Below are 54,270 nucleotides of genomic sequence, written 5' to 3'. Positions count from 1 at the left end.
CTCTCTCAAATAAAGTTTATAAATATCTTTTGCAACTTATTTCTTGTACCTATTTTAGATAAAAGGGGCAACAGAAGGCTTACAATTTTAAGGACTCTGGATTTTCTTCCGACTTTTGGATTCTTCTTCAACTTCTTCTTCAACCTGAGAGTTCTAGAGAGAACTTCTTCTACAACAAATAGATCTACATGTTTCATTATATAGTGAGAAATGAGAGGCTATAAGAGACTACAAACAAGCTTATTATAGTAGAATCTCTCCTCCCTAAACTCCCGTAGATGTAGGTACGTAAATCTGTGTATTCATCTATTTTGATTTTCTCTGCACTTAAATATTGTTCATCGCTATGGATGTACGCACTGACACCGTACAACCACACCGAACCACTGCTGGGAGCTCCACACAATACCGATCGAGGCCTAGTTCGAAAGACCTGAGCTACTAGAACTTGACCTAAAAGCGTGCAAAACACGACGTTAACACCTACCATTGATCAATTTATCTCTAGAGATTCTAGAACTTATAAAGACCACTGTAATGAATTGGACTAGAAAATCCAAAACAACAATCCAAGATGACCCCCTCCCACCGCAAATCACTACACAATCACATTTGATATAGTAATCAAACCAAATGGAAGCACGACAACAACAATTTGTAGATCAAGAAATGGCTCTTTGAAATTTGTAATAATCGTATTCACGTGCAGTACCAACCCAAATCAAGCGGAAGCCATTGCAACATTCATAGGAGTGCAAGAAACTCATTCACAACATATAAGAAATATCATTATTGATGGTGACTCACAAGTAACCATCAAAGCCATTGATCAATCTCAAAATACTTATAATTAAAATATGGAAGTAACTGTCAGATATAGCAGAGTTTTACTCTAAGATAGTTGGAAATTAGTAAAAATACATGGATCTCAAAATTGATGCATGTATTCCTTTGCATAATGGGCACCTTCCAACAATTTGTATGGAACCATCCTCTTATTACAATTCCCTAGTGATTACTTGGTTTTTTTTCCTTTTTTTTTTTATGTAGGATATATTTTATGTTTGTTTCATACTATTTTCCCAAATGAAGTTTGTTTGCTTAGAAAAAAAAAATTCTAAAATATTATAAAACCTAATTCACAAGAGAAAAAACATTGGCAAGTTACATCGACTCGTTGAAACCTCTACACTGAGCAAAAAAATATAAAAAGTAACATCTCTCTTTTTCCCAACCAAACCTCCAATATTTATATTTTTTTAACCGACAGTTGGTGTCTGAGACAAAGTCCTAACTAATCCTGGATTCTCTGGAGTGCATAAGAAAAACTCCAATATCATGTATATATCACCACAATCTGCCTACAACAGTAGTAAGAAAACCTAAATTTGGAAACGACAAATCCTCAGTAATAGAATCCTTAAGTTAGTATGCGAACCTCCGAGGTCCAAGTTGTCTGTTCAGAAAACCATAACTTGCCATGATAAGCGATAAAATGAACTGAAGAGAGGCCCGCTGGTACAACATTCACATATTCGTAAAATTGCAGTCATATTCTCAATACACATAACATACCCATATTCACCTGGGAAGCATCATGATTCATGGCAATAAGGAAGCCCAAATTTCCCCGTACATCATATCTACGAGCCCCCCAATCAGCCTTCCCAGGTGGCAATTATTTAATAGTCAAGCTATATATAATTTGTGTCCAACTAATTGCAGCAGGAAATTGCATTTCATTCGATCACCAAAGAAAACCCTTGGCGTTCTCTGATAACAAAGCCTTTTGAATCCAATGCTCAGTTTGCACGGTCTCTGAGGACTTCAAGATCCATTTCAGTTGGGTCAGTCGCCTGGATCTCGTAATGGATGCCATCCAGCTCCCTTCTGAACCTGTCCTTTGATGTTGCATAGAGCATCTTAGCACGGATTCTGGATACAGCAGGAGACCTGGATTTATTGAGAAGGAAAAATTATTAACATCACAGATTAAAAAAAACACATGCAAAAATACAGCTAAGAGACATTCCCACAAGACTAGTATTCCAATCATTCCACAAGGAACATTGAAAATTAATGAACAGAGAACATTCACCACAGCCACATTAATGAGCCGAGCACAAATAGGAACTTTAACAATTTGGAAACATGCCCTTGTCAAGATCTGTCTTCAGCATCACATGCATGGAGACCAGATTCCAGTTCTGAAACATTCTCAAACATCATTCTTTCATCAAATTCGAGAGAACTAGAGGATCATGAAACCAAAGAAAGGGGAATGGATTCTCAATGACCCTACAAACACCAACCATTAAAAACTTACTTGAACCTTCTCATTACAAGAGTTGAACTCTAGAAATCCTCGACTATTGTAAGCACCCTTTCCAAATGCTCATCCAATAGTACACACCAGAGAGAGACATCATTGTTATCCCATACATTAGTAATCCTCTGTCTTCTAATGAGCAACACAAATGATGCTATTCTCAGAAAGACAAGGCCATCTTGTTGTGGAAAGGCCGCCTGGTCACTTTATTTACCCAGTTTTCATGTAATTGTGCATGGAAGCCAAATACTTGAATTATGAAGCTATTTTTCATAGAACATTGGCAACCACATGATGAAGGGAAGCTATCTATATCACCATGCTGCTACTCTAAAAAACAAAACGAGCGAGACATGAAACTTTGATCGAGATGGAGATGCTACTGTATCGATTACTAGTCCACATGTACCAAACGCATGACAGTTTAAAAATCAGATTGACAGTTGAGAGGTAGCAGATCAAGCTTGGACAGGAAAACTTCATTTAGACATTGTTCTGTAATAGACTAATCATTGGGAAAAAAAATAGTGGTTGCAGGAAAAGATCATCTTAACACACCATAGAAGTTAAGGGAAGGTCCATGAACACAATGTGGTTATGTATAGCTCCTTCTCAATGTACACACTTCATTCTCATTCCAACAAAGAAAAAAAAATAAAGCAATGATGTATTCAGATTGCAACTTCAGCACTTGCCAGAGTTTTTGCCAATAAAAAGAAACACAGGAAAATACTGGCATGACTGGTCACAGGATCTAAGGCACATTTGATGAGTGCATTACTACAATTGTAGTCTGTTCCCGACCAAATAGTACAGAACTAAGCAATTGCAACAGAGACTAACCATGCAATAAAAAATATTTTGCTCTTCTGGCAGTTCTCAGAAGTCACAAAGTCGAAGTCATAAACTGCATATCGGCAATCATTCTCTGGCAAAGCAGCAGTGAAGTCCTCATAGCTCTCAGCCGGGCCACCAGTTTTTTCAACCACAACCTCTTTTTTGTTCTCATCAATCTTGAAAATTACATAGCGGTGCACCTTCTTCCTCTGCAGTTCGAGGAATGTGGACTTACTGAGCTCAGCAACACCCATGCCAGAAGAAGCATTTGTCTGAAAATGAAGTTCGTTAAAGTACTTGATCTGATAAATTGTTAATAAATATAATTACGATGATAACAATGTTGATGAAGATAACGGTAATAGTAAAAAAGCAACTATAATAATATAGCAAAGATAATTCTGTATTGTTTTGTGATTTTTCCGATGCTAATCCTAAATATATCCTCCAAGTGGCAGTTCCTATGATCAACTTTTTCTGGCACCTGTGAACGTCTTTACTTTGGGAGGCTTTTGATTGGTAGGACTTGGTTACCCTCTAAAACTGTTACCATTTGACAGTGGAATGGCCCAAGGACCATGGTTATGGGGCTTCTTCTTGAGAAATGGAACACAATTTTTGGTAAGTTCTTTGGCAGTATAGCATACATGAGTATTCCATTCTTTTTTCTTTTAATCAATTATCTTTATCTCTTCTTTCCTGGTTCGCGTTAGTGTTTTCAAACACCGGTTCATTGGTTTAAGAAGCAAAGCACGGTTTTGGGTTCAAAATAATGGCTGCTCCCAACAATACAGAATCATCCATGAAGCATGACTTCTAATGCATTCAATATTCAACATGCACAATGCTTCAAGCCTTCCCCAGTTTAAACAATACCTTACAAAATGAGAACAACACAAACATTCATCCAGACTGCAATTGATCATAAATATTAAATAGGGAAATCGATTCGTAATACTTTTTTTATTTCAGATATTATTACTAAACTATCTCCCACATTTGCATGCAACCATACAAGCCATAACTGCAAAGAAATTCAGACCCCACAAGCAAGACTCTGAAAATAGCATCAACCCAGGTATTTACGATATAAGATGTATGTAAAATTACTTACATATATATATATATATATATATATATATATATATATAAAAGATGTATGTAAAACATACTCAATTTCAGATTATTTAAAAATGGGAGGAAATAGGCACTGATACCCAAAAAAACTTCCCAAAGCAGTGGGACAAAGCCAAAACCAACTGGTATTCAGAGCAAACCACAATCTTTTCAAATAAAAAACTATTTTAAAAAAATGCAAGATAGATACTACTTCATTTCTTGATAAGGAATCAGAATTCCGAAACAATAAAAAGGGAAAATCAGTAAGGCAAAGATATAATCGACTTTCCCCAGTAGAAGCTCCATCAAATAAAATCCCAGAACTTAAAGAGAGTTACTCTGAACTACAAGAAATTAAGATCTATATCAGATTTAGATGCACGCCCAATTATATATTAAAAAAAAGAAGAAGAGGAACCAAACATTAGATCTAAAGGAAACGGTTTCAGGATCGAAACGAAGTGAAATAAACAAGAAGAGAAGGTTGCAGACTTGCAGTGATAGCCTAAGCTTACCCCTCTGAAAGACATTGCCGCTTTGATTGCTATGGAAGGGAGATATACACAGAGAGAGAAAGAGAGAGAGGACAAAGAGGCTGTGTGGAGAGGAGAGAATGGGAAAAGGCAGCCACCGAAGAAATTCAAACAAGGAAAAGAAGAGTAAAGAAGAGGAGGATTCGTGCTTTAAGGCTGAAGAAAAGAAAGGCACAGCGCCGCTTCAGTCACTCTTTATTCTTTTCCCAACCAGAAAGGACAGCCATTACCCGGTGGACGGAATGGGAGCAACCGTTATGCTTTGCAGTTAGATTTTGTCGCCACAGATGTGTGACACTGGTGATTCTTGATGGATGATCACTGAACAGATGATGGAAGTGAAGAAGTTTTTTTTTTAATTGTTCATTTTTTTTTCCTAGATGAGATAATTGATGAAGATCTTAATTTATTCCGAGAAATGCTTCGTCCATAGATATATTCTACGAAAAATTAAACTCATAAATTCTATACGAGGTTGTAAAATTTATTTTATTGTCAAATTGATTTGACTTATTTTAATTTATAAATTTATGTGTGAGATCTATTTGTAGATCTAGGTTATACAAAAATCGATAGAATTACTTAACTTAAATGATGTCGTTTTATACTAACCGTTTAGAAAAAAAATTAAAATAAATTGACGCTGTTTGGTTTAATACACCAAACGACATTGTTTAAATTTAAGATTTAATACCTCATTCCCTCCCGCTTCTTCTCCTAATTCTCTATTTCACTCAAACTCTCTCTCACACAGCAATGTTTGTCAGCGCATCTCTATCTCTCTCCCTCATTGCAACCTTTATTCTATTGGCACTCTATCTCGTCACGCCACCGACGGAACACCGACAAACAAATTGGAATCATGCCGAAGCCGAGCATGTTGATTTTCTCCCTTTAATTGGCCGGTTTACAAAATGTATGAAACTAGTTGATTCGATTTTGTCTGTTTTCACCCTTATGTAGATCTAACACTTTAGATATCTTTTTAAGAAGATGGATGGTATTTCCAATTTTATTGATAATCATCTCTTATGGCGGAGAAATATATTTTACAAGTAGCGAAAGATTTTTGAGGTTACATTAATCCCAAAACCAAATCCCTTGTAAAATTATATTCTAAGAAAAACTAATATGTACAATAATTGTTCCAAACTATCTAGTACAATAAAAGAAATAAAGTTATTGTTCAAAAAATTTATATTTCCATCTAAAGTTTGGGAAACCAGAATTATCAAGAACAAAAATTCCATACAGTTTCTTAGGTAATTGTAAAATGGAAGAAAAAGATAAAGTAATACCATCGCTCAAAGGTTAGCTAAATCATCTGTTACACCATTACATTATCTGTATATATGTTGCATATCAAAACTTAGAAACTTGTTAAAATCAATTATATCTTCCTAAAGAACGCTTTTTTTATTATTTCTATACCAGTTAACTACTAGCTAAGCATCCGACTAAACAGACATCATAAAAATCCAGCTAGTAAGAGACCTTAAATGCAAAAATTTATACAAAAATATTTGTACCAATCCCCAAATAAATGGAAAAGCCATGTATAAACTGTCCATAGTGACTAAACAATTGCTCGAATTACTATAAATAATATATGATTTACTTTATATATTTATCTTTCTCTACTTCTCTAATTTTAAATTCAGTCAAGAACTCTAAAAAGTACAAATCCGATATAATGCTACAAATTTGGTTCATTGCAAAGAGCCCATTTTATTAAAATAATAAAAAATGATTTGCACAAATTTTAAACAGACAAATTTCACACAAATATTTTATAAAAATTTGGACTTCACATTGAAAAAGTACAAATAAAATATTTTTTTTTATTGAGACCCACTTTTTTTTTTTACAAAGGATCCGTGTACGATTTGCCTAATTGAAACTTGTATATAACATTATTTAAAATTATTTTTTCATAACTTTTACAAATATATTTTAGAGAAATACTCTAGTCATAAAGAGATTATATAAAAATAATTCTATAAATTGATGTATCTTAATATGATTCGTCATATTCTAAAATTATTTTTATTGTAAAATAGATATAACAAATCATATGAAATCAAGTAAATTTATTGAATTACATTTACGTAAGTACGTAGCACTGTGTTTTTTTAAACGAATGGTAGTTGTGCCAAACTTAAATTCAACTAAAAGGTTACAGTGTGACTGGGAGGTAGGTCATCCAAACTCGCACATGGCTATGAGTCTCAAAGCCAGGGTCTATGTAGTAATGTACACATACTCACGACCATGGCTGTGAGTTTCGAATGCATGGACCCAAGACCACACCTGGGTCTCGAAGGCGGACGAGCCATGGACCTCAAAGGCAGAAACTGTTACATCCAAGGTTGTGGGTCTAAAAGCCACACATCCAACACGATCGTAGACCCAAGTTCCAACATAGTTGTGGGTCTTGTCCTCGCAAAGCCACACAGGAATTTGGTCTCGAAGGCATGGATCTTAGATGGGGTTGATTGGATTGGTTTTGGCGTGAGATTTTAGCAGGGTTGTAAAAATTAAAGATAAAAATCAGTTAGAATCGGATCGGATCGGTGCGGTACAGTTTGTAAGTAGTCTGGTGTGTGGGACACTGGTTCGGTGTTTTAAACCGGTGTGACATCAATTTTTATAATTTGAAAATCGGTTTAAATTGAATTGGACTAATATATAGTTATAAGTTTTTATATTATATTATACATATTATATGTTAAATTACTAATTAATATAATATTAAATTCTAATCTTATCATTCAAGTCTATTATTTTTATAACATAAAATTAATATAACATGTGATATAATATAAAATTAATCCTATAATTTTTAATATAACAATTGATATAACATATAGATTTTAATCTTATAATATAAGATTAATATAACAAAAAATTTTAATTTTAAATATAAACATAAACATTAATATTAAGTTATTAATATTTAATATACTCTTACTTTTGGTATATATATATATATATATTAAGGATAAATACATTTTTAGCATAATAAATTATAATATATATTATTTTTGTAAATACATTTTTATACATTTTAGTGTTTTCATTCTTTGCATTTTACTGTTTCATACATTCATTCAATTCACTAAGTTTTTGACTATTTTTATTTGCACTTATAGGAATAAACTACAGCAGAAGAGAGAAAAAAAGAGAAAGCAAAGGAGGAAAGAACAGAAAAAATTCTAAATCAATTCCTTATATTATATAAATATATCAGAATTGTCTATGATGCTCTTCCTCCTCTGTCTTTTTTTTTTTTCAGTCAATTTTAGCCTTTTTTTTTTTTCCAAGTCAATTTTAGGCTTAAACTAATTAACTGATATCTTTCTTTTCCAGACATTTCTTAATTTGAAACTGCACATATTCATTCAACTCATGAATTTTATGTAAATTGTAAAGACGATTTAATCTTATGCATAGTGAGAAAAAGAAAAAAAAAAGGTTCTGTGAGATAATGGGTGTACTAATTAGTTATAGAGAGTTCATTTCTGTCTTCAATGGACATCACTGATTCACTGCCATCTTTAAAAAAAAAATCAGATTGACCTGACCTAGATTTTCGGATTGGGTCGGGTCGAACTCAAACACTGAACAGTTTGATCAGGTTGCAAGCCTAATTATAAGATAAATTATAAAATTATTTAAAGGAATATAATTAGGCATCCTTTTGAATCTAGAGTTGATATGAATTCATCTCATCTCATTTTATTTAATCATTATAACTTTATCAAATTTTTACATAAAATATAATAAAAAATTTAATTTTTTTAAATTTTAAAATAATAATAATATAAAAAATAATATTTTATTAAACTTCTCATTTCTAACTCACTATCAAAACCTAACCTAAGTAACAAATAAATCGACACAAACCAACCTTTCAATTTATACCAAGGCGTTATTTGGATTTGAGAGTTTTGAAAGATTATGAAAACAGTGTCTGAAAAAATGAGGGACGAATTATTTGGATTTGAGCTATGAATGTGACAATTTTAAGATGTAATTTTTCATTTCGCGTTAAAAAATAGGAGCGAACGCTTAAATCCAGAAAGGTCTTGTCCATTATTCAATCCAAAGGCTCTATCCAAAGCACAGGCTCGCTCCCTGCCCTAGGCCGAAGCGCTCAATCGTAGAAAGATTTTTCAAGCCATTCTCGGGATTTGTAATCCACCGCGAAAATGGATTCCGATGGTAACTTGTAACCATTCCCGAATTTCCTCTCCTCTCCCCCAAAATATCCGCGGAAAAATAGAGAGAATCAATCTTTTTCCAATTTCAACTTTACAATCTTTACTATTTCCTGCCTCCGAATCTCTGGGAAATCGATTATTACATTTATTTTATTTTTTAATTTTCCCTCTCGGGCTTAATTTGGAATTCTTTGAATTTGTGGTCTGCATGAAATATTCTTAGGGCAAAGAGGTTCTACAAATCCTACGGCCTTGCTCCAGTCTCTCTTGAGCAAGAGGGAGAAGCTTCAAGAAGAGCTCCGGAACATCGAAAAGCAGGTAATTCGACTCTATTTGGTTGCGAAGAAAACTAAGCAAAACAAAATGGAAAGTAAAGAACATAATGTGGGTTTGTGCTTTTTATCTTTTAATTGTTTTGGGTAAGTAAGGTTTATGCTTTTTATTATGCCCTCTTTTTGAAAATGCAAAGCACAGTGAAGTGGTTGAATTCCCAATGGTTTCATTTTCTTTGTTTTCCTTAATTTAATGATTTACTTCTTTATTCAGTACACTAATTTCTTGCAAAACACCCATATTCATGTATTCTTTCTAAGTATAACTTTTGAGCCAAGCTAAAGATTACCCTTGTTATCAAATTGTAGGTTTATGAGCTAGAGACGAGCTACTTGCATGATTCCAGCCATTTTGGGCACGTATTGAAAGGTTTTGAAGGCTTTCTTTCTTCGTCCAAGAACACAACAAAGTAATTGAATTCTAGACAGTAAATGCACCGATTCCTTGCCATGCAAATACATATCCCTTTTCTCCCCTGGTGATTTGAATGCGAATTGTATGTTTTTCTTTTCTAATTGTAGTGGTTGTTGATCTGCACCACATGGAAAGAGATTCTGGTCAACGAATTGGGCATGTTTGAATGGAAAATTTACTCTTTTATGGGTGCAGATGATGTGTGAAGATCATAAGCAGCTCCTCGTTATGTTGCTTGCAGGGTTGTAGCGCGAGTTGTCTTACAATATATGTAAACAATATAATAAAGCTTGAAATGACAAACTGCAACTGGTTGTGAGCTCACTCTTCTTTTTTTTTTTTTAATGAGGAGGGAACTTTTGTTTGATAAGTAGAATATCAGGAAGGAACCTGATCGTTGGTGTAAAGATCAGGAGACATTTAAAATTTCTTTAGGAAGCTATAGGCATGTTGAAGGATAATTTGTAGAAGTTACACTTTAAAAATTAATTTGAAACCAAAGTTCATAAAATATTTCTTCTTTCATATCTTGTAGGGAGTGAACTGCTGAACAGGCAGACAAAGAATTGTATGAACAATTGCATATCAAATCTGCTGCTTTTGGATATTTTGATATCAGATGAGAATCATGAACTTTTCATTTTAGTTCTAAAACAGACACTTGAAGCTTCGTAAATTACTTGCTTTTTATTGCTATTTCTGAAATACCTTATGATTTTGCACTTAATATATCAATTATTTTGTCCTTTCCAAAATAAGTATGTATTAGAAACTTCAATAGCGTGATTGTTGACTTGATTTATTAATTGCAATCATATTACCAAGACAACGTTGCTTCTTATGTACAAGGTATTCTTACATATGTATGCATTGTTTCGGTGCTTGCAGTGAATGTGAAATATGAAATATTCAAGTGTGACTTTTGACTAGATTTTTGTGACAAAAGTTTTGCCTAAAACTGTTCCTGCAGCTTAAAGAGGTCCAGGAAATTCCAGCCTGAAGATAGACTCTTCTCATTGTCTTCAGTTACCTCACCAGCAGTATGTATTGAATTTCACATTATATTTGATGAACTTCTTCAAGATCAAACAGAATTATCTTCTTGTTGATGCTGAAAACTCCATGTTAGACTGAATGCCATTGATCTTGTTCACCTTTAACCTCGCAACTTTGCTTATGTGAAATTGAACTCTAGATGTAGATTGGGCTTGCACCCAAGGCAGATATAGGGTTTCCTCCTAGCTAGTTGTTTTTTCTTTTATACACCTTGTGTACTTGGATACACCTATTGATATTAATCAAATTTATTTATATAAAACAAAAAAAGATGTATTTTAAATAGGGGTGGAAATATGTGACACTACCCGATAACCCAACACGAACACATCATGATAATAACGGGTTTGAGTTTAGTCTTAACGGGTTCGGGTCAAATCGGGTTAGCCTGTTAAGACACGATTGCTTAACGGGTTGATAACAGGTCAACCTGTTTTGACCCGTTATAACCTGTTATGACCTATTAAGAAAGTTAAAGTTACAATTATACCTTTGTACCTAAAAGTAAAATTGTTGGGATTATAATTTCGATATTTTTATTGTTTGGATTGTAATTTTGGACTTGTAGTTAGTTTTATATTTTTTTATAGATATTGTGATTTTAACATTAATATAAAATTACTCTAAACTTAATCAGGTCAAACGGGTTAATTTTGGGTCTGTTCAACTCATTTTCATAAACGGGTTGAAACGGGTCGGATTGGGTCGTGTTAACCTATTTCGTGGTATTAACTAACGGGTCTTGTCGTGTCGTGTCGTGTCAACCCGTTATGTTAATGGATCGTGTTAGGGTTTGAGATTTTCACACGATAAGCTTAACGGGTCGTGTTTAGGTTGATCCATATAGTATAATATACATACATGTCTTGATACGACACGAACACGATCCGTTAACACGATTTGACACTCCTAACTTCTTAAAGGGCATTTTACAAAATATGTCCTAAAGCATTGAATCTGAAATCATTTTCTGGTTCAGATAATTGGGGATGAGAAAAATAAAAAGGGGTGTGGGATGTCCAATGCGATCACATGTTGAAGGCAAGTATATGTTTTTCAAGTGAGAAATGATTCAAATAAAGTTTAGAGATTGGAAAAAGTTTATTCGAAGCTATATTTTCTGAGAAATATAAAATTTGATGATGTATTAAGACTCATTTTACCCTTCTCACTCTGGGAATCTATGCTCATACATTTAATTGAAGGGAGCATAAAAATTAATGCAGAAATACCATGGGGAGATTATGAAGTACAAAGTGGTCACCTCACAATCTATATGTATCATATGAATCTTTTTCTGCCCCTTTTCCTTCCTTGAATGAGTTTGCTTCCCTTTTATCATGTTTGTGCGATGTTTATTCTGTTTTCTACCAGAAGCTGAAATCACGAAATGGTTATGATGAGGCTGCTTCTCACATAGGGTAGAGATATATTCAGACTTAACAGGACTGATCTCTTAAATTGTTTTTCTATGTTCAGGCTGAAGAACTTGGAGTTGGGCGCGATGGTGAACCCATATCCATTGTTTTACATATATTTCTTCGCTAAAAAAAGAAAAGGGTTGGAAATTCCATAATTCTTATATGTTTTCCCTCTTCTTTCTATTCATTGCAGATGGAAGATCCGATTTTGGTCCAGGTCGGTCTAAGGGCGGAAGCTTCCCCACCAATGGCCAGTAAGTGTACCTTTCCATCTCAATGCATTGAAGTACTGAATATCAGTAGAAAAAAAAGAAAAAAAAAAGATGTTTAAAAATCATAATTAATTATACTGAATTTTCCATTCATGAGAAATTCTTTTGGAATCTTTCAATGCATAACGCAAACCATATTTTAGGGGGAAGCCAAAGAAGGGAAGAACAGCATCAAGAGATGGAAAGAGAATCAGGCCATCAAGTGAACAAGAATTTGACGAGGAAGATGATCCTGATTTGAGCTTGAGATGAACTGTACTTGATGAAGGAATGGCTATACAAACATTCAGTGTAATTGTAGGTTATAGGAGTTAAAAGAGAGACTTGTGTTGTACTGTATCCTAGGAAGTTTCTCTTTAGGTCAGGCTGACTAGGTTGATTCAGGATGGCTGCATTGCATAATTAGCTTGTCTTTAGCAATGAAATGCCTCCTTAATTTATGTATTCTTTTCACCTTAGGGTTCTTACCCAATTCTGTTTCTCTTCCAATTGAGGTGTAAGTATTATTGTATAATCGGGAAAAAGAGAGAGTGAACGGATTAGATTAGGTAATAGATATATTTCGTCGTCACAGTTTCAATAAGGTGATGCAGATAAACCCCCCCCAAAGCAACATAAAAGCGCACACGCACGCACGCCCATCTTTTCTTTTCTTTTTAATTTTCTTGACTCGGCCTTGTTTGCTGTGTGTGTGTGTGTGTGGACAGGCAGCGTGGTTCTTAATAAAATTAGAAGAAAGTTTCAAAGTTATGCACAGGCAACCTAACTCGGGAAAGTACGAACCACAAGAAAACCTTACTACGGAGGGTTGAAAATTGGCGGAATGATTTGTTTATTTGAAAAGGCCTTGTTGGTTCTGTAGTGAAGGACTTGGGAACATATTCCAGAAAGAATGACTTTTGATTGCTATGTACATTCGAATGGCTCTTCTTTTAACCCTCCCTGTTGAGGAATAATTTTACATTGGCTGTGGATAAGGTTTTGGGCATGTTTATAAGCAATAAGCAATCATCTCTTGTAAAACAGATTTTATGAGATGAGTTAAATCTATTAATTTCTTCATAGTATCAGAGCCTGTCACAGGACGAATGGGGGTCCACACTATTTATCCCGTGACAAGGACCAGAAAAAATACTGGCCTGCACGTGAGGGAGGGTGTTGAGGAATAATCCCACATTAGTTGTGGACAAGGTCTTGGGGCATGTTTATAAGCAATGAACAATCTTCTCTTATACAATCGGTTTTATGAGATGAGTTAGGCTCATGAATTTCTTCCCTCTCTCCCTCCCTCACGTATCCCTTGACTTCATATTTCGTTCTTCATATCTTCAAGAATCACCACCTGACTAATCCTGCTAAAACGATGCACATCATCTTTTGATATAAGAGTTCAACAGGAGAGATACCAAGAGAACTTCTCTCTCTCTCTCTCTCTTTTGTATTGGATTATCCATAAGTACAGCACTCATCCTGGGCTTCATATGCCAATACCACTCGATAAATTTTCCAAGAGAGAGATGCATTTTGCGTCTTGGTTTTGCAATCGCATCTTAAATTACTAAAATTGACATATTACTGTTTACAATATTAAATTATTAAAAGCGGATATTCTGAATCCTTTTTTAAGATTCGATCTTTAAAACTGTGTTACGGTCAAATTAATGCAGGTTATCGATTTGAACTAATCTGAGGATCTAATGTATGGTTTTGAAATTATATAATTTTTCCCCATTTTTCATTATAACTTGTCACACTTCCATGGGCTTGCTTCTGTCAAATTTAAAGCCTGAAATGACAAGACAACGACAAAGTATACACAAATGGGCCACCGCTCGTCCATTTATTGGACTTTTATAATTATGGGATACCCCTTAACATGATGGTACATGGTTTCACATTAGCAGTTTGAGTTTCACGTACGATGATGTTATTGGTTTTCTTCTCTGAATTGGCAAAGACTTTCGAAATTCCCTCTGCACCAAGACATCAAGAAAGCATATAGATCCCGCTTTAAAATATTAGGGATATTGAAACTTTAGCCCACCAATTCAACACCCATAATTTACAGTTAATGTATAACAGACTGCATCATACCTAATCCCCGTTTTCCCGGTCGAGTATTACCTAACGCTTTGATATTTCTTCAATCCCATGCATGCATGCATTATGATCAATCCAAGTTTGCCTTCAGCAGTAGTCGGATCTCTGTGTTTCCTCCCTGAGATATATATTAGAATTTGCAAACCTTATCTTAAACTACAGATGTTTGAATTTTTGCTGCATCAAGAACGAACGTACGCGTTTGATGCTGCCTACAGTTGACATGGGTACACCATTGAGTGGATATGATGCAGCTTGCATGTTCGCACGCATATTAATTGCCAATCTAGAAACGATGAAGTGATCATACTGATCAGATCAATATGTTTCATTGCTGAGTTGACGTGCTTGGCGCAGGTGACAAAATCAACCTATCCATGGAAAATCTAAAAATATGCACTAATTTTAAATTAAATTAAACACCGTGCCTTTGTCACATTGCACATGCTGGGAGAATTAACCCAGTCATTGATATGACCCTAGCTAATTATAATGATCGTGGGTAGATTTTTTTGGGTTCAAGATTGGTTGGCTAGCTCTGGGAATCATTCAAATTTTATCCATTTGAAGGGGTCTGTGTTAGTATGCATTTCGAGAAAATATTTAGGGAGTGGAGGACAAAAGTTAGAACAGTACTAATTAATTCCAATAGAATAAAATAAATCCAATAGGGTCGAATAAGAGCATAATTAATGAGTGATTACAAGGTTAGCCAGATAATTTAATAACTTCAGGTAATTAAGGAAGGATATATATATATATATATATATATATCTATATACAAAATATGAGATTTCCCATTTAGGAGTACGTACGCTATCCCCTTAATTTACTTGTTCTGTTTTAGTTTTTAACTAAATATATAGAGAAATTCTATTCATCATCATTCTTTCAACATCCTATGATGTGACATTAAATAATAGATTTACAAGTGTAATATAATAAATAATCTCTAATCATCTAATTATACATTAAGGAATGATGAGAGGATGATGATAAAAAAAATTATGAGTGGCATTACTCATATAAATATATATATATATATATATATATATTCTGCGCAACATATTTCTTTCTATATATGATCAGACGTTCGAGCATACAATTTGGGGGCTCTTTCTATATATGATCAGACGTTCGAGCATACAATTTGGGGGCTCTATACATGACTTTCGAATACCAGTTACAAAAATATTTTGTTTTTTTATTTTTTATTTTTTAACCTCAGGATATTCTATAATAATATATATAAATATATATATATATATATTTATATATCGATGTGTCAAAATCCAAGAAATACAGAAGTAACTAATTTCATATATATAATGCTTCTTTTTGACAAGACATGCAGTTTAATTAGACTTCATTTGATCTCCTACATATACATATATGTTGTAAAACTTATCGACATTTTTATATTGGCTGTGATTTAAAATCAAATCACCAGATCAAGCCATGCATTCGCCTTCTTAGAATCATAAATATATATATATATATATATAGGTCCAAGACCATCGATTACTTCAGACCTCATGATCGATCGCCATACCTCCAGGATGGTGTGTGGCTCTCACGTGTCGTCACAGTCGTTGTTTTTGTATTTTATTTTTCTCCAAAGTTGAAAATGTGGATCTATATCTTTCTAAGATGTAATCTGTTATTTTTTAATTTTTTTAATTTCTGTAATATCTTTTGTTTTAGAAAAAAAAAAGACACATAGTCTTTAGTACTTTCATCCATAGAGTGTGTCCTCTTCTCCGTCTTGGACGGAGTATGAAGTTTGGTTAACTCTGTCTTGGACAGAGGTGTGCTATCTCTCAAACTTTAAGTTTGTAGAAGTTTGCAATTAGAATTAGACGATTTTAATCACGATTAATGTGTACTAGACAGCTATCAATATTGTAGTTTGCTTATAATATATGTTTCAAGTTAAGTTTATAATGTCCGAATGAATGCACTATATATATATATATATATATATATATATATTTTAATCACAGTACTTGTGTTAAATGAGCTGCTTGGACAACGGGAAATTTCTCGACACGTGCATACAATAAAACATGCCGTGAATAACAGTGCTAAAAAGATAGAAGAGCCGTAAAGGAATCGATTATGATCACTAATGTACAGATTATGACATCATGCATAAAGTTAGTGGCCCGGCTGGGGATAACATTATCAGTTTAAAGAAATTAATTAAGTGGGATGACCAGACTACTGAAATTCTTGATGATTAGTCAAAATATTGGAGTATTATATATATATATATATATATATATATATATATCAAAATTGTTTTCAGTCGGCCGGGTAAAACCCTACTAAATCTTAATCATGTAGCCTTGATTGTATTTAGAATATATTGAAGGCTACAGTACGATAAAAGATGAGTTAACCTTGAAGTACTACTACCACTTGTAAACTAGAGAATGGGATATATTAAATATTAATCGTGTATGCATGGTTTGCGATCGAAGCTTGTACTTTAGCATTCTATAGATTCATTAATTTATTGGGAAGTAGTTCTTTTCTATTTATTTCGTACGTCTTTGACTAATTCTGAGTTATGCAGACATATATAATTAACTTATAAAATATTCATGCATATCTTATATATTGCATGCTTTTAATTTCATGTACAACATCTAAATATTATGCATCTATCTACATTAACGTGCATGCATGCTAGCTAGAGCTGTAGGCAGCAGAAAAATGCAACACCAAGCATATATATATATATATATATATATATATATATATTATAGATGATGGATATTCTGTCAATTTGTCTTTTATTGTTTTCGTTCTTTAATTGGCTGCTTGTTCGTATAGCATGAGTCTTTCTCTGGAAATATTAAATCTACAGAGAAAGTAAATTTAATATTGTCTACAAAATAAATAAAAAGCTACAAAATATAATTTTAATCTAAAAAATCATTAGCTCGAATTTGAATGAGTACAAATTAAAAACGACGTGCACAATGCAGATTTGCTAGCTGAATTGACAATAGCCCACAATATTGACTTGACCATTAATTGTCTGTTCTGTTGGCTCCCCAATCTGGGCAAGTACCATTCATTTGCTAGCTTGACTTGACCCGAACAGCTCACGTGCATATTCATCCGTGAGAAGTACTCATTTTAGAGAAATATATTATAATTATATAAAAATAAATTATATTTATAGTCAATAAGTACATAAACGATCCGTATTCTTTTTTAAAGAGCGTATAAAAATAAGACTCATATAAAAAATTAATTTTTAAATAATAATTTTTAATTTTTTTAAAAAAATATACGATATTTACGTAACTTATAATTATATCTAACTAATATTATTTATTTATAAAATGATATGATTTGATATCATATATGCTATATTTTAAAATTATTTTTAATATAAAATAGATTTAACGAACCACTCACGCGTGCGCGTTGCGCACATATATATATATATATATATATATACATTCTCTGTAATTCCGAATAATAATTAAGATGGCATGTGCGATACATAGGAAACAGCTTATTAGTAATTTTCTGTTAAACCCATACTACCATGTCAATAAAATGTAATAATAAAGGTTCGTATATTGTAGATAATTGTTGGGGTAGAAAATTTGCAAAAAAGCAAAAAAACGGTGCATTAATTACGATAGCAAGGCTTTTTTTTTTTTTTTTTGGGTGTATTAGACATCAGGCCACACGATTTTAGAACGAAAAGGATTTGGTAATGAAGGCTGCAGGCGTATGGCCAAGCCTTTGGTCATAGACCACAAACGTGCATATCTATATATATATATATATATATTGGTCAAAATTTGACTGCATAATTGAAATTCCATATTCCGGCTCGTTTCCTACTCTTCACCAAGAGTTCTTATTTATTTTTGGTTCTTTTTTCGTAGTTGAAAACAATGTTTTAAATTTTAATACGCATAGAATAGCTATATATGCAGCCGGAGTCATATCTTTTTGTAATCATTATTTTTTTGGACTATGCATATACATGTACCCATTATTCAATTTGCTATATATATATGATCAATATGCATGTGGAAGTCATGGCCGCATTCCATTTTAATTTTCCTTTTGGAAGGAGAACAGGATTTCAATTTTATTATACTTATTTTTAATAAATAAATACATTTTCACAAAAGAAATAAAAGTTTTGGGCGTACTTTTAGCCACGTTCGTATTATCTATATATATATATATATAGAGAAATTCTATTTGCAGTCCCCACTTGGGGATTACATGTGCAAGCTCCTTATTAAATGAGAAAAAATATCATTTCAGGAATGATAGTTTTGTAATTTTAAAAAAATTTAAAGATAAAATTGCCTAGGCTTGCATTGCAGTCTCCAAATAGAGACTGTATCTAGCATTGCTCATATATATAATAATATGAAAATTTTCAGTTAATTAAATTAATTGAGAAATTCCTATTAATAAAGGTCTCCAATGTCTTGTTCTCTTACAATGATATTATTCATTGACTAGTCCAGTCAAACCAATCGGCTTGTCCAATGAGGAAATGGCAAGTCATTTTATTGGCAATGTTCCACGTACCGACGAGATACACTTGTCCATGTGCACTTTGCAACCAAATGCCATGCATTAAGAGGACAATGATGAGTTCATCACCATTGTCGCTGTATTTGACTCTGGATCGCATCCTCGCAGTATCGTACGATGATCATTAGTCTTATGAGTTTCGTCAAAAAATATTAACAATTATTATCCTAGCTAATTTCCAGTGGCACGTACGTGGCTATTTGATCGATCAATTTCCTCCTATTGACCAAGTCAAAATGACAAACTGTCTTTTGTTCTTTGTGGTACTGTTTATGATTCAAATACACAGAAATTAAATGGGGCAAATCTAATCGCACTAAACTCTCTCTTAATTGATTACCTGTATGTATAATTTAATCCCAATTCCATTTGGTAAATGCTAACCTCCCTAATCCTATCCATGAACTCTTACATGCATTCATGTCCAATCCTCATGTATATATGTATCCCCTAGTCTGCATGATCGAGAAACTTGAATGTAATTCTACTTTGAGGTCCTTTGACATCTCTTTATGAGATTAATGTCAATGCAATTGCAAGTGTTCTCCACTAAACTCCAAAATTTGGAGGGCAAATACATATAGTTGGGTATATTCGACTTACTAACCTGCATGCATCATAGATTTAGCTTGATTTGATCCTATTCTCCATCGTGTCACTCTGATTAGACTGCGCGTGGATGGCAAGAAATTTCACACATTCACCCAAATAAGAAAGCTAATCCATATTCAAGATAATGAGATCATAGTGCAAATTAGTCTAAAGCTGGAATTTTTAAAAATATATACCATAACGAATCGGCAAACTATATAATTCTTTGTACAAACATGCAGCTTTGAAGATAGATAAATATAATATGTAAACTCTACAACATTTAATACTTTCTATATGCAACTAAGGGCTCGTTTGAATAGTGAGATGAGGTAAGATGATATGATTTTAAATGAGTTGAATAAAATATTATTAAAATATTTATTATTATTATTATTATTATTTTAAAATTTAAAAAAGTTGAATTGTTTACTATATTTTGTGTAGAAATTTAAGAAAATTGTAATAATGAGATGAAATGAGATAATTTCTGTATCCAAACGATTCCTAAATGTTATAAAATTATTGAAAAAAATCTCCAAATCATGTTAATGATGTTAAGTAGTGCATGGCAGCTATAAACAAGATAAAAATGCTAATAAGAAATTATATGCATGGAAGTGCATGCTGAGTCGCTGACTGCCCACCATGCATTTTCATATCTGATGTTGTAATTTTCATTTAAATAATCTAATTTTGAGGAAAAGATATTTAAAAAGTAAGGGTTTTATATATCGCACGGGTTCGATCGATCTCTTCAGTAGAAAACTAGTAATTATGAAGAGAGTACTAAATGTCAAAAAGGGCGTCTTTTTGGCTGCGTTTTGTAATATAAATGTTTATTCTATAAAAAGAGGAACGATCTTCCATCTGACTCACTTCCTCGTGTGCTTTCAGCAGTCGCTAAAAGTTAAAACCTAAGAGTTAATTGCAATACTATTAATTGTATATATTTAGGTTTATTTTTCTTCGTGAGGGGAGAGATCCAGCTCCTTCCCGGAAGTTGCCAAGAATGAAATAATCCTTATGATGCTCCTTTTGTCTTGATCTGTTCAAGCTACTTGCGGAATGTGGAATATTTCAACTATAAATATCCAAACCAGGGCTAGGAAGATTTTGAGCTCACGGATCTCATTTGAAAAAGTAAAGGGAAAGAGCATTTGAGAGAGTGCGAAAAGACTTGGAGAAGAAATATTTGAGATCATCATGGTGAGAGCTCCTTGCTGTGACAAAGTCGGTCTAAAGAAGGGGCCTTGGACTTCTGAAGAAGATCAGATTTTGATCTCCTACATCCAAAACTATGGCCATGGCAATTGGCGTGCGCTTCCAAAGCAAGCCGGTAACTACAAATTCCTACCTGTTTTTCTCTATGAACAGGTCCAGGCCATAGAGATATCATCACTACATAGAATTAATCCAACGAAAAAGTTTCAAAGAAGGGATAAAAAAAAGAGATATACATGTTTAATTAGGGTATATGAAAACTGGGAACTAATCATTAGTTATCTTAATAATGATCTGTTTGCCCATTTCCTCTGTTTTGTGTAGGTCTGCTACGATGTGGGAAGAGTTGCAGACTCCGCTGGACAAACTACTTGCGGCCAGATATCAAGAGAGGAAACTTCAGCAGAGAAGAAGAGGACACAATCATTAAGTTGCATGAAATGCTAGGGAATAGGTATGCATCAATACTGGAGTAGTTTTTCAACTTTAAGAGAATATTGTCTTTCTTTCTGGTTATTTCATAAATAAATTCATTGGTGCCGACACGAACCATAAGAGACAGTAAATTTATAAGCAAGTCATTGTATTTATGCTAGGGAATAGGTATGCATAAATCTTGATAGAGATTCTATAATCCAAAAGCTTTCAAGTAGTCTTTTCAATCAGTTGGAGGTCACTGGAGCCATTGCTACGAATGTACTAGTCTTTTTTTCACATGTAGTGGGGACTAGAAGCCATTGCTGGCCTGAAGAAAAAAAAGGAAGATTTATCTCTTAAGAAAATCAAGTAGTGGGGCTGAAAGATTCTCTAGGTTGACCCGACATGCAGGCTGCAACAATATTGTTGCGCGCAGCACATGCAGCCATGATACATGTCTATATTATGTGCATGATTGTGAGAATTAGAATCTATTAGCTAGTTATTTAATTGTATAAATAGAAATAAGCTTTTCTTCTTCTGGCCGCCACTACTTCTACTAGCACATACAAATCAACATCATTAACGAAACTTTTTTTCCTCCATTTTTCAGGTGGTCAGCCATTGCAGCTAAATTACCAGGACGAACTGACAACGAAATAAAAAATGTCTGGCACACCCACTTGAAGAAAAGACTGAAACGAAACCAGACAAACCCAGAAACCATCCTGCAGTCTACGAACTGTGATTCCAATGCCCAAAGCCAATCGCAATCCTCCAACTTTAATCTTGCTTCCCATCAAGGGTTTGAGAGTCCAGCATACACATCAACTTCACCTCAACCATCTTCTAGTGATTTTTCATCGGCCACGGATGCCTCAGTTACGTTAAACATGGAACCAAATCACAATTACATGATGAGCCATATTAAGGCTGAAGACATGGACTTGTCGGGAACTTTTCCTGAGATTGATGACATTAGTTTGTGGTTTGAACCACCACTGCCCGAGAACACCATGGCGCCGTTTGATTTACCGGGGATCACCGATGAATCACAAGCTCAGTATCCGCCCTTCAATTCAATCGAACAAGTGGAACCAGGCTATCCTTATGGCTCAATTATTGACGATGGCATGGAGTTCTGGTACAACCTTTTCATCGGAGCCGGGGGTTCACCGGAATTATCAGAATTTTGAAAGTCTCTCTTTCTGTTTGGCGGTTTGGAGGATTTGATCAATGGCTTTCATGGTATCACGTTTTGACCGTTGCAACAACGAAAGGACAGCACTAATGTTTAGTGTGGGGCAGATGTGTCTCCAAAGTCCAAAAGCTGTAATTAATCATCCATTGAAAAACTAAAATCAGGTCTTGGCAATGAGGAAAAATACATCTAAACTAGCCGGTAACAATTGTGGTGAATTGAAAGGAATTATAGGGAAAAAAAGAGATTAATTACTTAGAAACAGCTTTGTAAAGTGACAGGAGGACTGCGTACAGATCAAGAACAGAGTATATATATATATAATATATCTTCGCATTCTAATCTTTCATTGAACAAATAAATTATGCTTCTTCAGCTTATCCTTGTCAATTTTTTAGTTACCATAATATATATATATATATATATATATAATGAAGATGACAACAATGAATTAATTGTACGTTGCATTTCATGGCATTAATTTTTGTTCGTTCGAGGAATATGAAGTTCTTTCTTTGCTTTGGATAAATTATTTATTTGATCTGATCGTGGAAAATGAAAAGGAATAAGATTTTTTCTTTGCTTGGGGTAAATTGTTGAGTTGGTCATAGAAGATTAAGTTCTGGTTTGGTTATACATTTCAAATGAAATGAGATGAAATATTGTGTTGAAAGTTGAATAAAATATTATTATAATATAATTTTTATTTTGATATTTGAAAATGTTGAATTGTTTATTATATTTTGTGAGAGAGTTTAAAAAAATTATAATGATTATATGAGATGAAATGAGATAGTTTAATTTTATGTGAACAAACCAGCCCTAAAGAATTTTAACTTGCAGCTGGTATTTGAATTAGTCGATTTGACAAATAACTGGCCTGAAATTAATAAGATTTCAAGGTGTACAACGTAATAAATAGCATTATAATTGATCATATAACAATCTCAGAAATGGGACAGAAAAGAAGTAATTAATTGCTATTACGGAAGATTAAAATCTAGATTTTAATGCAAAAAAATAAAAAAATAAATGTAGATCTTAAAACTCATCTTCGCCATTAGACTCATTCTTAATAAGTGAACCAAAAGTTGGAATATTTAATTGAATTCAAGAGCTCAGTTATGATGTCAGGTGAAGAGATAGATTTAATTGCTTGTATTATATTATTAACACTCTCTTTAATGAGTGAGCTCAATATACATGTGTAATATTTAATTGAGTGAGATAGAGTACAGAGTCAAATTTAAATTCTTGATCTTTGTTTTGATAGTATGTGAAATTATTATTTATTTAAAAAATTTAAGTTTACGAGAAGAAAGAGATTTTATTATTTAACAGTTTTGCTATGCACATTCTGGTGAGAAAGGCAAGAACCATGGTCTATTGACTATTCGACTTCAAAGGAGCAAAAATCACAAATAACGCATGCAGATGAAGGAGGACGACCATTAATGCATGGAGCAAAGAAATTGATAAAAAAAAAAAAGAAAAGAAAAGAAAAGAAAAGAAAAGAAAAGAAAAGAAGAGAAAATGATGGATACAGATAAAGAGATTGAGAATAGACTTGCCAACCTTTGCTGACTATGTAAAGCTTATACACCCAATCATAAAACTGCGTTGATTGAGAGAACAGGCCAGACCGCCATTAAAACAGATATCACGTATTTAATTAGTTTCAATGTATTTGGCTCCTTTTTATTTTTCTGTCAACGTGACTACTTTAAACACTAACCAACAACAGTATCACTTCACCTTGCTAATCAAACTTGGAAAAAACATGAAAGGTGGAATAGAGACGGGAATGGCTCTCTCTTTAGATATGGCCTCTGGGATCTTTATATATTTTCCACTACCCCATCAGTGTACTACTGCCTTTTCCATTGGAGTTTGATCGTTTACTCATCACAATTTCTAGTCTTTGCTGGAGTTGATCGTTTACTCATCACAATTTCTAGTCTTTGCTAATTAATTATCTTATGCTACTTCCTCGTTCTTTCATAAGGTTTTCTTCCACAATATCTAATGCCAGCCACACTTTTTTTTTTTTTTAAACGCCACTGATTACGCATGCAGTTCTATCTCTTGTGGTTTCTTTATAATTTTACATCAAATGAAATGCAAATACTTTACATCACCAGGTTAAAGTAGTACTATATCCTAGGATTGAATTGCCCCCACTCCCCCACTCCCCCAGAAAAAAAAAAAAAAAAAAAAAGAAGATATTTTCTAAAGATGAATTAAAAAATCACTATTTTTATGGGATTTTCCAGAATTTCTCTCATAATTTCATCGATTTTGACTGCCATTTGCTGCTTTATTTCTTCTTTTTTTTTTTCCTTTCCCTTTTGACCCGATGTGTTTAAAAGTCACTGCACTTGGATTTATTATTCTAAAGTTGATTCTACTTCTACGCACATCTTGTTAAATACTTAACCGGTGTTTCATTATTTTAAAAGTCTTGGCCATTGCACTCTATCCCGCTTCATATCCTTTTTCCTGTTCCTTAACTTAATTCAAATGGGATTATTCCATGGAATTCTCATACCGTGTCAAATAAGTTTTCAACCAAAAGCTAAATAAATCAATATCACGACCTGGAACCGGAGGGATGGAAGCGATTGAGATTGGCCAGGTGCCTGGAGGGTTTGTTGGGTAACTTCCGCCATTTAATGAGATGATACCTAAAAGCTTGGCCTTTTTTTATTGACGAGCCCAGCAACTCTTGTGTTTATGTTAACCATTTTTGCAGGGGCTGAGTGTTTCTCTTCAACAAAATCCTCGAAAGATGGTCCCATACCAGAATTGATGCCCGACAATGTGGACTGCGAAAGGATGTAGATCACTAGATTGTCTATTATGGGTGTGTGAGCGCAAATTCTACGAGGATTTCTGGGCCCCGAAGGGGATTGATTTCGGTAACCACACACTAGCAATGTTTTGAATACCGTATCGGATATTGTATCGATCAAGATACTGAAATAAAATATTTCAATATCAATACCGTTTCGAAATAGCATTTCAGGATAATATTTCGAAATAGTCGATATATAAATAAATTATATATAAAAATTATATTTCAAAATAATAGTCTATATATAAATAAATTATATATAAATATATATAAATTATAAATAGTCTAGTCTAAATTGAAGATTAAAAAATAAACTTGTAGTTTGAAAAAATGAAAAAAAAAAAAACACTAGCCGAAATATCGGCCGGTACAGGCCGAAATTTAGGCCGGTACGTCTGATATTTTGGCCAGTACGAAATGGATATAGTCCCTGTACAAAACTATGCTCACTCGGTCGCTACAGAGACGATCGAGGGACCACTCTTCAACTAGCAAAGTTGATTTAGGAGCAGTTTGAATAGTTAGATAAAATAAGATAAGATGAATTGAGATGAGATAATTTTAAATAAAAGATAAAAGTTGAATTAAATATTATTAAAATATTATTTTTTTAATATTATTATTATTTGAGATTAGAAAAAATTGAATTATTTATTATATTTTTTATAAATATTTAAAAAAAATTATAATAATAAAATGAGATAAATTGAGAATATTTCTCAATCCAAATGAACTCGAAGATTATCGCATATCCTCATCATCTATCGGCTAGTAAATTTAATTAAAATTTTCAACCAGTTTATCAAAAAATAAAAAATAAAATGCCAAAAAACTACTTATCCTAACATGCGTGGTATGTCATTAAAAATTAATAATTATGTAAACATGACATTTATAACAGGATAGAAGTACTACCGGTCATCTATGCTCTGAAAACGCCAAATAATTTTTCCAACGGCAACAAGTGAAGGATGATTTCTGGTGCTGAACAGCTGCAGACTACCGTCTAAAAACCACTGCCTTTAGTTTCTGATTATCTGGACAAGTGTTAACTTATAACTAATTATCTGAATTAAGTTAATACAACACAATTAAAGATGACGTTAATCTTGTGCCAAGCTTGTGCCAACTCCTCAATAAAATAAGAACAGTGCTGTTCTCCGCTCAGAATAACCCGCTCTAAGTAACCGACAGGTTAAATTGGCCTTTTCATTTTTTTATTTATTTTTTTTATTCAATTTTTTTTATCATTTTAAAATATTTTTAAAAAAATATAAAAAAATATCAATACACTAATAGTAACTTTCTTAATTATTAAATAAAAAAAATTAAAAATAAAATAAATTACATGATTTGTCAAAATAAAAAGACAAATTAAGTAGGAAAAGTAACATTTTTCATAAAATAAAAACATCAGTAACACCAGCCAGGGAAGTTATGAACGGATTCATCGCAATCAGGAACGGCTAGCACATGGCAACCATCAAAATAACCAGTCATCAAATCCCAATTACGCAAAAGGGGGGAGAACCAACAAAAAAACCCACAAATTATAGATCCACAAAGCCACTTCAAATGTTCAAATGTGCATTTGATAGCACGTGATATAAGGATAACCGTTACAAATTCAACCGTCCGAGTAGAAATGAAAGCTGCGACAAATATAAAATCCAAAGAAGCAGCCTCTCCATCATTAACAGTTTCTCTAAATCTTTAACAATGGCATTATTCAAAACTGCAAGCTACTTCTAGAGACAAACAAGAAAAAGCCAGACGTAATACCACGTTATATAAGGAACGAGAGCATTCAAGCGAGGCATGAGTAAGCCAAGGCCTTCTCCTCGGTGAGCTCCTCTGCTGTCAAGTCCAGCTTCTTCCTTGAGAAGTCATCGATTGAAAGTCCTGGGCAGATAAAAACGATAACAACAAAAGGTGAGTTTCAACAAAAGAATCCTACACTGAAGACAACCAAAGAGAATAAAATATCCTATTTACAAACAACTTTTTTATATTGAAGCCATTAACAGTACCTGAACATACAACTCAAAATAACAACCAGATCTTAATTTCCATCATTCAAAGGCAATGATAAAGCAGATGGGAGAGCTTTTTTAATTCAACTACACAAAAGGCATAACCCAAGTGCAAGAAGATGGGAGAGCTCAGACGGCACTGTAAAAAGGCAGCAGCAGCCTTGAACCCGAACCTCAACCTCCAACCTCCCCCCAACCCCCCCCCCCCCCCCCCCCCCCCCCAAAAGAAAAATATACTCTCCCTCGACATGATAAAACTTTAAACTGGCTATCTCATCCCTCTTAAAGCTGAGGTCATAGCTTGAACCCTATATGCACGTTGAGCATCATCTAATGCCAATCATTAGTTAATATTGTTGCTACATCTTCAATATAATTGACCTTAAAATCCCAAAATTAGTTGTGTTGCGTGAAATTACCTTTAACTATCGTCCACTCTCCATTGCGGCAAGTGATGGGGAATGAATAAATGAGTCCAGCAGGTACATTGTATGAACCATCAGAGTACACCCCCATGGACACCCAAGTGCCCTGAATTTACAACCAAAATTGTCAATGATAGGAAACCAACTTTTACACAGGATACAATCAATGAACAGAGAGAATATTACGAACCTCTGGGGTTCCTAGGACCCAATCACGTATGTGGTCACAAGCAGAGCTGGCAGCTGACAATGCACTTGACTGCTTCCTAGCTTTGATAATTGCAGCACCGCGTTGTTGAACAGTAGTTATGAACTCTCCCTTCAACCTTTAATAAAGGAACTTATATCAATACAAATGAATTTAAACCAAAAACTCATCAAAATTGAGCATTATCCAGTTTCATACCATGCATCATCAGCAACAAGCGCAGGGACAGGCTTCTCTCCAGATGGTGTTTTCACTGTTGCGTGGCTGACATCAGGATACTGGGTTGACGAATGATTTCCCCAGATAATAACATTTTTAACATCTGAAACCTGAACATTCAGTCTCTCAGAAACCTGACCCAAAGCTCTGTTATGATCCAGTCTTGTCAAACAAGTAATGTTTTTCTCTGGGATAGATGGTGCAAATTCCTTCAAGATCAGTGCATTGGTATTTGCTGGGTTAGCAACAACCAAGACCTGCATGGGAAGCAGAAGCAATAAGTGCACGCTCAAAAAAGTAAATTGGTCCAAATTCATATACAAGAACTTGCTTGTTCATTTTCATGTATGGGCATCACAAAGACACAAAATCGCCTGTCAAGTTCTACTTGACTTCAAACTAATTGGTTTAGTACACAAGAAAGGTTCCAAATTCACAACAGGTGCCACTCCAATCCATGCCAGCTATCATGACTTGTCAAAGTAGCTATTTGAAATTAACTGACCCTGAGTAATGATTTCTTCTTGGTAAGTTTACATGGAGATCTTGAGCCTACAACTTGACGCTCCACCCTTTGCTTACAAGGGAAGGAGGTGCCATTCAAACTAGACATCATTGACCGAAGTGATAAATTTGTAACTACAATCTAAACATCAATAAAACCATCTAGTGCTCAGGGGGCATACATACACGCTTGAAGTTTTCAGAGAACCTTTAGATTTCTACACTGTCACATTATTTGAGTTGATATCAGGATGCATTTAAGAAAAAGGGAGAAAAAATAACGCAAAATTTGTTTCCAGCTTTTAACTGCCATCTGTGCTGCAAGAGGATTTCAGATTTGAGATGGCACATAATAGATGATTAGGTGAATTCAATCATCTTAGACACCAAAATTACCCAAAAATTTATTTTCCATATTTTAAGAAACTCATTCACCTTGCAGTTTGCAGCTGCATGTTTTTCAAGGGCAGAAGCCTGAGACTTGTAAATTGACACATTTTTCGACATCACATCTTTCCTTTCCATGCCTTCTTTCCTTGGGAACCCACCAACCATGATTGCAATGTTAACCCCAGTGCATGCCTCGACAACATCAGTTGTAGCAACAACACCTGTTGATATATCACACCATACGTCAGTCATAATCTTACATATCATTAATATCAGTAAAATGCTGGGGCATCCAGATTCTTGAGTCATTTGACCCATTAAAGAGCATTGCCATACCTTTAAGAAGAGGGAATGCAGCATCCACCAACTCCATGTTCACCCCATTCAATGCCTCTGCAGCAGGTGGGATATCGAGCATGTGCAGGATTACAGGCTGGTCGGCACCCAACATCACTCCCCGAGCAATCATAGGGACAAGTGCATATCCAATTTGTCCTGCAAATCCAGCAATAGATCCTCAGCACATCACTCAAAATATAAATTATAAAGAGAATGTTGAATAGCGGGCAACCACAGAATTACTGTATCAGGTGCTAATGCTACCTTTCTATGATAAAGAATTAAAATAGGAAACAAATAACAAGTTCCCAAGGTTATATTGAGCATGGTACCAACAGTGTCATGTGGATGGTTGAAGAATCATCATGACGATGTTGCTCAAGCTGTAGAACATGTTTTGGCAACACGACCCACACATTGAAAAAGCATTTCGTGTACCAATACTGATATTCTCCTTACCTAAACCTTAAATATCTCGCTCAATTGGTATTTCGTTGTTACCGTGCGAGATTTAATATCGGAGAGTCGAGTCGTTTCACTGTTTTATTCAATTATCGATAAATCATGGATTTGATTAGTGGCCAAAGCAAAGAAATAAATTCAATATTTGGAGGGGGGGAAAAGCATTAACAACACCAACCATCGTGACATAAACCAAATATTGCACCCCAAGCGAAGATCCGCATATTGGATTTTTTTTCATACGATAAACTAAAACTTACCTCTTAGAGTACAGATCACAAAGAATGCAACCGAACCAACAAAATTTACACCAGATTCAAACAACTACATACTCTGTCCAGCTCAATCAGCAAATTAAAAAAAAAAAAGTGTTAAAAAAAGTCAATCACAAGCACGGATCTGCGTTATTGCTTCTTAATCATGAAAAAAAAGTAAAAATGAAATATAGAATCAAAAGATCAGTGATTCTCTTCGCACACATGGGACATTTTGTAGATCGTCATGTACCAGATCTAAACCAATCTCCGAGCAGACTAAATTGAATGCAGAACACCAAAAAATAGTAGGATTGAGTCTCAGACAAAAGCGATGAATCATTAAAAAAATGAAAGTGATAGATCTGATGCAACAAGAAAGTGGTAATGGATTTGATACCTGCGGCTCCAGTAACGAGGACACGGACTGGTTCTTTCGCCATTAGATCGAGATCGAGGGGACTGAGAAACGAATGGGTTTTTCGACGAAGGCGGAATCGGAGAGTGAATCAGTCTAGTACTGGCAGGAGCGAGGGACACAAAGGGGGAACCTTCGGATATATATTGGCGTGGAAATGAGGGGAATGCTGATAGCCGCAAATGCATAAACGTCGGCGTTTTAGTCATGAAAGAAAAATAGCAAAGAGGACGAAGTCGTCAATTCGCTCTTTCCTCTTTTTAAGTAAGTTGTTAACTTTTTTTTTTTTTGATAAAAGTAAGTTGTTAACTTTGTGTTGGTGGGGTGGGAGTCTGACGCGTAGGAGGAATATTCCGCTAAGATGCGCATGACAACGTGTTTGTCCACGGGTGTCAAATAAATCAAATTTAATTTTCAATGTGAGGTGACGTGGCTGTAACAAGAAGTCAAAGGTTAAAAGTCTTTAACAATTCAGTTGGGAACTAATTCAGCTCTTAATTGGGTGGGAGGGTCAATGACCTCTATAAAAATCAATAAAACATAATGGCATTTACTATTTAGGTCCTGCTATTGCCTTTCTTTATTTATTGTTATTATTTATTCTTTTTCTCTTCAAGACAGCCTATACCATTATGGTTGTGACGGAGATATTGATTCCTGCAACAATAGCTGTAAAGAAAAGTACAAGGTGAGATTTGGATAGTAAAATAAGATAAAATAATTTTAGATAAAAATTAAAAATAAAATAAAATATTATTTTTTAATATTATTATTATTTTAAAATTTGAAAAAGTTGAATTGTTTATTATATTTTGTATAAAAATTTAAGAAAGTTATAATGATGAAATAAGATGAGATGAAATATTTTTACTATCCAAACCGTGCTTAATTTTCTTTTTTTCATTTTAGGTATATTTTGAGTGATTTTAGATGTACCATATGAATTAGTATATATGAGAATTTCAAGATAAATAGTAAAAGAAACAACTAAACAAAGAAATCATGAATGTCTTGAAAAGAATAAGATTAGGATTCATGGTGTTAACGTTGTGTTCCGTACGCTTTTGGGCAGGGTTCCAGCAACTTGGGCTTGGACTTTTATACCTACACACTCAAGAAAACAGGGAAATGAGGAGGAGGAGTCGAGGGGGGGAGGCCGGAGAGTCTCCGATGCTTAACTCATTATATCTACTTAGTAGTTTGTGCGAGAGTGCAAGAGCTTAGAGAGTTTTTTGTACCTGTGGGTCGGTTTTTATACGAGATTTTTGGATGGGGACATCCTGTACCTTGCCTTAGGTGGCTCATGTTACTTCGACTGTTGTTTGGTTAATATCCTTTAATGCGACGTGACTCCCTGATTAGACTTTAGCCTGCGAGTGATCATTGTCGAGTCTCTCCATACTTTCTGTCAGGAGATCGAGGGTTAGGTGTCACTGGGGTGTGTCAGGGCAACGAGTCTCATTTGTCCCTATCGTTCGTCTTTCTGGCGTGAGGGTTGCTTCACGGATTGGTTTTGCTTATGGGTTGAGTACTCCGCAGAGGCCCAGTGACTTTTTTTAGAGGAGGGTCGTTGGGCTGGATTGGACTCTCCCCACCATTTTCCCGAGATCCCTCATGAGCTTGTTACTTGGGCCTACATGAGGAAAAACCCCTTTACACAAAGGCATTTTTATGCAAGATGTAAGACTTATGCTGAGAAATTGGTGGATCAAATAGGTCTATAATATTTATTATTGTATATAGAAGAAGAAAACAATTTATTGGGCAACAAATGTTACAATATCAAATTTATAGCTCACTCTATATGCCCGTCTATCTCATGCTCTAAGTCTTCAAATTTACATAATTTCATACCAAATTGATTTTTTACATAGAAATTCATCTCTTGTCTGTAATCGAGCTAAATTAAACATATCTTTGAAGTTATTATATGATAAACAATCATTAAAACATATCATCAATTTGGGTATTGAGGTTTTCTAATTTCAACAATTTAGAAGATTGCATTTATAGACCAAATAGATTTAAGAAAATGTCAACTAACAACAAAGAAAGGGCTTGGGAACCCTCGGATAGTTCGAGATCTTCATCTAATGGTGGAGGAATTGAAGCCCAACTTGGTTTTTCTTATCGAAACCAATCTTAGATCAAGTGAAATGGAGGTTGTTAGAAGGAAATTATGTTTTGAAGTGTGCTTTGTTGTTGATGCTGTGGGAAGGAAAGTGGGGTTGGCTTTGTTATGGAAGCAGGAAGATTGGTTGAGATTTTTAATTTTTCTCAAAGACACATCAGTGCCTGGTTTCAGGGGAGGGGATGAGTAACAGGTGCTTTCTCATTGGGTTTTATGGTCATCATGAAACTGCTAAGAGGCAAGAATCTTGAAAGTTGCTTAATGATTTGTAACCTTGTGTGCACGTCCCTTGTGTGTGTTTGGGTACTTTAATGAAATTATTTTTCAAGATAAGAAGAGAGGGGGTAAGCAAAGGGATGAGAAGTAGATGAAGCTGTTTAGAAAAGTGTTGATGGAGAATTTTCTCAATGATGTGGGGTGTAGGGGGAGTGGTTTACTTGGAGCAATAAGCATTCTGGTGATACCTTTACTAAGGAAATGTTGGATAGGTTCGTAGCCAATCCTACGTGGTTCTCATGTTTCAAAGGGGTTGAGGTTGATGTCTTAACTGGTAGATGTTCTGATCACAGGCCCTTGCAGATGTGTTGGGAAGCTTATCTGCATCTAAGCAGGAGGAAAAAATTCTTGTTTAAGTTTGAGGCGAGTTGGGTGAAGGAGGAGGGGTGTGAGAGTCTGATTGCTAATGAATGGGGGGAAGGGTGAAGTTCTGACAAATCCTTTGTGGAAAGTACATAAATTATTAAAAGGATGCAGTGGTTCTCTCTTGGATTGGGCTAGATACTGGAAGAGGAATAGGTTCAAGGAGATCAATGAGATGTAAGTGAGATTAAGAAGTTGCAGACTGATGAGGGTCCTCACAACTCTGAGAGGATCAAACATTTACAGAAGGAGGTGGGGACTTTGTTGGAGATAGAGGATTTGAAGTGGAGGCAAAGGGCAAAGTGCAATTGGTATAAACTGGGGGACATGAACACTAAATTCTTTCATGCTTGTGCCTCACAAAGGAAGAAGAAAACTGCATTAAGTCTGTGGTGGATTATGAACAGATGGAATGGGTGGATCCTGTTGACATTGTGGAGGCCTTTCAGAAGCACTATAAGCAGGTTTTTAACTCTACAAACCCATCTAGTGCAGAGTTGGAGGCTTGTTTACAAGTTGTGCAGCCCAGAGTTACTAGTGAGATGAATGGTAAGCTTTTAAAAGAGTTTACTAGGGAGGAAGTTGAGACTACCTTGAATTAGATTGGGTCATTGAAGGCCCCAAGTCCTGATGGATTTAGGGCATGTTTCTATCATAATCATTGAAATATAGTGGGTGAGGAGGTGAGTGCAGCATTGTTAAAAGTGCTGAGGGGAGCAGTATGGGGGAGACCCTGAATAACACATTTCTAGCCCTTATCCCTAAGATAAAAGACCCCAGAGCAGTAACTGATTTTAGGCCTATTAATCTTTGCAATGTCTTGTATAAGATCATTGCTAAGACTTTGGCTAATAGGCTTAAATTAGTGTTGGATGAGATGATATCTGGGAGTCTGAGTGCCTTTATTCCTGAGAGGATCATAACTGACAATATTATGGTGGCATAAGAGGTTTTACACTCGATGAAGGCTAGGGGCAGAGAAAAGTTGGTCATATGGCTGTCAAACTTGATATGTCCAAGGATTATGATAGGGTGGAGTGGGTTTTAGGCCATGATAATGAAAATGGGTTTTGAGAGGAGGTGGGTTGATTTCATTATGGGGTGTGTTAAGTTTATTTCTTATGCCATTTTGGTGAATGGTGAACCTGGAGAGAGATTACTTCCTTCTAGAAGACTTAGGCAAGGGATCCATTATTCCCTTACTTGTTTTTGTTGTGTGTAGAAGGCTTTAGCTCATTATTGGAGCAAGCTGAAAGTGTAGGTGAGATTAAAGGGGTAAAAATGGCTAGTGGGGGGATGAAGATTTCTCATCCTCTTTGATGGTGAATGTGTTATCTTTGGGAAGGCTAGCTTGGATGAGTGGAGAAGGCTCAATTATTTGTTGGGAATTTATGAAGTTACCTCAGGCCAATGTATTAATAGAAATAAAAATGCGATGTTCTTTAGCTCAAATGTGAAAACGGAGGTGAAACAGCAGTTGTTGAAGGAAGTGGGAGTTTGCAGTAGCAGTAGTTATGAGAAGTACTTGGGGTTGCCAACTATGGTGGGAATATCCAAATACAAAGCTTTTAGAGGCATTAAAGATAAAGTAGCTAAAGTTGAATGACTGGAAAAACCATTTATTATCTTTTCCTGGGAAAGAGGTCCTTCTGAAAGCATAAGTTACCTGTGAGACTATTTAAGGAGTTGGCTAGGATGACGGCTTGCTTCTAGTGGGGCCACATGCAGAATGATAAAAAAAAGAAAAAAAAAAAAAAACTCATTGGAGGAGTTGGGACAATATAGGGTTGGCTAAGGATAGAGTTGGCTTGGGATTCAGAAAATTGGAGTGTTTTAACTAGGCTATGTTAGCTAAGCAGTGCTGGAGAGTTTTCTCAAATCCATCATCACTGGTTGCTAGGGTTCTTATTGAGAAATACTGTAAAAATTCTGATTTTCTAGAGGCAAGGTTAAAATAGACCCTCTTTAATTTGGAGAAGTCTAAGGGGGGACATTAAATTTATTGAAGGAGGGGCTGGTGTGGAGGGTGGGAAATGGTCAAAATGTGAGGATTTGGAGGGATAGATGGGTCCCAAAACCTATTTCTTTTTATATTCAATCCCTTGTTAAAATACTTAACAAAGACTCTCGAGTGAATGAATTATTTGTTGAAGAGGGCCGAGGTTGGAATGGGGGCCTGGTCAAAGCCATTCTTTGTGAAGAGGAAGCTGAGCTAGTGTGTGGTATCCCTGTCAGCTTAACTAGTCTTCCTGATAGGAGGATATGGTTTCACTAAAAGGGATCTTCTCAGTAAGAAATGCATATTACCTAGAGATGGAAAGGAATTAAAAGGAGAGAGGGGAGTTTTCTGATATTGACAGTTTGAAAGATGTGAGGAGGAGTAGGGTTGTAAATGAACCGATCTGTTCGATAGCCTGCTCGGTTAAGCTCGAATCGAACTCGACTCGTGAAGAAAAAGAAGCTTGTTCGTGAAAGCAGATACTCGCTCGATTTGTAAATGACACATATCTGACAAATCTCGACTCGACTCAGTTAGGACTTTTATAATTAAATATATAATATGTAATCTAATTACTTATGTCTATATAGTGAATATACTTCATAGGTATATTTTATAATTTGTATAATAATTAGTTGATAAAATTTAATAATTTCATATACTAGTATGTGGGAACCATATATAAAATAGAAATATGCTATCATATTAAGTGTATGTATTAATAATATATATAGGCATATAATATATTGTTATTTTAGATAAATATCAATTAGTCAGATATTAATTATTTATAATTTTTTAAAAATTTTATATTTCAATAAAGGTTCTACTTGTTAGTTGTATAAATTCAATATTAGATTTTTTTTATTTTTTATTTATTTAATTTATTAATTATTAAATCTTATTAAAAAAATAAACAATTCGAGTTTGAGCTCAGCTCGACTCGAACTCGTTTGTGGGATGAACTTAAGCTCGAGTTGAGAGTTTAGCTTATCGAGCCGAGCTCAAACAAAGAATAAAAAAAATTCTCGAGCTTGAGCTCAAGCATTTTGAGTCGAGCCGAACTCGGCAACCCAGAGACCAACTCGGCTCGGCTTGATTATAGCCCTAAAGGAGGTTGTGGAGGTTGAATGTCCCTGGTATTGTGAAGAATGTTTTGTGGAAGATCTTGAATGAATGCCTTCCAACAAAGAAAAACCTATTTACAAGGAATATTTGTGATTCCCAGCTTTGTCCTGTCTGTGTAAGGGAAGTAGAGACTGTAGAACATGTGATGTGGGGGTGCAATGCTGCTTCTGATGTGTGGTTGGAATTTCCTGCTCCCATTTAGAAATGGTATTGCTCAGATAAGGATTTCATGGTGCTATGACACTCTCTTTGTAAGAGATTATTAGAAGAAGAGTTAGAATGGGTGGCTATTACTATGAGAGGTATATGGATGCACAAGAATAAATTTGTTTTTGAACAAACTTTTACAAGTCCAAGTCTTTTGATACAGGGGCAAAGAAAAGTCTTGAGGAGTTTCAAAAGGCACAGGGGGGGGGGGGGGGGGGGGGGCCCAAATCAGAAGTTCATCCCCAAAGGGTGGTGAGAGATCAAATTAGGTGGAAGGCACCAGTGGATAACAAATTAAAGCTGAATTGGGATGCTGCTTTAGATTTGAAGAGAGGTAGAACGGGTGTAGGCATCATCATTCAAGACACAAGGGGGGAAGCACTGATTTCTCTATGTATGAATAAAGATGATGTTTTTAAACCAATGGTGGTTGAGATCTTAGCTTTGTGGAAGGCAGTGGAATTGTGTGTTGAGCTGAACTTGACTGATGTTATATTTGAGGGGGATGCACAAGTAGTGGTGAAGGTTGTTAACAGTAGAGATGAGTTGTGCTCCTGGTATGCACATCTGATTGATGATATTAAAGCTTACTTTGTTTGTATGGAGGGGTGGCATATTATACATGTTCATATGGAAGGTAATAAGGTTGCCCATAAGTTGGCAAGTTTGTCTTTGCTCATTAGAGAGGAATTAGTTTGGGTAGAGGAATGCCCTGAGGAAGTGTGCAGGGGGTTGTTGTTTGACAAAATGGGTATAGCTTAATATTGAGATGAATGAAGTATATGTTTTACAGTAATATATATATATATATATATATTATATATGGAGTACTATTTAAACAATTGAGTTTGAAAAAATTCATCCAATTCATTTTAGTGGAAAAACTTTATCCATTTTCATAGGTATAGAATTATTAAGGAAATAATCACCACCAACGTTGACAACCAAGATTGATTATAACTGCATCATGATTTGCAGATGTCTGTAACATTTTGAAAATATTTTCATTCTTTGTGTAGTGCCTCAATTATTTACTTCTTTATAACTTTCTTGTAAATCTATTATGCCATAGACGTTATGACCTCAGACAGACCGTAAATAGATTCGAGCATTGTATACTTGGTACATTGACTAATATATAAACAGATATCTCTCATTGTAAAACACATGAGAGTTTTTCAACATTGTCGTGTTCTTAGATGGTATCAAGAGCTTAAACTTAACCTCTGTTTTTTTTTTCGATTCGACACTATGACTTCACCTTCTTCCAACTTCGTCTCCCCGTAAACATCCATAGCCTCGTGACTGTCAAGCTTACAAAGGATAATTATCTCCTCTGGAAAACACAAATCGTCCCCTACTTGCGTGGTCAACGTCTATTTGGCTTTGTTGATGGAATTATATCTAGTCCTTATCTAACTATTCCTAACCCTGAAGCAGCCACCTCTCAATTTGCACCCTCCGAAATTCCCAATCCAAAATATATTTCCAGGTATGATCAAGATCAGTTTGTCCTCTCCGCATTGGTGTTTTCCTTGTCCAAAAACATCCTGGCACAAATGAATCGGGCTCTCTACTTCAAGAGAAGTCTCGGTTGCCCTTGAGAAAATGCTCGCCTCTCACTCCTTCGCTGGTGTCTTCCTTGTCCAAAAACATCCTGGCACAAATGGTCAGGCTCTCTACTTTAAGAGAAGTCTGGGTTGCCCTTGAGAGAATGTTCACCTCTCATTCCTCTGCTTGAGCTATACAAACTTGACAATTTTTGGCTTCCACCAAGAAAGGAAACTTGTCAATTTTCGATTATTTCCAAAAAATGAAGTCCTTCTTGGACAACTTGGCTGCAATTGGACAACCTCTTCAAAACCATGAATTCACAGCATACATCCTTGGCAGTCTTGAATCTTCTTATGATGCGATCGTCACGTTCATTTCCACTCAAATTGACAAAATGTCCTTTGAAGATATGTTCAATCATCTTCTTGCCTTTGAGTTAAGGCTTGAGTAGCAACAAACTGCTCTCGACACCTCGGTTGGCTCTGTGAACGTGGCTACTCGCAATGACTCTCGGTCTCGTGGTGGAAAAAATCCACAGCGGCAGTGTTCCTCACATAATCAGTTTTCTTATGGTTCCAACTCCAACTACAGAGGACGAGGTTGTGGCAATCACGAGAGAAGAGGTGGTCAGTCTCGACACTCCTCCTCTAACTTGAGACCTCTATGCCAAGTCTGTGGCAAAAATGGCCACACGACCATACAATGCTATCACCGTTCAAGGCACCCTTCCTAATATGGCAGCTTATTTGACATCACCCTCTTCACCACCAGATGCTAACTACCCTGAAATCGGTTCCACAAATCACCCCGACAATGATTTTCGCAACTTGACACTGCAATCTAAACCTCATACTGACAACGATCAAATTCATGTCGGTGACAGGGCAGGTTTGCCTATCAAAAATATTGGTTCTGCTACTCTCTTAACATCGACTCATTCTTTTTATTTAAATCAGTTGCTGCATGTACCACAAATTAAAAAATAATAATTTCTGTGTGTTAATTTACAAGTGATAATAATGTGCATCTTGAGTTTCACTTATTTTCCTTTTTGGTGAAGGACGAGGCAATGGGGAAAGTACTGCTGCGTGGCAAACCTAAGGACGGTCTCTACACATTTCTTTCATCTATCTCTCACATGCTCTCCTCAGTCCTACCTGTCTCAATGTGCTCCTTTCAATGTGTGGCATTGCCAGATGGGACACCCGTCTTATCAGACTGTCCGCCAATCTAATTTCCAAGTTTTCTTTACCTGTTTCATCTAATAAAATCTCAGGTGTCTGCTCTGCATGTCAGTAAGGAAAGAACCATCGCCTTCCTTTTTCAAATTCTCAGTCAATTTCCAATTCTTCTCTTGAATTAATTTTTTCTAATGTTTGGGGTCCATCTCTTATTATGTCAACAAATAGAAATAAATATTGTGTCATTTGTGGATAATTTTAGTAAGTTTACTTGGCTATTTCCAATCCCCAACAAATCGGATGTCATGAAGATATTTTATTCAATTCAAAATCTTGTTGAACACCAATTTAATTGGAAAATAAAATATGTGCAAACTGATTGGGGTGGAGAGTATCGATCTCTTCACACATACTTTGCTAACATTGGTATCCAACACCGGATTACTTGTCCACATACATCCCAACAAAATGGGTCCATTGAACAGAAACACTGTCACATTGTTGAAATGAGACTTTCCCACTTGTCTCATAGCAGTGTTCCCCACGCCTATTGGTAGGGTTGTACAAGAAACCGGAGAACCGATCGGGACCGACCCAGACCAGCCGCTGGAGCTTGGAACCTACAGAAACCTGCTTAGAATCGGTTGGCCAACGGTTGAATTTGGCAAAAATCGATGTCCAGCGGTTCAATCCCGGTCCTGGGTTGGACCACTGAACCAATCGAACTGATAGAATGTTTTTTTTTTTTTAAATTATACATATATAAAATGACGTTGTTTCACTTAAGTAATTGAAATAGTGTCGTTGTAAGACTCAGTGTTTGAAAAAAAATATAAAAGCCAAACGACGCCCTTTGCCTCTAGGGTTTAAAATCCCAACACCTTTTCTTCCTCGTTTCTCTTTATTTTTCCTCATTTCTCACCCCACCCCTCCTGAGGCTTCGCACGCAGCAGTAGGGTCACCTCCGTCGCAACCGAAGATGCCGATGAACCAACCGTAGTTATGCCGAGATCGATATCGATGGTTTTCTCCCCCTTGACTGGCTAGTTTCGATCGAGATTTACATCATTTTAAAGGATTCGTGCGGTTTTGGTTTTGGACCAAAACATCATCGATGCCTTCGGTTTTCACCCCTTCCTATTGAAATGATGTTTTCCTCATGACCACATATCTAATTAATCGGCTACACACTACTCCTCTTGGCATTTCACCTTTTGAAAAACTTCATAAACATGCTCCTGATTTTTCATCCTTAAAAATATTTGGGTCTGCATGTTTTCCATATCATTGTCCTTTTAATTGTCATAAGCTTGACTTTAGGTCAAAACAATGTATTTTTATTGGCTTTAGCAACTTACATCGTGGCTTCATATGCCTCGATCTTTCAAATGGCAAAATCTTTGTCTCACGACATGTAATATTTGATGAAAACTCCTATCCATTTGCAAGCCCAAACACAAATTCAAGCTCAGCTCAATCCACGTCCAGCCCATTTACTCAACTTCTGCTCCTATGAAACGACATTCCCCAAACTTCCTCCATATCGTCACCCTCACAAAACGACCTGTCACCTACCTCAAGTCCACTAAATCCAATGACACCGTTTGATCCTCCCTTCCCAGAGTCATCTTCTTCCTCACGTACTGCGCCACTCTCTCATACTTTAGGTATTGTTCCTACAGATACATCATCCTCGTCTCCTATCTCCATCGATAATCCGTTACCCACCCAATCGTCTGAAGAACCTGCCACTGTTGTAGCACCCTCTGACCTTCGCTCTCATCGAATGACTACATGATCTCAGAACAACATCGTGAAACCCAAGCACTTCACTGAAGAAACCATTAGGTATCCGTTGCCACAGACTTTCCCTGCTGTAGGTACAGTTCTAGAGACACCATCTTGCTACACAGAAGCATTCAAGCACAATGTATGGCGTGCAACCATGGATGAAGAGCTCACTGCCTTGATGAAAAATGAAACATGGTCATTAGTTCCTGCCCAACCAGGTTTAAATGTTGTCGGTTCCATGTGGATCTTCAAATCAAAACGTAAGTCCGACGGCTCTCTTGAATGGTGAAATGCATGTCTGGTTGCTTAAGGATACCAGCAACAACAAGGAATCGACTTCGATAACACCTTCAGTCCAGTGGTTAAGCCTACCACCATTCGGCTCGTGTTAAGTCATGTTGTCTCCAACCAATGGCTAGTCCATCAAATAGACATCCAGAACACATTTCTTCATGGGGATTTATCTAAAGAGGTCTATATGCATCAACCTCTTGGTTATGTGCATCCAAGCTTCCCAAATCACATATGCTGACTGCACAAGGCACTTTACGGACTGAAACAAGCCCCAAGGCCTGGTACCATCAGCTGCAAGAGCATCTCCTTTCTCTTGATTTTGTAAATTTAAGCTCAGACGCCTCTCTTTTCATTTGCAAAAAGGTTCGACTTCACTGTTTCTCTTGGTATATGTCGACGACATTTTAATAACTGGGTCGAGTTCGTTGGCTATATCACAGTTGATTACAAATCTTAGCCATGAGTTTGCTGTCAAGGACTTAGGGGGACTAGGCTATTTTCTAGGCATTGAAGCAAATACAGTTGCTGAAGGACTTTTCCTCCCACAAAGCCAATATGTCTACAACCTTCTGCGATGTACAAACATGCTTGAAGCTAAATCTGTGTCTTCACCAATGTCCTCCTCCCAAAAGCTTTCTCTGTTTTTGGACGCTTCTTACTCAGACCCCTCCAATTACCGTAGTAGTGTTGTTGGCGCCTTGCAATACCTTTTAATGACTCGTCCGGACATCTCATTTGAACCACCAACGTTGACAACCAAGATTGATTATAACTGCATCATGATTTGTGGATGTCTGTAACATTTTGAAAATATTTTCATTCCTTGTGTAGTGACTCAATTATTTCTGTAACGCCCCGTCCCTGAGGGTCCGGAGAGTTAACTCATATTACCTGATAATCAACTCCAACATTGCTAATACTCTTCCAAAAACTTCAAATCAAACGTAAACACTTTAAATTTAATTAACCACACATACTTGTATATAAAATCCTCAATACAGTAACCCCAAAAATTATCAACTTCTCTACATGTCACTTAAACTCACATTTTAACAATATAATTATCAAAAATCACCAATACTCATCGAACACTTTCTATTCTTAATCCACTATTCTTAAGTCATCTCACCCAATTCTTAACTACTACCGATCGATTGCTTATCGCGAGGACAATAACTGGTACACTAGAGGTTGTGTCTGTGCCATTACTAGTGCTCGATCTCATATTCTTTGTTTATTTTACCATTCATTTCCCACAAAATATAGTTCCCTCTCATGGCTAAAATATTCCATGAAGTAGTATAGATACACTACAAATTTTATGACAAAAGCCTTACAAACTTGGTATTCATGTGATTAATTAGTGTCGCATAATCGTTGTAAATGTAATAACATATAGCCTCAATTTGCGTTTTAATTCTAGCTTTTGGTGATACCATCGGTTTGAAAATCTATACAATCAAACTTGTGTTTCTCCCGTATAACTCATTTTATTACTATTTAAAAATATATTTTTATAATAATTTTATTGCGAACTATAACATATTTTCCAATTATTTTATATATAAGACATGTAAGGTACGAACTTATTCCTATATGTATGTGTTAGATTCACAATACAATCTCACAACTTACAAGCTTACGTTATTAAACATGATACTTTAAATCTATTTTATTGTAGAAATATATATTTATAATAATTTTATTGTGAACTATAAGATATTTTCCAAATGTTTTATATATAAGGCATGTAAGATGCGAACCAATTTATTTAGAGAAGTACTATATTCACAAAAAGAATTTCATAACTCACAAGTTGATATTATTAGATGTAATGCATTAAATATACTCTATAATAAAAATAAGTTTTGCAATATAGTGTCTACAGTAAGCACATCAATTTATTAACTTTACTTTTATGAATTTTTTTTAATCAAACATTACCCATTCCATTAATCAAAGAAAAATAATAAACACACGTAACTTTTCACAATACTTTTTATAATTTTATTTTAAAATGAGACTTCTAAAAATAACATCATTTTATAAAAATATTCTATTTTAAAACATGTATTTTAAAATATATTGTGTCCACATCATTACTCTTTAATCAAATATCTGAAAACGTACTCCGAAAATTCTACTAATTAGACAACTTTCTTTAGATCTGTCATTGTCAGTGTCACTAAATATTCTGTTATGATAACGAATGAGAATGATTCTTTTATTTTACGAGAGTTAAAAAGAAAACCTCAAGTTTCCTTTGTTCCTTACTAGGGCTGTAAAAATAAACTGGAGAACCACCCGAATCGAACTGGTTCGGTCTGGAGTCGATTCCTCTATTTTAAAAATCGATCAAGGAGAGTAGAGCAAAAGAGTGTTCGAGAAGAATAAGTAACTGAAAGGGGGTATGCAAAGGGGCGTGAAAGGGGAATGACGCTCTGATAGCATAGTACAAAGTGATGGACAAATCATATAACGAAGCATTGCTATGGTTACAAATCCCATCACTCTGCGTGTGATGAGACTTCACGGGGTACCTGAAAGGGCTTTAATCATTTCTCCCCCTCTCGGCTTGTTGGGTCATGTTATGGGCCCAAACAATAGCCTGGCCCATGAACCTTGAACCTCGACCTACTAATTCACAGAGAGGATAACCACCCCAGAAATCTCGAGAGAGAGGTTATCAATTTGTTATCCTTAGTAAGTGAAGTTTGAATATCTAATGACTTGAACTTCAAAGGAAGGATCAGGAAGTTATCATGCCAAATAGAAGATATCAGGAGCTCTATTTATATCGCTCATGTATGACCATGAGATAATATTTTTTAAAACTAAGGAAATAACTATGCTATACTAACTTAGGCATCGGAGGCGTTCCCACGAACCCCCAAGACCTCTCTCTTTGGTTATAGATGATCGTGTTGGAGGAGTTACGAATACGTCCATAACCTTTGGAATTGGTCAGTAACTTTTTGTGAAAAAGAATTGTTGGAGAATGTGGGCAGTTATATTTTGCGAGATTTGTCTTTTAAGAAGTTTAGATCATCTCAACCTACTTCATATATTTCAATCTAAAAAATTAAACCCATCTTAACCTAAAAAAGTTAAATCCATCCTAATGGAACCTACAAAATATTATTATTTACAATTCAACTCAACTTATCTCAACATTTAAACACAGTTTTAGACGAGTGGGTAGCACTCATAAACTGCATGTGAAATGGCTAGAGAATTTGGAAACTATTTAGATTGCTTTTTTGATATAATGATTGTGGAGCATTATCTGCATTCTAAGGAAAATTTTGATGATTACAACCTTCGTTAAACCTGCAGTTCACACATAATCTCATAGATTTTATTGTCTCCAATATGTAATCTCATAGATTTATTACTGTCATTCTACATTCTAATCCTTTGCTTTGAAGCGCACTTTCTGTATGGCGATCAAATTTGGTGTTTGGTGTTCTAGCTGATTTGACTGTGAATGTACAGAATAATGAAACATTTCTTCAGCAACGAGGATTTCAACTTATTTATTTCCTGGTTCTTTCTTGAACGAGGCTTTTCTCCCTGGTGGAAGGTTCACCAACGGGATATAAGTGCTGTAAGAAAACAATATGGATTATTGATGTAGGGTAGAAATGAGACAAGAGGTAGAGCAGAATATTAAGAAAATAGAGAAGAGAAAAGAACGAGAGAGGAGGGAGGGAGAAGAAGAAGACAATCGGGACTGAAGGGGGGGGGGCGGCTAGCGCATCAGTTTTTCCATTCAAAATCAACTAACTACAAAATTCCTTCAATTGTCTTTAAATAGTAGGGCAACACAAACCCTAAATGAAATAACTAACACATTAATAAAATGACAAAAATAGAAAATGTCTTTAAGTAGTAGGGCAATACAACCCTAAATAAAATAGACAAAACATTAATAAAATAACTAAAACATTAATAGAAGGAGATGTCCTCATCAACTCTCCCGGGGTGGAAAAAGCTTGATTCTGCCAAGTTGATGAGTCACACTAAGGCTGCAATCAATCACCCAACCATAAGCTAAGTGGTTGAGCACGCTTCTTCCGACGGCCATAAACACGTGTGAGTGGAGGTCGGAATCTGGTGTCTCTACCCACTTCTCTAGAACATGTGGCTGGTGACCCAAGCAAAGGAAGATCCTGCTGGCTCCGATAAAGCTCTAATAAATCTGGATCAAGCTGCTGTAGTGTCTCTCTGGGAATCCATGTACAGTCAGAATCTGGTCGATCGACCCAACGAACAAGGAAACGCTGAACCTCTCCATCATTGGTCAACACAATCTGTTCATCTAGAATAGTATCAATTTTATCTTTGTGTGCTGTGATGGGTGGTAGTGGATTAGGAGTTACAAAAGGTTCAGGATCAAGGTTCACAGATGGAGGCAGAAAAGGATCACTGGAGGGATTGAAATGGCCTTTATAAGCAACTAAGTCCTCAACATTGAAAGTAGGGTGGTAACCAAAATGTGATGGAAGATCAATAATGTATGCATTTGGACCAACACGCTTTAAAATTTTAAAAGGACCAGCACTACGTGCTTGCAATTTGGAAGCAGATCCAGGTGGACGCCGTTCCGGTCTAATTCGAATCATAACATAATCCCCAACTTTAAATTCAACATGTCGTTTGTGCAAATCAGCTTGCAGTTTATATGATGCATTACTAGCCTCAAGTTGTTTATTGATCTCAATATGCAAGTCATGAAGATGTTGAACAAAAGCCTCAGCTGACACAGATACATGAGCATGAGGAGACATGGGAATAAGGTCTAAAGGCTTCCTAGGTTTGTAGCCATGAACAACTTCAAAGGGACTCATACCTATAGACCGATTCACCGAACTGTTATATGCAATCTGAGCTGTAGGGAGGATCAAATCCCAATTCCTAAGATTCTCCTGAACCAGACATCTTAATAAGTTGCCAAGACTGCGGTTAACAACTTCAGTTTGACCATCTGTCTGGGGGTGGTAAGCAGTGGAGAATTTCAATTTAGTGCCAACCATATGCCATAGGGTTCTCCAAAAATGACTTGTGAAGCGAACATCCCTATCTGAAACAATGGTTTTAGGAAGACCATACAACTTGACAATCTCGTTAAAGTACAACCTAGCGACCTTAGACGCATCTGAAGTTTTGCTACAAGGGATAAAGTGAGCCATTTTTGAGAAACGGTCCACTACAACAAAAATAGAATCATACTTCTTCAGAGTGCGTGGAAGTCCCAACACAAAATCCATACTAACGTCTTGCCAAGGACAACTAGGGACAGGAAGGGGTGTGTAGAGACCAGTATTTTGTCGCTTTTGTTTGGCTAATTGACAAGTGTTACAGGTACTAACTATCTTAGCCACATCTCTCTTCAAGCTAGGCCAATAGAATTGACGTTCAATCTCTTCTATGGTCTTATCACGTCCAAAATGTCCAGCCAAGCCTCCGGCATGAACTTCCCAAACTATAAAGTCTCTAACTGAAGTCCGGGGAATACACAACTTATTGGTTTTAAAAAGATAACCATCCTCCAAACGGAAACCATCAGTGGTATCCGATTGCTCACTTTTCAAAGCGAAAAAAGTATCCCTAAAATCAAGACAAGACTCATACTCTTCCTTAAGTCTTTCAAAACCTATGACCTTGACATTCATGATAGACAAAAGGGAGATACTGCGGCTCAAGGCATCAGCTGCTTGGTTCTCAACGCCCTTCCTATGCTTTAAAGCAAAAGAATAAGCTTGCAAATACTCAACCCAAAGGCCATGCCTAAAATTCAATTTTTTCTGGGAATTGAGGTAGCGGAGGGCCTCATGATCTGAATAAAGAACAAACTCCTGAGGTAGCAAATAATGGCGCCAATAGCGCAAAGCTTGCACAACCGCGTACAGTTCCTTATCATAGGTAGAGTACCGTTGTTTGGCATCATTTAACTTCTCACTGAAATAAGCAACAGGGTGGCGTTCCTGGCTAAGAACTCCACCTATTCCTACCCCTGAAGCATCACACTCAACCTCAAAAACTTTGGAGAAATCAGGAAGTCGCATGACAGGAGCTTCCGTCATTCGCTTCTTGACTAACTTAAAAGCCTTAGCCGCTTCCGATGTCCACTGAAATTCTCCCCTCTTCATGCACTCCGTGATGGGAGCCATGATTGTGCTAAACCCCTTAATAAAACGACGATAAAATGTAGCCAGACCATGAAAACTCCTGACATCATGTATAGTCTTGGGCTCAGGCCAACCAACAATGGTCTGAATCTTTGTGGGGTTAGCAGATACTCCAGTAGAAGACACAATGAATCCTAGGAAGACAACCCGATCGGTGAAGAAAGAGCATTTCTTCACATTAGCATACAGATTTGTCTCACGAAGAGTGGAACAAACCTGTGTGAGATGATCTAGATGTTGTTCCTTAGTCCTACTGTAAACGAGAATGTCAACAAAGTAGACGACGAAGAACTTACCCATGAAAGGCCGAAGAGCTTGTGTCATCACTCTCATAAAAGTACTTGGGGCATTGGTTAGTCCAAAAGGCATGACTAACCACTCATAAAGGCCGTCCTTCGTCTTGAAGGCAGTCTTCCACTCATCACCCTGGCGAATCCTAATTTGGTGATACCCACTCTTTAAATCAATTTTCGAAAATATTGTGGCACCAACCATCATATCCAACATATCATCAAGCCTAGGGATGGGAAATCGATATTTCACTATGATCCTATTAATGGCACGACTATCAATGCACATCCTCCAAGAACCATCTTTCTTAGGAGTCAAAAGGGCAGGAACTGCACAAGGACTTAAACTCTCACGGATAAAGCCTTTGTGAAGAAGTTCACCTACTTGTCTTTGGAGCTCAGCATGCTCAGTGGGATTCATCCTATAATGAGGCAAGTTGGGAAGGGACGCTCCTGGGACGAGATCTATGGCATGTTGAATATCTCGTAGAGGAGGTAAGTGGTCAGGGAGGTCTTCAGGGAAGACATCCCGAAACTCCTGAAAAAATGATTGGGCCTCATCAGGGACCACTACTGGAGATGCCAAAGGAATCTCCATAACAACTACAGCAAACACAACAGGAGCACTCACGAGTGCACGCTCAAACTCCGTAGAGTTAATGATATTTAACCCTTTTCATTCCACAATTTTCTTTGTTTGTTGTGAACCAACAGGTTTTGGAGGTAGAGGGTTAAGATGAATCTTCTTTCCATTAAACACAAAGGAACATGAATTGGATCGACCATAGATAGTCACATCTAAGTCGAATAACCAAGGCCTGCCAAGAATGACATGACCGACATCCATAGGAATGACGTCACACCATATACGATCCTTATCTTCTAAGAACTGGATAGGAACCAGACAACGCTCTTTCACAGCTATGGAAGAGGTATCAACCCAAGAAACACTATACGACTGAGGGTGAGGCACTGGTTGTAATCCAAGACGGGACACAGTAGCCACAGAAACCGCATTAATGCAACTCCCACTATCCACAATGATTTTACAACCCTTATCATTGATTTTGATATAAGTATGAAAGATGGCATGACGGCGCCAATCTTCAGCACCTTTTGGTTGGGTAAGGGTGCAACGTACAACACTTAATCTGGGTGTGTCGGGAGCATAAGGTACAGAACTTAAATCCACAGGAAAGGCTCGGATGCAACCTAAGAAGGTACCCTCATCATCACCTAAATCACCAAACTCCTTAAGATTAGGCTCATAGACTTGATCTTCTAACAGTTCCTCAACTATACCCTCATGTTCCTCAATGACTAGGGTTCGACTAGGACAATTGGAAGAAATGTGACCAAAACCCTTACATTTGAAACACTGCAAGCGGGAGGAAGTCCTTGGAACTTCAGGACCTTTACCCTTATTTTCCCATGCGGGGGAAACATTAGATGGCGGAGGTCCTAAGAAAGACTTAGGGGAAAGGGTGGGCGCTGGGGTGATGGAAGGGCGGTTGTCACCGCGCCTTCCATACGGAGTCCTCATGACCGACTCATAGTCTCGGACTAAAGAGTAAGCATGGTCAAGTGTAGCGACACCCCGAAGGACAAGCTCACGTCTAAGGTCATCCTTTAAGCCTTGTCTAAACCTACTCAAAGTCATGGCCTCATCCTCAACAATATGACATCTCATTCGGAATTCATCAAATTGAGTGACATACTCGGTCACTGGCCGATTGCCCTGTGTAAGGGCATTCCATTGGTCCAACAAATTACCCCTGTAAGATTGGGGCAGGTATTTCTCTTGAAGACGACGCTTCATTTCTTCCCAACTCCCAACGGGAGGCGCATGACGCCTCTCAAGGAGATCCTCTACACTTTCCCAAAAGAGTTGGGCAGTGCCAGTTAGTTTCAGGCTAGCAAATTGAACTCTTCGATCTTCAGGGACTCTATACCAGGTAAAGAAACGATCCATATCCCTAATCCATTGAGTAAAAACTTGAGGATCTAAGCAACCATCAAAAGTAGGGGCCTCTAGCTTAATGTTTCTGAATAGACGCTCCTCATGGCGAGTAGGGGACTGAGTACCTTGGCAGTAATGGTCTCGTTCTCGCTCACGATCATAATCCCTACCCCCACGATCATGTCTGACATGTTGTCGATCACCTCGTCGACGACGATGGCGTCTATTTTGGGACACTTCAGAGTTGTCAGACGAATGAGGGAGTTCTTCAAAATTGTTCAACCTAGCAGCTAGGTCCCTGTTCTCCTCACGAGTAGCAGCCATCTCAGTTTGGACAGCCGCTAATTGAGTTTGTACATGTTGCTGGTTATTGGCTAGTTGAGCTAATTGCCGAGTGAGGGCATCAAATTGGGAAGGGTCCATGGTAAAAGCACTGGAACTAGAGGTGACAAGACGACCACTACGCAACTGCATGCAATGCAACACTCGCTAAATGAAGTGCAATGGAGAGATCAATGAACAATAAATGCAAGCAATGAAAAATATCAACTAAGCCAAATAATAATGTCTTTTTTTTTTTTTTTTGGGATTAAGTAAATTCAAAATACGGCAAACAAATAATACTGACGTTTAAAATAATAAAGCAATGGACAAATGCTTAATCATCAAACAAGTCCAATCACGTAGCGATGCTGTTTTTTTTTTTTTTTGGAAAGACAATCAATGCAAAATGAGAGTAAAGCTTCAGGCTATGAAAATGAGAATGGAAACACAAGACATAGGACGTAAAACGAAATTCAAGTGTCGAATAAATCTGGCCGTAGCAAATGCGGGTTTGGCTAACTTCTCTATGGTAATAGCAACACAGAGAAAACAATTAATACATTTTCAAAAACAAACCCATAGTGTAAACCAAAGAAGGAGATAGTAAACTTCCCTCTGTCCGATAACTGTGCACTATCAATGAGAATCACGCGGAAATATCGATGAGAGTCACGCGGAAGGATAAGCTGAACCACGCGGAAGTCGCGCGAGAGGAGAACTCGAAGGAGAGTTCGACGTCTGGTAGAGGGAGAAGACTCGGAGCTGAGATGCTACGTTTCCGGCGTCGTCTGCCTCAAGTCTAGTGATTTCGGCGAGGTCTGTACTGTTTTCTCTTTTTTTTTTTTTTGCACCTGTTGTCTCTGTGTATCTCGGTACTGGGTATTTCGGGAGAGGCCGAGGGTGAGACGGAGGTAACGGGGAGGGTCGAATCACTGAAGAGAACCCAGTTCTCGGCAAGGTCTTCGACGGGTTTTGCTTTGGCTTGGATCGAAGGGAACTCAGGTGGGTGGGTTTTCGGCGCTGGTTTTCGGAGGAAGGAGATGAAACGAATGGCGCTGGTTTTCAGAGGAAGGAGATGAAGCGAATGGCGCTAGGTGTTTGTCAGCGTGGCTTGGTATTGTTTGAGAAAACAATACAACCGGCTCTTGATACCAATATGATGTAGGGTAGAAATGAGACAAGAGGTAGAGCAGAATATTAAGAAAATAGAGAAGAGAAAAGAACGAGAGAGGAGGGAGGGAGAAGAAGAAGACAATCGGGACTGAAGGGGGGGGGGCGGCTAGCGCATCAGTTTTTCCATTCAAAATCAACTAACTACAAAATTCCTTCAATTGTCTTTAAATAGTAGGGCAACACAAACCCTAAATGAAATAACTAACACATTAATAAAATGACAAAAATAGAAAATGTCTTTAAGTAGTAGGGCAATACAACCCTAAATAAAATAGACAAAACATTAATAAAATAACTAAAACATTAATAGAAGGAGATGTCCTCACCAATTATGGAACAGTGATCGCAGTGGTGCGGCTGGAACTGAGGCTGCTGAAGCTGCGGCAGACCTAATAAAGGAAACATTTCTAGTAAAGCAGCATCTGAAAATTGATATTCCTAATTTTAATTTGGGAATTTTGCCTGTTCTCTTCTTCCCAAATGCAATTTTTGCCTCGACAAAGTTTACATTTTGTTTTTGTTGTGTCCAATTCCAGCCATCCATTGTTTGACCGAAATCCCACATGGTTGTATTGGTCTCTCGTTGAGTTTCATAGTTCCTCTGAATGTCCGTATGGGCTTATTGGTGTCTACGTGAACTTCAAAGTTCATTGTGCTTTTCTGAACGTTTGGTTCTTTTTATGTATGATCTGAGCTTTATTGTACGATGTTGTATTTATAGTTTTTTTCCTCTGAGTTTGTAACTTCCTTTGATTTTAACATAGATGCTTGCATTCCCATACTAATTGGATCTTCAACTTGAATGCAGAGGTGCCAGCTCCAGCAGAGGAGAAAAGGCTTGCTGCTTGCCTGCTTGGGGAGCTGATTTTGTACCTGATGACTTAGTCCGTGACGAAAAAAGACTTACTGAGGCCCTTTGAAAGGTGAACTTTGGGAATCTTTCAAGCTTTCTACTTCTGCTTCTTGTGTCGTTTCATTTTATATTATTCAAGACATGAATTGCAGATGGCATGCTTTCTACCATTTGCTTTTATTTGGTTTTAATCAAATTGCTATTGTTGTGCAGCCTGTGCACGTTCTATGACCAGGAGGATGAAAGGAAGAAGGAAGAGAAGGAACAAAGAAACCGCAAATATAATGTCAGATGGAATGATGAAGAATGACCTCTATTACAGTACTGTCAAGCGATCACATGTGAACTCCTTGTCTGGTTAATCTTTTCAATTAGCGATCTCCTAATTGATTGCATTGAGTCCATTCGCGACATATTTTTACATTCTGAGATGACAACATGTAGAATGAAAAAGATGCATAATGAAGATCCCAAGAATGATTTTCTGCACTAATCTTGATTTTTATCTTGTCTTTAAGCTGGATTCTACCGGCGAACACTTAAATCTAGAGGTGTTCATCTGGATCCGGATCCGGATATCCGGCCATAACTGGATCCGGATCCGGATGCTAAAATCCGGGCGGTTATCTACCCGGATTAATCCAGGCGGATAACCGGATTCAATCTATGATTTTGTCAAGATAAATGATAGTATACTATTAAATATGCACACTAAATATGTCCACTTATATATATATATATATATATATTTATTTTTTCTTAATAGTTAAGTAAGTGACTATTAGTGTTATATATATTTTTATTTTCTTCTTAATGTATAAGAATGTTTAAAAAATGATTAAATAAAAAAAAATCATTTATACTAGTATGCACATTTGATAGTTACCCTACCATCGTCCTTTTGTCAAGCGAGGTTTAGAACATTTCCAAGAAGGGAAATGACACTCTTACCAATAGTTACTATTGAGAATTCTCACCGACATGTTTCTCTTTTTTCTTTACTTTTTTTTTTTTTCTAAGTAAGCATTTCATAGATAAATTAAGTGGCCGGTTACAAGATATTATATTCAATGGAGTAGGAGCCTCCAACAATCACCTCAAAACATACAAATGCAACACAAGAGAAATAAAAAAGAGGGATTTCGAGTTAAAAATTTGGCTCTCCCATTTCCCACAAAGGAGAAGCCGTTTGAAGTAGTTTTTGTATAGTCTGATAAAAAGTCTATAAAACTATGACGACAAGTCATAGTAGATTGTTGTTTGCTGCATTTTGTTGGTCTGGATTGGTTGAAGAAGACTTTCACGACTACTTTATCTTGATCCTTGGTTACGAAAAGCGGGAATATAAGAAAGTAGCAACCGCCAGATGAATCAATTCGTAGGCAAACGACCTTCACTGGTTATGGAGGCACATGTGGTTCACGTGCCATTCTTGGAAAAAATGTAAAGGTCGGATCTAAGAGATCCAAAGCAGCTGATCCCGGTGGTGCCATGCGTGACAATGGCAGACTCCCCTTAGCACGGCGGCACGTGAGTTTCACAAAGAGCCGTGCGAGCTATCTTTTGGTTAGTTTTCTTTTACTGTCCGACAGATCGTCGATTGGAGAGTCTACTAGTGGAGTGTGTGGCGGTCGTAGGGGGCCAGGAGATAGCAGATCGACGGATCTTGGTGCTTCGGATTGAAAATTACAAAAAAATGTTATGAATAGTTTTGGCGTTGGCTAGACAAGAGGAGGGAAACTCCACCCCTCTCTTGGAGGATGTGATCTCTGGTTACTTTGGTAGAGGAAAAAAA

At 36.3% G+C, this 54,270-nt stretch overlaps 4 protein-coding genes across 4 annotated transcripts; 2 read left to right on the top strand and 2 right to left on the bottom strand.

The window, feature by feature from the left end:
• Positions 1-1,484: 1,484 nt before the first annotated feature.
• On the bottom strand, positions 1,485-5,309 carry LOC108991069 (actin-depolymerizing factor). Its single transcript, XM_018965212.2, has 3 exons — positions 4,801-5,309; positions 3,173-3,438; positions 1,485-1,953 (listed from the first exon to the last, which is right to left on the bottom strand). The coding sequence occupies exons 1-3, from the start codon at positions 4,813-4,815 to the stop codon at positions 1,803-1,805; spliced, it is 432 nt and encodes a 143-aa protein (XP_018820757.1). The 5' UTR covers positions 4,816-5,309; the 3' UTR covers positions 1,485-1,802.
• Positions 5,310-8,798: 3,489 nt separating this feature from the next.
• Positions 8,799-13,110, top strand: LOC108991070 (chromatin modification-related protein eaf6). Its single transcript, XM_018965213.2, has 7 exons — positions 8,799-9,042; positions 9,265-9,359; positions 9,683-9,783; positions 10,759-10,828; positions 12,324-12,351; positions 12,459-12,519; positions 12,681-13,110. Exons 1-7 carry the CDS (start codon positions 9,030-9,032, stop codon positions 12,787-12,789), a joined length of 477 nt encoding a protein of 158 aa, XP_018820758.1. The 5' UTR covers positions 8,799-9,029; the 3' UTR covers positions 12,790-13,110.
• A 7,809-nt stretch (positions 13,111-20,919) lies between these two features.
• On the top strand, positions 20,920-23,003 carry LOC108981042 (transcription factor MYB13-like). The gene is made up of 3 exons (XM_018952114.2): positions 20,920-21,151; positions 21,361-21,490; positions 22,067-23,003. The coding sequence occupies exons 1-3, from the start codon at positions 21,019-21,021 to the stop codon at positions 22,647-22,649; spliced, it is 846 nt and encodes a 281-aa protein (XP_018807659.1). The 5' UTR covers positions 20,920-21,018; the 3' UTR covers positions 22,650-23,003.
• Positions 23,004-27,034: 4,031 nt separating this feature from the next.
• On the bottom strand, positions 27,035-30,943 carry LOC108981044 (malate dehydrogenase). Its single transcript, XM_018952116.2, has 7 exons — positions 30,743-30,943; positions 29,624-29,782; positions 29,333-29,508; positions 28,373-28,650; positions 28,157-28,292; positions 27,961-28,072; positions 27,035-27,410 (listed from the first exon to the last, which is right to left on the bottom strand). Exons 1-7 carry the CDS (start codon positions 30,783-30,785, stop codon positions 27,316-27,318), a joined length of 999 nt encoding a protein of 332 aa, XP_018807661.2. The 5' UTR covers positions 30,786-30,943; the 3' UTR covers positions 27,035-27,315.
• Positions 30,944-54,270: the final 23,327 nt, after the last annotated feature.

The sequence above is a fragment of the Juglans regia genome, chromosome 7 (assembly GCF_001411555.2).
Source record: "Juglans regia cultivar Chandler chromosome 7, Walnut 2.0, whole genome shotgun sequence".
In the NCBI taxonomy this organism is placed as follows: domain Eukaryota; kingdom Viridiplantae; phylum Streptophyta; class Magnoliopsida; order Fagales; family Juglandaceae; genus Juglans; species Juglans regia.
Note: the sequence above shows the minus strand (reverse complement) of the source record. Positions and strands in the feature narration are given on the sequence as shown.

Bases quoted from the DNA above. Each gene is read 5' to 3' on its own strand.
- LOC108991069 (XM_018965212.2), bottom strand. The intron at 1,954-3,172 runs GTTAGTCTCTGT...CAATAAATCCAG, and splicing joins AAAATATTTTTTATTGCATG to GTCTCCTGCTGTATCCAGAA.
- LOC108991070 (XM_018965213.2), top strand. The intron at 9,784-10,758 runs GTAATTGAATTC...CTGTTCCTGCAG, and splicing joins TCGTCCAAGAACACAACAAA to CTTAAAGAGGTCCAGGAAAT. The intron at 12,520-12,680 runs GTAAGTGTACCT...ACCATATTTTAG, and splicing joins AGCTTCCCCACCAATGGCCA to GGGGAAGCCAAAGAAGGGAA.
- LOC108981042 (XM_018952114.2), top strand. From the start codon at position 21,019: ATGGTGAGAGCTCCTTGCTGTGACAAAGTCGGTCTAAAGAAGGGGCCT. The intron at 21,152-21,360 runs GTAACTACAAAT...TGTTTTGTGTAG, and splicing joins TGCGCTTCCAAAGCAAGCCG to GTCTGCTACGATGTGGGAAG. The intron at 21,491-22,066 runs GTATGCATCAAT...TCCATTTTTCAG, and splicing joins CATGAAATGCTAGGGAATAG to GTGGTCAGCCATTGCAGCTA.
- LOC108981044 (XM_018952116.2), bottom strand. From the start codon at position 30,785: ATGGCGAAAGAACCAGTCCGTGTCCTCGTTACTGGAGCCGCAG. The intron at 29,783-30,742 runs GTATCAAATCCA...CTGGATTTGCAG, and splicing joins CCTCGTTACTGGAGCCGCAG to GACAAATTGGATATGCACTT. The intron at 29,509-29,623 runs GTATGGCAATGC...ATATATCAACAG, and splicing joins TGCATTCCCTCTTCTTAAAG to GTGTTGTTGCTACAACTGAT.